The following is a 71,269-nucleotide window of genomic DNA, read 5'->3' as shown; positions in this document are numbered from 1 at the left end:
TTTTAAAGTTTATGTATCTATTTTTTGAGAGAAAGAGAGAGCAAGCAAGCGAGTAGGGGAGGGGCAGAGAGAGGGAGACAGAGAATCCCAAGCAGGCTCTGCACTGTCAGCACAGAGCCCAGTGTGGGGCTCAGTCCCATGACCCTGGGATCATGACTTGAGTCAAAATCAAGAGTTGGATGCTTAACCCACTGAGCCACCCAGATGCCCCATGCTTCACATATTTTAAAAGTCAGTTACCAGGTGCACTAATGTTTAAGATTATTATATCTTCCTGGTGAATTGACCCTTTTACCATTCTGAAATAACCTTTTTTTTTATTATTTGAGAGAGAGAGAGAGAGAGAGAGAGAGAGCCCTCGAACAAGAAGGAGAGAGGGGCAGAGGAAGAGAGAGAAAATCTTAAGCAAACGCAGGACTTGATCCCACCACCCTGGGATTATGACCTGAACTGAAATCAAGAGTCGGTGACTCAACTCCCTGAGTAGTTGCACCCAGGATGGGCACCCAGTTGCCCAGTAGGGCACCCAGGCGCCCTTGAAATAACCTTCTTTATCCATGAAATATTATTCGTTTGAGGGCAAGTTTGTTTGATACTAACATAATCCTCTAGGGGCATCTAGGTGGCTCAGTGGGTTAAGTGTCAGACTTCAAGTCAGGTCATGATCTCGCCCTTCACAAGTTCGGGCCCCACGTCGGGCTCTATGCTGACGGCTCAGAGCCTGGAGCCTGCTTCAGATTCTGTGTCTCCCTCTCTCTCTGCCCCTTCCCTGCTCACGCTCTCGTGCCCCCACTCGAGCTCTGTTTCTCTCTCTCAAAAATAAATAAGCCTTAAAAAAATTTTTTTAAACAACATAGTCCTCTAGTTTTTTTTAACATGGAATATAATTCCTATCTTTTTACTCTTCACCTAATTGTTTCCTTATAAATAGCATACAGTAATGTTATGCTTTTTTACCTAATCTGATGATCTTTGCTTTTTAATAGGGGTTAGACTATTATGACCTATTTCCATTTAATGGGATTAAATGGGATTCCAGTTACAATCTGTTATATTGCTATTTATTTTCTATTTGTCTTATCTGTTCTTTGTTCTCTTTTTTTCCTTTTCTGCATTTTTAGATGCACTGTCTTTTGTGAGTTCATTTTATATCTTTTGTGAGATTATTAGCTATAATTCTGTGTTTTGTGTTTAGTGGTAGGTTTAGGATTGAAGGTGTACCATGTAACCTATCAAAGTCTCAATACAAAAGCCTTAATGTTCATTCCGATTTATGAACATTATTTTTATTTTTATTTTTAAATGGTTATTTATTTTTGAGAAAGCGTGAGTGGGGGAGGGGCAGAGAGAGAAGGGGACAGAGCATCCTAACCAGGCTCTGTGCTATCAGCTGTCAGACGCGGGACTTGAACTCAGGAACCACGAGATCACAACCTGAGCCGAAGTAGGGCCCTTAACCAACTGAGCCATCCAGGGGCCCCATGAACATTATTTTTAGTTTGACATTATTCTTTGGAGCAATTTATCCAATGTTAAAAGTGAAGCTTTATCCGATGTTTAAACAATGTTAAAAGTATTGAATGTCCCTGTGTATATTGATCGTGGATTTTCAGTGTAAATATTTGAGTTGTTAAAATAACCTGAATTGAACAGACACGGCTGTGCTTTCCTATCACACACTTGTGAGACACTCTGAAGAGTTTGTACCCTTGGCTTTTGATGGATGATTGCACCCGATAATGTCACTTGTGCCTTAACAAAGCCATGAGACCCAGAAGTTAACTTAGTATTTCCTATGACATAAATTCATCTGAAGGCCAAGATAGCTATAAATACACAGTAACTTCAGTGCTTGAAATTAGATCAGGGAAGGAGGGTGGAGTAAGACAATTTGGTTAATATTTTCTTTGGAGATAAAAACCAGTAAGAGGCTTTTTCATGGTACAGATGTTTCAGGCAATTTGCCTAAAAGACAATAAGATTATTTCAGAGACGTGAGACAGCTTCCCACTACAGTTTTTACCCTTTCCACACCCACCGAACTGGTAGATCATTATAATTATCATTATTAAGCTTCTCCGTTTTTAATATAATGTTTTTGCTAGTTCGCTTGCTTCAGAAGTTCATACTCCAATTCCTTATTCCAAGAATGGAAGAAGAAAATAATGGAATAAAGCGTTGCCACTTCTGGGCTAAGGGAAGATTTTAAAAAATGTGATAGGTTCAAATTTGGAACCAAACCCACAATGAGGTCTGAATGAGCATTAGGGTTTAAAGAATCCATTGCACAAACACAGAATAGGAAAGACCTAATCCTTGGTGAAACTCATAATAAAAAGAAATAAAGATTTCCTATCAGCAATTCAGCAAGACAGGATGTGAAAAACAGAATGACAAATCAAAAAAAGTTGACAGCCTTCACTGCACTTGGCTCTGGTAAGATTCTTTCCAGAGAAATTCTTTTTCTTTTCTTTTCTTTCTTTTTTTTTTTAAATGTGTATTTATTTTTGAGACAGAGAGAGACAGAGTGTGAGCAGGGGAGGGGCAGAGAGAGAGAGGGAGACAGAATCTGAAGTGGGCTCCAGGCTCTGAGCTGGCAGCACAGAGCCCAAGGTGGGGCTCAAACCCACGAACCGCAAGATCGTGACCTGAGCCGAAGTCAGACACTTAAACAACTGAGCCACCCAGGCGCCCCCGGAGAAATTCTCTTTTCTTGTTGTGTTGTGCTGAGCCCGTGAAAAACTGAATTGCACTGAGAAGATTAGAAATTAGGTCAGACAGAGAATGCACAAAAGAACTAGGGATGATGTACTTGGAAAATATACCAGGCAAGATACGATACTGTCTTCAGAATTTGAAGAACTGATGGAGTGCCTGGGTGGCTGAGTCGATGAAGCGTCAGACTTCAGCTCACGCCCTGAGCTCATGGTTCGTGGGTTCGAGCCCCACGTCAGGCTCTGTGCTGACAGCTCAGAGCCTGGAGCCTGCTTCGGATTCTGTGTCTCCCGCTCTCTCTACCCCTCCCCTGCCCACGCTCTGTCTCTCTCTCTCTCTAAAATAAAAAATAAGCATTAAAAATTTTTTTAAATAAATACGCTTTAAAAAAATTTTTAAAAATAAAGAATTTGAAGAAGTGTCATACAAAACTTTTATGACAGCAAGCACTGAGACCAAAAAGAGAAGAATGGTTCCCGCAGTTCTACAGGGCACAAAATAAAGACATTACGGTAACTGAGATCGTCTGACAGATGGACAAGCTGCCTCCCAAATCCCTGACCCCAACAAGAATGCAATTCCTGTCTCCTGGTTTGGGTGACCCACTATTAGAGACGTTGTAAATGACTTCTCATCGGAGAGCAATCGTAGAAATTGATGGCAGTGATTCTCAAACTTTGGTTTCAGGACCCCTTTACACTCTCAAAAATTATTGAGGACCCCAAAGGGTTTTAGTTTAAAGTGGAGCTGCATTAACCAATATTTACTATGTTAGAAAGGAAAACCACGACATTTTTCAAATGTTGACGTATTCATTCATTAAAAGATAACCAAAAGATAACCCCACTGCATACAAATAACACATTTTTATGCAAAAATGACTATATTTTCCAAGACAAAAAATGTAGCGGGAAGAGTGGCGTCATGTTGCATTTTTACAAAGCCCTTTCACGTGTGGTTTAATGGAGGACGGCTGAATTTGCCGGTCTTCTGCATTCACTCTGTGGCCATATTGCCTCTGGAAACTCCACCCTATGCTTGTGGGAGGACAAGAGTGAAAAAAGAAAATGCTGTCTTAGTATTAGTGATGAAAATAGTTTGGGGCCCGTGGACCCTCAGGATCGTGCACATGCCACAGTCACACTTCAACTGTGTAGAGTCTGATCGTGTCAACCCAATTTATGGAACAAACGATACTACGCGAAGTAATCCAGGCTCTCCCCTTCCAGTGCAGGACTGAACAGATCCTACTTTGGAGGAAAGCATAGACATTATGAATTCCTCAACATCCAAAAAGATTGCTCCTTTTTTGTTGTTGTCGTTTTCATATCAAGAGGTAACAGAATGTTCAATTAGTAGAAGGTCAACACTCTTCACAGCGTCATCTCATTGACTGTTATGAACTTAAATGATTCACCTGCAAAGACGCCATCTTGAAGAAATTTCACAATGGGGTCAGGTCAAGGTTGATATATCTGCGAGGAAATTGAAACTTACGGTTGTCCAAAAAGCAATTCCTTGCTTCAGAAATCTGAACGTGATTTTAATTTACACATAGTTTTCACTGTTTTCTCAGTTCTGCAGAAACTCTGCGATAATTATGCTCAAACATGTTTACAGTTGAAGAGGAAGAAACTCCAACTGGCACTGAATTTTTTAAACTAAATTTAGACTGACATGTTTTCACAGCACTAAAAATCATACGTTAGATCATATTTATGAGAATGCATTTGCTTCTGTGTGTCCAAATTTCTATTTTTATAAATTTGCTAAAACAGGTACTTACTCATTATGTGTGAAACCTCAGGCAGATTGAGATCAAAATGTTGGGCTAATTTATAAATAATAGAAGCTTATCACCACTGAAGCTATTAAATCGACCTGTCTAAATATTTTTTGTGTGATATCATATTACAAAAGCCCAATATCTAAACAAAATCATTTTGCTACATTTTCATACTGCTAAGATATTTAGATTATTCTCAAAACAAGCCAAGCTTACGGCCTAGTCCACAGCTTATTCTTAGTAATTGGATAATAATTACAATACTTGCTTAGTAAAAAATGAAGTTGCCTAATCATTTTCCAAAAAGATCCAACTCCCTAAACTCACTTTTGCTTTTTCTCATTTGTTGCTAACAATTACCTGGTTTGCCAGTTTCTGTGTATCTCTCCTGTTCTTTTTTTTAACCTGGGCATCTGATTTTTTTCCCTACTATCGTGATCTACTTCTTAGGCAAGGCTGTAGTTCAATAATTCAACTCTTTAAAATTTTTTCCACATAGACTTTTCCAGCTCAAACCTTCGTATTTCTACCAATTTAAGAGAAAGACTTGTTTGGAACGTCGGGTCCCCCAAATCACACACAGCAACCTGTTGATGAGCCTCTATGGATCTCATCAGCATCTCAGAGGGGAGACAAGGTGAAGTTAGGATATTTATTGAGATTTTGAGTTTGGTCTTTTGAAGGAGGAAGGAGTGATGACTGAAGCTGGATTCAAATCAGGGAAAAATTCTGTCATAACAGAGTAGGTTCAGTGGGTCCAGCAAGGTAAAGATTTTGAAGATAGTGTTCAAAGATTGTTGGGGTATAAACTGTCATTTGCTGCATGCCTGAAATGAGCAATATAGTTATCTGCAATTTTTATCTTCCTGGGCAAGAATGTCCTTGAGAAGAACACTCATGAAGAAAGTAAACCCATATTAACATAGACCGTAAGTTGTGTGGTGTGGATGGTGTCAATTCTCACTGTGCTTCTCATTAAAAAAAATCTGAAAGCCACACAATTTTTGTAGAGAAAAGGATGCCTAATATATAAATATTTTAATAAACTATTTATTTTGAACATGTATCATGTATAAATAATGTAAATTATAAAAATAAATGTACTTAGAAATATCTGTTGAGTCGAATGCACGAAAACAGTCCAGGTAGGGAGGAGAAGCTGATCAAGTGGCCTGATTCTATCTCCCATGTTCCTCCTTCCTTTCTGAGCTCTAATATTTTATGCCTTTGTCACCACCATCCCAGATCCCTGAGTACAGTTTACAATTCCAACCCAAGTTGGAACAAAAATATCCTTTCTTTTCAATTCCCTGGCATAGCTAAGTTGGGCAAGAATTTTAGAAATTATTGCTAGCTACTAAGAAAACATTGAGAGGAGTGAACAAAGAAATAACCCCAACACTCAAACAAAAGAATGACACCTACAATAACCAATGGTATGTCCACTCACAACAATCAGTGCTGAGTAAACAGAACCGTCCGTTTACTTAGTAAAAATTCCATGGTTGTTTCTTTAAGGCAGCATTGCTGATACTACTTGAATCATTGCTTGACCATGGACACACTCGGATTTTCTGAGATCATTCCCATAACAACCCACAAGATGAAGTGGCTCCTTTGCTTGGCATTCAAGACCTACGCAGTCTGGATCAGTCTACCTTTCCAGCCACATTCTCTGCCCCTTCTCTTTCCCCAGTGCCTCCCTGACTATCTGCCAAGATACCTGCCATTTTCTGACCCCAGCATCTTTATTCATGCCCAGGTGATTTGCTTCTTGTTGTAACCACTTCTCAGAATGCCCTCCCCAAACACTCTGCATGATGTTGTCCAATCTCAAGCCCAGATGTAAATAGGACCCCCTCTGTGAAAACTTTCCCTCCCTCCGGCCTCTGCATTCCTATCACTGCTGCCCCACCATCTCATGGTTAGCTCTGGATGTCTGCTCTTACTGGGTTGTGAGCTTCTGGGGGCCCTGCTGGCTGGTGCAAGGTGCAACACACATTGATTTGACTTGGTGGGGTTTGATTTAACTTTATTTAAGCCATTTTGCACACTACTTTTACTGTACTTTTAACCCCTGTGGTGGTTTCCTTATTGCATTACAGGGTGAGCAGACATAAGAAAAATGGAAGAAAAATAAGAACACTCAAAAAATTTAACCTACTCTCTATCAAAGTTGTTTATCTCTTGCTTCTGGTTTCCAGGGAAGAGACAAATAGAATCTTATTTAAAAACAGATATTCTTCCATTAATAAAAAAAATCTCAAAACAAAACACAGATATTTTTAACTACTACTCTTTTTTTCACCTAAAGTATAACGACCTCCCCTCCTTTAGACAATTGATCTTAGATGTTAGGAATTAATTCAAGGAAGGAGCAAAGATTCCGTTTTATGTGGTCTGAGACCCATGAATGGCTCTCTTACCTTTCCTTCCAGATAGCTGACTGGGGCTGGAAGGACATGTCAGGTAAGAAGGAGTCTTCATAGGCTGATCATAGTGTTTCTTATTGTTAAAAAAAAAAATGTGTTTTTTTCCTCATGTCTTTCATTTCCCCCACCATCTTTGAGGACCCTTGCCTGCCTTCCCGAGCTCTTTTTTTTTTAATTTTTTAATTTATTTTGAGATAAAGAGAGAGAGAAAGAGCAGGGGAGGGGCAGAGAGAGAATCCCAAGCAGGACCGGTGCTGTTAGCACAGAGCCCAACGCAGGGCTCAAACTCACGAACTGTGAGATCATGACCTAAGAGGAAACCAAGAGTCAAATGCTTAACCGACGGAGTCACCCAGGCTGCTCCCTCTTCCTGAGCTCTTCTCTTTAGTACTTATGACAGCTTAATTCTCAGGTACTGTGGGGAGTAAGCTTAGGAATTTCCTGAGCTTGCACCGATGGGTTAATAAGGCATAAAGAATTAGAAAGCCATAGGATATACACACCCAAGTTTGGGTAAACAAAATTAGGTAAATGAGATTAGGTAAATCGGACAAAGATCCCCAATACAGGTAAAGCGGGGCAAAGGCCCCAGTATAGGACAAAGGTGTAGGAATAGAGAATCTCATGATGAAAACATCCAAGATGAGGTAAACAAGATTAGTGGTCAGGGTGGAAATGCCCCCCAACTTAGTACAATAGCAGTAAGCTGCTTTCACAGGAAAGAAGGACCAAATTAGGTAAACAGGTAAATAGGGCTATAGACCACTGCCGGGTGAAGTTGCCCAGATTGGAGCTAATTAGCAAAGGAAAGGTGCCTTGTTGACCCTGAGGTAGCATGCTCTGTCTTTCTTGTCCCTTAGACCAGTTTAAGTAAGCAGAGGTGGTGCCTCAGATCTGCTGTAAACAACCTTCAGCCAGGCGGGCACCAGGATTTTGTTTTGTATTAACCCAAACCCCTAACACTGCATATCTTCAAAACCCCCTTTCCCTCACTGCCCATGAGTTAATGTTCACGATTCCATTGTCTCTTTGTACACGCCCATCACCACGTTTGTAAGCCTTCTGATCCATAAAAATGGAGCAAGGATCCTTATTCAGGGCTCTTGTCTTCTCCCGAACACTAGCCTCTCTCACATTTTTAATCCTGCGTCCCGCTTTCTTGCTGGACAAGAAAGAACTCCAGACCCAGAGTCTACAACATGGTCTCTTAGCTGATAATGTGTATCAGTTATCATCTGCCAGTGCAGCTGCCATGTTGGAGCCCTGAAAGAGGGTCTAGGGGAGTAAAGGGAGGAGGACATATACTTTTTATGGTGTTTTGTCTTGGGTATGGCAGACATGACACTGGGGAGGGGGCTCCCCATTGCCCTCCCAGCCCCCAGGTAGAAGGACCCATAGATCCACCAAGGCACAGATGGGCCTTCATTGAGATCATCTAAGCCTTAAATCCCAGGGAGGATAGAGGTCTTCCTCCACTGAGGCTGACTGTCTCCATCTTATGTTATACCAAGTGCCTTCCAAAATTCTTTCTTCAGAGAAATGAGAGGGGGATGATTTGTCCTTGGCCACAATTCCTACATGGATAGGAAAGTCTACAATTGGAAAGGCAAGGAGCCAAACAGTGATCTAGAAAGGAATCCGTTATTTGTGCTGTCTATAACAATTTACATACTGTAGTACTTCGTCTAGAAACACTTGTTTTCACTAAGAAAAAAAATATAACTTAATCTTAAGTACAGAAGGCATCACACGTTTTTTTGGTATCACACATTCATATTAATCGTTTTTACTTTCACTAGTAATACTCTAATATTATTGCATGTATCTAGATCTGACCCTTTAGTTTTTTCTTTTTAGCTGTCAGCTTGATCTTCTTTAATCTTTATTCCATTACTCATGAATTCTGTCAGTTTTCAAGGCTTTTCTCCTTTGATTATAATGGGTAGAAGAAAGAAACCCCTGAGTTTCTCCTTGCAGAGGATAAATAGGAGAGATTATTGATGTCTGAGGCCTAGAGTGCTGGGTGGCTCACCCATGTCATAAATAAGACTGTTGGCTCTGGAAACAGAAAGACCTGTAGTTTAGTCACCCAATAGTTTGTGGCCTTGGGCAAACTCTGAGCCCCCATTTTTTCATCAGTAAAACAGAGGTAATGAGAAACCTATTTCACAAGAGTTTTGTGACAGCTACAAGCGATAGCATGTTTGACACACTTATTCTGTCATTTCGTTAAATGACACGAAACTTACGTTTTTGTATTTTACCAAGCTGGATGTTTATAAGTTAGCTTTTATGGTTTAATATGATGTTAGCTAGTAAGACGCAAAAGCGGAATCCAACCCCAAATCTTCTGGGTCCCGGCCCTCTGCACTTCCATACCATGTTAACTTTCATTGTTGGTGAAACTTATCTTTAGATGACAGGTGTTGATCGTGGAATTATGAAGCAGGTTAATACAGGAGATGGATGAAGAGAATTAATACTGAGAGTGGGAGACAAAGAGAAGTTACAGAATTGGTGCAAACTTCTAGACTTTGCAAATACAATGATTGTCCCGTTATCCTGCCTTTCATAAGAGCAATGAGGTATATGTGGTGGAAGATCCTGGTGACCTTCCTTGACGTCCACGTCATTGGTTAGGGATTGTGAGGGTTAATTTAACGTGTTAACTTGTCTGGGCCATGGGGTGCCTAGACCTTTGACTGAGTATTATTTTTGTCTGTCTGTAAGGGTGATTACATTTGTATTGATAGACTAAGTAAAGCTGGTTGCCCTTCCTGATGTGTGTGTTGGGACCAGGTTGTGGGGAGGGCGGGTAGGGACTCATCCAATCAATTAAAGACCTGAATTAAAGAAAAAAAAAAAAAGGCTGAGCAAGAGAGAATTTTGCCTACTTGACTTCTGGAGCTGGGACATCAGTGTTCTTCTGCTCTTTAAGTGGAACTTATGTTACCAGATCTCCTGGGCCTCCATTTTGCTGACTGCTAACTGCAGATCTGTGCAGTCCATAAGCACGTGAGCCAATTCTTTATAATAAATCTCAAGAGAAAGAAAGAAAGATTGTAATATCTATATTATATTATCATGTATCTATAATCGATATATTGTATATCTATAGATAGATATAGATATGGATATGGATATGGATATGGATATGGACATGGATAGAGATAGATATAGATATAGATATAGATATAGATATAGATATAGATGTATTGTATGTATTGGTTCCATTTCCTGGAGAACCCTTTCTAATGCAGGAGTGGATAGCAAAGGTTCTATTAATTTAATCAAGTCACTGTTAATAATACACCTTGAAGCTGCCATCCATAATTGCACCTAAAGGATTTTTCAAAGATAGTGATGTTGGTAACCACTTTGTAGATTTAGATTTTTTTTTAAGTCTAAACACATGAACCCCTGATCTGTCATTAGGCAGCCAGCTTTGTTCTGTCTGTGAAGTCATGACTCAAATCAAAAGGCTTCCTGTGGGTGAAAAGGAATGTGTCTCAGATTTCAGTGGGGCAGTGCAATTCAAAAGACTTGCATTTGGGGGCGCTTGGGTGGCTCCGCTGGTTAAGCATCTAGCTCTTGGTTTCTGCTCAGGTCATGATCTCACAGTTTGTGAGTTTGAGCCCTACATTGGGTTCTGTGCTGACAGCTCGAAGCCTGCTTGGGATTCACTCTCTCTGCCCCTCCCCTGCTCTCTCTTTCTCTCTCAAAATAAATAAATAAACTTTAAAAAAAAATTTTTAATTAAAAAAAAAAAAAAGACCTGCATCATGAACCCAAACATCAAGATGCATTACAAAGCTGTAATCATCAAGACAGTATGGTACTGGCACAAAAACAGACACTTATTTCAATGGAACACAATAGAGAACCCAGGAATGGACCCACAAACATATGGCCAACTAATCTTTGACAAAGCATTTATATCCAATGGAATAAAGACAGTCTCTTCAGCAAACTGGTGTTGGGAAAACTGAATAGCCACATGCAGAAAAATGAACCTGGACCACTTTCTCACATCATACACAAAAATGAACTCAAAATGGATGAAAGACCTAAATGTAAGACAGGAAGCCATCAAAATCTTAAAACAGAAAGCAGACAAAAACCTCTTTGACCTCAGCCATAGCAACTTCTTACTCAACACGTCTCCAGAGGCAAGGGAAACAAAAGCAAAAATGAACTATTGGGACCTCATCAAGATAAAAAGCTTCTGCACAGCAAAGGAAACAATCAGCAAAACTAAAAGGCAATGGACAGAATGGGAGAAGATATTTGCAAATGACATATCAGATAAAGGGTTAGTATCCAAATCTATAAAGAACTCACCAAACTCAACACCCAAAAAACAAATAATCCAGTGAAGAAATGGGCAAAAGACATGAGTAGACACTTTTCAAAAGAAGACATCCAGATGACTAACAGATGCATGAAAAAATGCTCAACATCACTCATCATCAGGGAAATACAAATCAAAACCACAACGAGATACCACCTCACACCTGTCAGAATGGCTAACATTAACAACTCAGACAACAACAGATGTTGGTGAGGATGCAGAGAAAGAGGATCTCTCTGGCACTGCTGGTGGGAATGCAAACTGGTGCAGCCACTCTGGAAAAGAGTGTGGAGGTTCTTCAAAAAAGTTAAAACTAGAACTACCCTATGACCCACAATTGCACTACTAGGTATTTATCCAAAGGATACAGGTGTGCTGTTTTGAAGGGACACATGCACCCCAATGTTTATAGCAGCGCTATCAACAATAGCCAAAGTATGGAAAGAGCCCAAATGTCCATCGATGGATGAATGGATAAAGAAGATGTGGTGTATATATACAAGGGAGTATTACTCGGCAATCAAAAAGAATGAAATCTTGCCATTTGCAACTACGTGGATGAAACTGGAGGGGATTATGCTAAGTGAAATTAGAGAAAGACAAATATATGACTTCACTCATATGTAGAATTTCAGATACAAAAGAGATGAACATAAGGGAAGGGAGACAAAAATAATATAAAAACAGAGAGGGGGACAAAACGTAAGAGACTCTTAAATACAGAGAACAAACTGAGGGTTTCTGGAGGGGCTATGGGTGGGGGGATGGGCTAAATGGGTAAGGGGCATTAAGAGGACATTTGTTGGGATGAGCGCTGGGTGTTTATACACAGGGGATGAATCACTGGAATCTACTCCTGAAATCATTATTGCATTATATGCTAACTAACTTGGATGTAAATTAAAATTAAATAAATAAATAAATAAATAAATAACCTGCCTTTGAATTACAGTTCTGCTATTTATTGGCTGTAAGAAGTAACTTTTTTGGGCTTTGGCTTTCTCATCTGCAAAGTGTGCATGATAAAGACTAACTCAAGGGATCTGGGAAAGACTTAAGAAGACAATGTGTGGAAACTGCTCTTTGCAGCTCCATAGTTGAAGAATGTTAGTTGTGCAATGTGTTGTTGTATATTGAAAGGAGCATTGGCTTTGGACCTGTGTATTAGGTTAGTTAATCTTTTTGAGCCCAAGGATCTTCATGAGCTAAAGATCCAGAGGTGAGAGAGAGAGAGAGAGAGAGAGAGAGAGAGAGAGAGAGAGAGATGATAGCCTACTTTTGCAGGGTTTTGTGAGGATCTAAGGTAAGGGGATAGTGTGCAAACAGTCTCTACCCAAACTGGCGATCCATGTGTTTCCTTCTTCCTGAAAAGCATGACTCTTGAAATTAATAAACCATTAGTTACTTTAGTGTTACTCTAAGTGTTTGTTTTAAAATAAATAACAAAATTAAAGAACTGCCCACTCCCGTGTTCTACCAAGGGACATCCATATTCAAGTTCTGCTGTTAACCATCCCAACACCTCTTCCAGCCAGACGGAGCTTCTGTCTCTCAATCCTTGGCCCATCAGGAAGCTGTAAGTGTGAAACACAAAGGCCCCCAAGCTTGTAGCGCAAAAACGACATTTGTTGAGGTTCATAGCTGACAGATACGTACTGTCTCCGCTATATGGTACTTGAGAATATCATGTAGTTCTGAACTTTCTGAAGATCTCATGGGGCTGAGAAACAGATTTCTGCTCTGGACAGTTAGAGGGGCCAGGAAAAAGAAATTCTAAACTCATCATGTATTCATAGCCCCATCGCCATGACCCTTCTCTATTTACAGATCCCCTCTTACTAAGAAATCTTATGGTGTAGATGAGTTGATGACATCCTCCTCAACATGGTTCGAGCTCTTGGAAGTTGATTGTCTCTTTGGCAATGAAATAAGGGGGAAAGTGAGGGGGTTTTCTAATGTTATTTCATCTCTATCCTCTTTTTGGCTCTTTCTGGTCTTGAGCAAGTTCCCTAACCCCTCTGAACCCTAAAACCTCACTTGTAAGATAATGCCCACGTACAAGGTGGAGTAGTAAACCAGGATGTAAGTAGGCTGTACAGAGGAGGCGATTCCACACACTGCCCCCTTCACTTTAGAACATCTTTGACCGGACACCCACTTTAGGAGTGGAGAAAATGATGCATACTTATGACCGAACAGTGAATTATATGCGACACTCCTTTGATGAGATAGGCTCCCTGATCCAACCTGGCCCTTGGTGACTGGTCTTCATGCACTGGAAATGCGCACACAGGGGTGTACGCTCTGTATGGGGTCTCTGGAGTCAGACCACTTCACGACCCGTCACCTTGCCGTAACTTCACAACCTGTCCCCTTGCCATACAAAACACTTAGCACATTGCCCTTCACCCGAGTCCTCTTAGTGGGACCTCCTTGTTATATTTCTGCAGAGTCTAGGTTGCCCAGGGAAGGTAGGACAGTCTGCTCTCGGGGAACTCTTTAGAGAATAACATTCATTCCCTTTCACCAGTCCCCTCTCTCACTCTTCTTTAAAAATTCAGGGCACCTGGGTGGCTCGGTCGGTTAAGCGTCCGACTTCGGCTCAGGTCGTGATCTCGCGGTCCGCGAGTTCGAGCCCCGCATTGGGCTCTGTGCTGACAGCTCAGAGCCTGGAGCCTGTTTCAGATTCTGTGTCTCCCTCTCTCTCTGCCCCTCCCCTGTTCATGCTCTGTCTCTCTCTGTCTCAAAAATAAATAAACGTTTAAAAAAATATTCACTCATTTGGTGAATTTAGCACTTTTTCTGCATTTAGATCCCGTATGATTGGCACAGGCTTTTCTGAATCTGCTCACGCTATCTCTGAGACAAAGAACCCTGTATTCGGGTCACATACATTTTCCACCAGGTAAATGACCTCCCTCTGAGAGGAAGGCACAGCGGCCCCACTTTGCCTGACGCTGGTAAGCACGTTCAGTCCTGGGGCCCACATTGTGGAGCCTGTCTACAAAGTTCAAACCGTATTTTCCAATTCACTCTTGCCAGAAACAAAGCTGGTATTTTGATTTCTGAATGCCTGGTTCTTGTACCTGTGGCTCAGCGTGTGCTGAACTCAGGAAAAGAAGAGCTCCAACTCCAACGGCACGTGATTAATACATGTTGACTATGACTTTGACTTTTGGTTGCCCAGAGATTTTCATGCCAGGAACACACATTGCGGCCTTTTTCTGAATGTCATGTAAGTGTGTGGTGTTATTGTGTTTTGTGTTGTTTTTACCAGGCAAGCTCTGACAGTAGAGAGATTCGGCTTTAGTGGGTGAGAGCATTAAATCAGTTTATGATTGGGTAAATATTTTTTTAAGCGCAGCTCCAAGGCTAGCTCTCTGACATTTGTTGTAATAGACCCTGAAGAGAGTTTTTGCAAATATTAGCTTTTGGTTTCGCCTCCAAAATCAATATCCATAGATAATCTTGACTTTGGCAATGCTACAAAGTTGATGTCTCTTCCACGCCATGTTTAAACCAAGGCCCCGAACCCGGTTTACGCAAATGATCGGTATCTGTCTGTTGGACAAAAGCAGCCTCATAAACCTTAACCAGATAATGGTCCTTAAGGACACAGAGTTCATCTCTGCCTCTGAGCAAGGCCAAGTCACAGACAGTGAACCTCACCCAGACTCAGAGCCCTGCCTTCGACTGGGGCTCCTCCTTATCCACTGTGATCTGTGAGAATCTTTTAAATCTTTTCCTGCCTCGGGTTGGGGGGAAGAACATCTATCTTCTAGGTTTCCGGGGGGGGGAGTTATTTAAGTTAATCCTTGGTAAGTGTTTGGAAAAAACACCCGGTATGGAGTAAGAACACTGGTTCTGGAGTCAGACTGTCTCAGTCCACCTGCTACTTACTCAGCCTCTGTGGGTCTTGGTTTCCTCATCTGTAAAACTGGTTTAACAGCACGTACCTCTTTGGGTGATTATGATGCATAAGTGAAATTATGTGTGCGGCCCGTGGCAAGCAGTAGTGTAAATAAGAGGGAAATTTTCTTTCTTTCTTTTTTTTTTCTTTCTTTCTTTCTTTCTTTCTTTCTTTCTTTCTTTCTTTCCTCCTTCCTTTCTTTCTTTCCTTCTTTCTTTCTTTTTCTTTCTTTCTTTCTTTCTTTCTTTCTTTCTTTCTTTCTTTCTTTCTTTCTTTCTTATTTCTCTCTAATGAAAAAGAAGTTTCAAAGAAGGCAATCCAGGTCCGCTATTGCAGCTGCCCCATTTAAAGAATCCAGGTTCTTTCGATCCTGCTGTTTTACCCATGCTTTCTCATGATCCCAACTGGCTGCTTGAGCTCCAGCCATTATATCCACATTCCAGGCAGCAGAAAGAAGAGAAAAAGAACTGGACTGGTATAACCCCTTACCAGCCACTAGGTTTACCAAGAAGTGTTCTCTTAGAAAACTCAATTCCCTTTGCTTGGTTAGCATAGAATTAGAACATTTTCTCAACTAGAATATTACTTCCTATAAAACTTGCTAGGCATTTTTCTGCATTAATCATCAAAATTAATCACATAGTTTCAAAAAAAATTTCCTCCCAAATTAAAGATTTGCAGGCAGTCTTACCATTCAATTTGGAAGGTCACCTAAGCGTTTTCAGTGTGTGGGTTTATAGTGTATATTTTTAACATTTACATTTTATAGAAAGCTGCTCTCTTAACCTTTTTGGAGTCAGAAACCCATGCAAGGATCTAAAAGAAAGCTCTGAATGCTTTCCTGGAAAAATACACATAAAAACATCCTCCAAATTGTGCATTAATGGATTTTTATTGCATTGAAATGTATTTCCTTCCTGATCTAATATTAAAAACTATGTACAATAATTAATGGCTCATTCATTCTCCTAAATGTTCAAGCTTGGCAAATTGTTTTGACAATGGGCTTTCCTTTCCTCTCCACAAAAGGAAAAAAACTGCCCGAAGTTTGATCATGTGCTTCCAGAAGGCCTCTGCAAAGTCAGTGAGTTGGAGTGCGCTCCCATTTCTTGCTAAAATCTTGTGATTCCAATGGTGATTGAAAGCCCTGATTCTGATGAAAGTGATGAGGCGTGCAGCAGTAAACAAGACTTCTTTCAGGATTTTCGCAGCGTACTGGAAACCTACAACAAAATGTGGAGCCTCCTCAGAGACCAAAGGAGCCCCTCCCTGACTCCCAAGCCGTCCCCACTCAGTTACCCTGTTTTAGTTCTTTCAATAATTGCTATCGCTATGAGAAATCATCGCGTTCATTCATTTAAGGAATTTATTCCTTTCTTTAAAGTATTAAAGTCTCATTTATCATGATAACTGAGGGCGTTTTTTTTTTTTGGCCACAGCATTCAGTTTCGAGCCTGAGGGGGATTGCTTCACTTGATTCACTCTGATCATGGCCTCCGAGGTCAGGCAGCTTAAAATAGTTCTAGGGGAGGAGAAGGGAGAAGTAGCTATTCCACAGAAACTGAAAATCACTGCAAGTCAGAACTCCCCCTGGAGGACCCTGGGTGGCTTGGTCAGGGTCCCTTGGTTAAGCCTTCTGACTCTTGGTTTCAGCTCAGGTCAAGGTCATGATCTTGTGGTTTGTGAGTTTGAGCCCTGCATGGGGCTCTGGGCTGACAGTGCAGAGCCTGTTTGGGATTCTCTCTCTGTCTCTGTCTCTCTCTCTCTGCCCCTCCAGTGTGCACTCTTTCTCTTTCTCTCTCTCAAAATGAATAAACTTAAAAAAAAAGAACTTCCCCTTGACCCCCGCCCCCCAGAACAAACAAATGTTACTTGTTTATCCACAGACCGCTGCCAGTCAACCTCACCACCCGGATCCTTGTACTAGATGCCTCTGTCTCCTCTGAACGCTCACGTCATGAGCTTGCTGAAAGTGAAAGCGTGTGCTCCCTGGCAGACCCGGGGTTCCCCTGCAGCTCTCTTCCGAGACAGCTGTTTTTTCCTCTGTCAGTCCTCATAGCTGGGAGCCTACGAGTGAGGTGACTATCCTCCTTGGATACCGCAGCTCTCTGTCCCTTTACTGGGTCAGCATCATCATACATGGAAGTGTGTCGTGTCTCATTCCAGGCCCCACTATCCCATCCACTGACTTCAGGGTCACCTTTCCTCTGTTGTCAGATGTTACCCTCTCCACCGCCCCTTCTGGAATCGTTCTTGGCGACCCTCAATATCCTCGTAATTCTGGGTGCCTCTGATATCTCAGTTAATAGACCTCCTCAACTGCGATCAACTTTTCTTCTCTTTACTGCCATTACCACTGCATCTACCACCATTAAATCTCAAATTTAAGGGGCGCCTGGGTGGCTCAGTCGGTTGAGCATCTGACTTCGGCTCAGGTCACCATCTCGTAGTTCACAAGTTCAAGCTCCATGTTGGGTTCTGTGCTGACAGCTCGGAGCCTTCTTTGAATGAGACACTGAGACCCTGAGACTCTGCCCTCAGTCTCTCTCTCTAAAATAAACATTAGAAAAAAATTTTTTTTAATCTCAAATTTAAGCATCCTGCCTGATACCTCTTACCCCATCTTACTTCCTCAAACACTCCTACATCATCAAGTCTTGGACACCATTGAGACCCCTAATCCACTAACCTTGTCTCATTTCCCTATCACCACCTTCCTGGACAGTCAATGTTTCCTCGTCCTTGATTCCCTCTTTATCCAGCTTAGATTCCATGATCTACCGCAATCACTGCTCCTCACATTTAATGGCAAATAAATTTTTTCTGTTCTCATCACTAAAGAGGATCAAAGACAATTTGCGTTCAGACAGAACAGACAATAGTGTGCGTTTGTTTACAGTTGGGCCCCAGGGCTAAGTTAACTGTCTTGCTCTTTGTCACAGCTCAAAAATATCTGGATCTTCTGGATATCCCACGTTGATCTACTGTATCAATGACATCATGCTGATTGGAGTGTCTGAGCAAAAAAGGGCTAGCACATTGGAGACTTTAGAAAGAAACATGCACCCCAGAGGGCGGGATCTTGTCTTCCAGTAGATTTTCCCAGCAAAGGTATGGATCTGGCCATTAAGAAGGAAACATGGAGGACGGAGTTGGCACCCAAGAAGTTATCTATCGCCTCCTGCAGGTGCACGCTGATGGGAATGACAGCTGCTCAATGCACTGCCTAACAATACCAGAGCCTGTATTAGCAATCCCGTAGCTTCACTGCCCTCCCCTCACCCCCACTGCCACCCAAACCGTCACCCCAGGTAAATAAGGAGACCCCTTAATCTCACCAGTAGCCTACTCTTAGATTGTAGTGCAGGAGACTTATTTATTTGCATTGCAAGGCCCATTGCCCTGCAATCATGTAGAGGTAGGTACATCTCCCGTCTTGCCACCAAGCATCCTAAATCCCCTCATCCGAAAGGACAAGCCACAGGTCCAGGAGATTCTCTGCCCCTGGGAGAAAAGGGGATAGAGTGACTGCTGCAAGGGAGGGGAACTGTGCAGAATCATATTGATGTTCACGCCCTCATGGCAGTCACGGATCACGGCAGCATGGAAAAACGATTGCTCTGTGTGAATAACTTCACCTCTGTTAGTTGTCTTTTTATTATTATTGTTCTTTTGACGCTCTTAGGCACCGTGAGGCAAATGAGGAATTTGCCTCAATGCAGAAGTTAAGGAAGGGAGAGCACCTAAAATCTCAGGAATAAAAATAAATTACATTTTAATATGGTATTTTAACCACCTAAGTTAATGCAAGAAGAATCCATGATGAACAAAATGTCAAACTTTTAAAGTATGGCTACTTACTAACAACTTGGTTTTGGGCAAATTAACATTACCAAACCTCAGTTTCTTCACTCTGAAAAATGGGAAAGGAACAGGGTCAGTGTCTTTGCCAGGAGTTTGTAAGGATAAAGTCAAGTAATGGGTCTGAAGTGTCTAACCCATAGAAGGCACCCAAAAAACAGTGGATGTCATTATTCACAAGAATGTATTGACCAGCTGTGCTAAAAGTGACAAAATGGTTTTTTTTCATTCCTTCCCTCTTCTTCTTCCTCCCTTTCTCCCTCCTCCCACCCTCTTCCTCTTCCTCCTCCTCTCTTCCCCTTCTTCCCCCTCCCTTCCTCCTCCTTCTCCCCCCTCCTCCTCTCCCTCCTCTTTCTCCTCCTTTCCTTCCTCCTCCTTCTCCACTATCTATGAGGAAGTTTAACACGGTCAGTTCTCTCAATGATGTTTGCCACCTAAACTTCATCTCACAAACAAATATGAATAAATACTGACACCCTGGAGCCAGGTCCTCGGTCGACCAGTCCCCGAAGTTTTAACACCAACTCCACTCTGCGGCAGGGGCTGAGGCCTCTGGCCTGTTCCTATGGCTTTTTCACTCTTTCTCCTTTGCCTCATTGCCTCCCCCTCCTTCCAGCTGCCAAAGGACCAGTCTCGGTTCTCATTCTACAGTTAGGACCGCTTGGCCGAGTGTTGGGAAGGACAGAATGGGCAGGGGCGGGGAGAAAGTCAGTTTTAGGGGGAGGGTAGAAATGCTCAGCCTGTAGATTTCTCCTGGAGCTGTCATCATGTCCTTTGCGTGTGGTTGTCATAATTTTCCTGTTACCTAAGATGAGGAGTAGTGACAAGACCACAGAGTGGATGGAGGGCAGAGGTTTTCCAACCACAAGCCACCAACCGCCAGTGGACCATGAAATCATGGATCACGGAACCATGAGTGAAGCATGATTGAAATCAGCGCTAAGATAATCCAGAATCTGCAATATCAGAGTAGGCCACACGCAATAAGGATGGGAATTGCTTTGTACATCTTTCGCCTCTGTTCTGTCCACCTATGTGTGTACCGTGTCACAGGTAACATATTTCTTCCCATGAGTCACAGTAAAATGATTTGAATTTTTTTTAATGTTTTTATTTATTTTTGAGACAGAGAAAGAGCATGAGCAGGGGAGGGCAGAGAGAGAGGGAGACACAGAATCCGAAGCAGGCTCCAGGCTCCGAGCTGTCAGCACAGAGCCCGACGCGGGGCTCGAACCCATGAACTGCGAGATCATGACCTGAGCCGAGGTCGGACACTCAACCGACTGAGCCACCCAGGCGCCCCCGCAGTAAGATGATTTGAAAGCCACCAGTGTAGGGGTTGAGAGTGTGGGTGGTACGGTCCAACTCCTTGGGTTTAAATCTCGACCATGCCGCTTACTCACTATGAGACTGTAGCAATATACCTCTCTTCTCTGTGCCTCACTTTCCTCATATGTAAAATGAATTAATAATAGTATCCACTGCAATGGGTGGCAATGAAAATAAGTGATTTGATGCATATAATGCTTATAGAATAGTGCCAGGCACATGGCAAGTTCCACAGACATTAGCTATTATATTATTATTAGCCGCAGCACCTTCATATAATGTATGTAAAGTGCCTAAGACAGTGCTGCCTGAAATATAATAAAGGTTCAATAGTTGTTCCCCCTTGTGGAAGAGCCGTCGGGCGCTTACTATATATTCTACTATATTCTGTTGTCCTCTGCTTTCGGGCACACAAGAAGATGACATTTCCCCACCCCAGCGAAGATAGGCAGGACCCTGTGAATAGGTCTGGCCAAGAGGCCGTAGATGGGAGTGGAATAGTCACCCTATGAAAGTATACGATAGGATGGCTTTTCGTATATTCACAGTTATCCCAGGTTTCACAGGACCTCGAATGCCAGGCTAAGGAGTTTAAGAGTTTAAGAATTGGAGAGTTAATAGGAAAATGTCTTTTGGTTGTAAAAGGCACTTAATTAACGATAGTCTGGCAAACAGTATTTGCGTTTCGTTTGGCTTCTTCCTAACTTTATCTGTATGTTACATGGCTTTCCCCCCCATGTTTATAATGAGGCCATATTTAGAATTTTGTCCTCTACTGTCACCTTCGTATTATTTCATGTACACTTTCCTCTACGTATTGTCTTCATTTTCAGTGACTACATTATGTCTATGGCCACAGTTGGACACTTATAGTTTTACTTTATGTGGTTAGAACTGTGTTTAACACACACACACACACACACACACACACACACACACACCAGGCAAGGGAAGTGCCCAGGTGTAAAGCTCAAGGAGGAATGCACATCCAGGCCACACCTGAATGATATCTCACTTTCCTCGCCCTAGTCCCAGGCCCATACCCTGTGTGTGTGCACAGGCATGCTTCTTTTAAACGATTTCTTCAGGATGAGATTACTGGTTTCTCATGATGGGATTGCTGGTTCAGAACGCGAAGATTCTTATTGCTTCTGATATGAAGTACTAGCATGTCTCTCGGAAGGATTCCACTGAAGGGTTTGCAAAGCATAATTTTGATATGGGCACAATGGCATTTTACAAAGGCTACACAGGCAACGGGGGAAGTTAGGAGACAATCATGCTATGTTCCAATGATAGTAGTATTGTTGCTATAGAAGATCCCCACGCCCGACTTGTCACAGTTGCAGAACCAACACAGACTACTCAGGACTTGTAGCTATTCGTGCAGTCAGCCTCCATACTCAGTCACCATAGAAACAGCAACAAGCCTCTCAAATCGAGCCCATGTCCCTAACAGACGACCCCTCTGTGTTATACCAACCTGGTTATTTAAGGGCTATCAGTTTCCCAAGGGACTACCTTTTGGACGGCAACTCTCGGAAGTAATCTCTATGTCAACAGAAATCTTATGAATGAAGAGTGTTAGTCTACTGCTGTTTTACCACAAACCAAGTTCCCAGCTTCAGGGTCTAATTAAAATGCCATCATTTGGGAGCAAATAGCAGCAAGCAGGATTTGCCAACTAACAAGTTGGTTTTTGTTTGTTTTTTTTTGTGTGTGTGTTTTTTTTTTTTTTTTTATAAAAGTCAAATGGAAAAGTATCTGGGCTAGTCTGTTGTGTATAAATTTTTCCTAGGGGGCACTTTTCAGAAGTCACTAAGCGGAAAATCACCAGAATGGGGTTTAGTGAGGCCTGGTTCCTGAGTCATTGCCTGGCAGATGTAGTTCTCAATCTTGCATAATTAGGAAAGATTGGAGGGTGATGGAGCAGAAAGAGCAGGTTTGGGGTAGGATAGAGAATGGTGGAGAGAGGTTGTTGAAAAGAAACCAATCATCCAGCAACTTTCCTTTTGTTGTCTTGGAAAATGATGTCTTCTTACTTGCCAATTAAGGCTAATCAACTTATTATTTAGCAGCTCCTAATTTGAAACACTTGAAGCTACCATATTAAAATTAACTTTTGTGAGTTTCTGTCTACTCACTCTTCTTCTAGAGAGTTCTGCCAAATTACCCTATTGAAACTTGCTGTTTTGATAAGAGTCTTATTTTGTGATGACCGAATGTCTTCCATGTATCCTGGATCAAGCTCATCAGGGATTCCTAACCTCAAGAGATGCTGGGTTTGGTTGGAAGGCTTGTTCAACCTCACTCAGTGGTACAGACAAAACACGCACCTAAGGTTGGCTGTCAAGATAGCCCTAGGCAGCTACAAACAGGCTGTGTAAGCTCAAATCTCCCGAAGGTGTTCTGCCACAAGATTGCAAGCCATTTCTCAGATACGCACCTTTCTAAAAGCAAAGAGAGCTAAACTATACGTGTAGCCAGTACGATTCGTACAGACTAAGGATAGGACATTTGTCCAATTCTCAAAGAGCATGATTAGGCTTGGACAATAGACAACTGTATCCTTCTGGGCTCTTAAAAAAAAAAAAAATGAAACCCGACCCCCTTCCCAGCCTACTTTATTTATACTTTCGCTTAAGCATTCCTGTTTCCACGTGCCCCAGAGTTTGGTGAGATCTCTACCGCTGGGTGGGGCGTGGGCGAGCGAGCGGAGCGGAAGGAATCCGGTCACTCTAGGACCTAGCGGAAGAAGCTGCCTCGAGTAGCAACTGTGCTGACTGCGGCGCCTCCAACCTCGGCGCAGGCCGGCCAATCAGAAGCCGCCTTTGCGGAGCGGCGCGCCAATCGTACCCGCCCTTTCTGCAGACGCTACCGGCTATTTAAAGGTCTGCGCCAAGGCCCCCGTGGTGTGGTGGTTTGTTGGGGGGTTTGCGGAGCGCAGCGGTCATGGCCAGCCACCTCGTGCTCTACAATGGCACCAAGATGCCCATCGTGGGGCTGGGCACCTGGAAGGTAGGTGCCCTGGGGGGGCGCGGCCTGGGGCGGCCAGGACCTGCAGTGACCCTGAGCGGCCACTGCCGCGGACGCCCGGTCTCCGAGGAGCCGTACTTCGGCTTGCGCGGCCCGGGCGGGACGGGGCGGGCCCCGCGGGGACAAGGGTACGGGGCGCTGGCATGCGGTCCCGGGAGCTTGCGGGGGGGTGGGGGGGGGGCGCGTTCCTGTGGACGCTTAGTGGGTGGGATTTCCCAGGCCGCACTTGGAATCCTCGCCTAGCTGGAAAATCACCGAGGGGGTATTCTGTTGCCCTGACGCTCTGCTCGGGCGGTGGGAGTCGCGGGGAGCCAGGGATATGCGGCCGAGCTCGGCGTTCCCGTCGGCACCGCACCTGTGCATCTGCGCCTTTGTCTCTCTACTAGTTTGTCCTTAATTGTTTCCATTTTCGCTCTCCCAGGAATAAGCACTCAAAGTAAGCTCGGAGACTGCAGGTAATTAAATTAGCTGCTACGAGTTTGCCCAGGATCCGTCTATCTCCGTGTCCCCAAACACACGACGCTGATCCCCTGTAGCCGGGCTTGCTTCTTCTCGGGGGGTGTGGTATGCGAGGTGGACCTTCGAAGAGAATCTGGGCAAGGGTGGTTACCGCCCAGAGAAAAAACTGTTAGCTGGCGTCAGTATTAAAATTGTCTCCGGAAACCTTCCCACCGCTGAAATCTTTCCACAACGTCCCTAAGAAATGGCTAGGAATAAAAAGGCTAGCCCGATTATCTGAAAATTAGGGGGCACGGAAGATTAGTATTATGGGCGCTGGAACAAAACCCAGTGTTTTTAAGCCGCTTGTAAGTTAGCCTTGGGGTATTGTATATCACATTTACAGCTGTGACCCAGGTTTTCCCAGGAACTTTGAATATGGGCCTGGGCACTGCGTGTTTACACACTGACAAGAACACGGGGGGAGAAAGGATTGAGTGCACCCTGAAATGGTTGGATATAGAACAGAGGGTGGTGTTTACCTCTCCCCTATGGCCTGCAGCTGCAAATTTGCAAATTATAAGGTAAATCAGAAAAGGGGCATAGAGTTGCTTCACACAGAAAGTGTTTCTTGGCGAAAGTAATCAGTGTATATGTAATTTGTGTTTCCTTCAAGAAGTCCAGTGGTGGCTCTTAGGGTGGAATTAAATCAGGACCATGACACCAGGTTCATTTTCATCTGTGGAAGGTTATTCTCTTGGAACGGATGTGAAAAGACACTTTCTCGGCAACAGTGAATTACAGCGTGTATAATGTTGCAAGCAGCGTGCACACGTATATGCATACATATACGTAGGACTTGAGCAAAAGATTTAGGACACGATGCTTTACGTTACAGGTGGGATGAATCCCGAGATTTTTATTCTATTTTGTGTTTCCAGAGGTTCTGTTCCCGACCTTGACCTGTCGTTTGAAAATTACTGCTCTGGGGTAAATAGGGACTAAAAGAGGTTAGCAGAGGGTTTTAAATCATGGCACCTGAGCACTTAGTGCCCCGAAAGGCTGTGTGTTTCTTTAAAAATAACATTATGAAATCTACACTTAGGTCATTCGTCCTGGCAAACTAAGTTCTTGGAGGGCGAGGGTAGCATTTGCCTTGTTCACAAGTATTTCTAGCACTTCTCACAATGCCTGGTAAATCATAGGTATCCAAAAGATACGTAAGTATATGTTGAATTAATACAAAGAAGTAGGAAAACTTTGGATGGTGGGGGAGGTAAGGAGACGAGGTCTGTACAGAATTGTGTTGAGCTGTAATGGAGGAAGTAACTGAAATAAATAGCATTAGGTATGGGTTTAGAATGCATTTTTATTCTTTTTTTTTTTTTAAGTATAAAAGTTATATAGGTAGTGGGTTATTCCCTTTTCCCCCATATGTGTGTACATATTTCTTCACAGATGCTGGCCGAAAGGTAGGGTGACCTAAATATCGTTTGCTTATCTTTGTAGGAACTGGGGGGGGGGGGTGGTGGCCACTCTTCAACTGGGCACAGCTCCTTGTCCTGGATCTTTCCTATGATAGCTGTGCCTCATCCAGACCCTTTGCAGGGCTCTGGTCGTCTCCAATGTGCTTTTGCATCAAAGGTTGTCGGATGCTCCCTTCTGTCTTTGGAGGTGAGGCTTTCAGACAGAGGGGAGAGCATCTCTGCCTCAGACCCTTCGTGGCTCGGCGAGCATTTCTCTCCGGCAAGCTTGCCTTCCCATAGGGTAGTAAGTAAACCCACCCACGTTGTATTGCCAGGAGTTCGTTCAAACACAGATTACTTCTGATGCTGGTCGGTGTCCTGTTGCTGGTAAATGTTTTGACTTAACTGAAAAATTGTTGGTAGTTTGGTCATTATAATGCACCACCTACTCCAAAGCTAGGAGGGGAGGTAAAACTGTGTTTCTCAACCTCTTTTCCATTATCACCACCCTGGCCCTACCCAGGAACCTTTGAGACATTTTCTTGTAATTGCCCCCCATGTAAAATTTTAACATCACAGATAGACTATACATCTGTTTGTGTCCTGTGGCCCTTCAGAGGGCAGCAAACCATCGTGTAAGCTAAGATGGGGTTTTTTTGCCCCTAGTGAACCAGTTTTTGCCACTTCGGGGTTGATATCACCCCCTTTAAGAACACATGAGGTAGGGGCGCCTGGGTGGCTCAGTTGGTTGAGCGACCACCTTCGGCTCAGGTCATTTTCTCCAGCGGTTTGTGAGTTCGAGCCCCGCGTCGGGCTCTGTGCCGACAGCTCAGAGCCTGGAGCCTGCTTCAGATTCTGAGTCTCCCTGTCTCTCTGCCCCTCCCCCACTCATGCTCTGTCTCTCCCTGTCTCAGAAATAAACATTAAAAAAAAAAAAAATTAAAAAAAAAAAAACACATGAGGTAGAAGAAAATGGCCGAGAAGGACTTCCTGTCACGTTCCCAACGTGGGGCAAGCGTGTACCGGCCCCAGGATCCCGGGGTTGGGAGAGAGGGTAGCCGGCTGGCATTGCAGCTAAAACAGTAGCTTGGTTTTACTGTTCACCTACCTCATCTCCCTGTAGGCCTCAACCTGACTCGCTTCATGATCAGAGATCCTTAAATAAGTCTTCCCCAAGCAAGGCCAGTCCTGGTCTGTCCCCATCTCAGTCCAGTGGAGGTATCAGTGTCTTTGAATTCAGAGATTTAGTGGGAGGAAGTTAATTTCGGTTTTATTGGTTTGTGTTTGTTGCCCAGACCGATTATGAGCTTTGACGCAGAATGGCAGCCAGATTGACTGTTTTCGTGTGATAAGGCGACTGAAAAGTATGGTCAACTCTTTATCATTTGAAAGTGCAGTTTACATCGTGACACTGTAAAACGAACGTGGACGTACTGAGCATGAGCCTGCACCAGGCATCGAAAAGCACATTTTCTGCTGACCGTGGGTTGGACGTGAAGTGTAGCACGTTGTAGTTAATTCTGTGGATTCTCCCCCGTGCTCCGTCTGTGGGAGTCTGACGCGCGTGGCAGGTTTTAAACCCTGTGTGTCCAAAACTTGCAGGTCGCCAGTCTCCCACCTGTGCAGCGTGGGAGCGTTTTGTGTCCTCAGAGCCTGAGCAGGCCCAGCTTGCTCAGATTGACCCGAAGTTGATGGAGACCGTATTGTCAATTGGTTAAACCCTTTTAGCCACCAAAATCCCCGTGTTCGGTGTCAGAATACCTAACTTTTGTTATCACGACGCTGAACTGGATCCCAGAAATTTTATTTGTGAATAGGAATTAGGAAAAATCAAGGCTGGGCCTGTTGCCCAATCCCCATTTCTTCGTATGCTGCTTCTGGTAGAGAAAGGGGTTGGTAATCTACAACCCACAAACCTGTTTTTGTAAATAAAGTTTTATTAGAACGCCTCTCATTCCTCTCTGTATTATTTATGACTGCTTATGTGCTAGAGCAGCAGAGTAAGAGCAGTTGCAACAGACTGTTTGGCCCACAGAGCCTAAAATATTTTCTGTCTGGCGTCTTACAGAAAAAGTTGGCCAACTCCTGTCCCAGAAAATTCTAAGTGAATTAATTGGAACCTGAAATATGTTTTTTTAAGTTTATTTATTTTGAGAGAGTGTGTGTACGTGCACACACAGGTTGGGGGGCGGGGGCAGAGAGATAGGGACCTGAGCCGAAATTTAGAGTCAGATGCTTACCCAACTGAGCCACCCAGGCGCCCCCAGAATTTGGAAGACATTTTGAAAAGTCACAAATGCCTGTGTAACTTGCATCTGGTTGAAATGACTTACACTTACACTTCCAATAGAACACTGTATTGTAAGACCACTAGTATTTAAACAAAACTAATAAAAAATGGTAAGTTTCTCTTAGATGCAGATTGAATTTCTCTAAGGAAAAGCTGGTTTAATCGGAAGAAGTTAAACAATGCTTTTGGGGGACAGCTTTTCTGTGATAGGGTATTTTTCCAGGCTTTTGCGGTTGATGGCCCTGTTTCTTTATTAAATCTAAGTTCACATCGAAAGTTACGGTTTCCTCTTCCTTATTCCAGGATTATCATTGGCACGCTGTTCTCCTGCATCTCACCCAGGTCCCCGCCCCCCCCTTCCCCCCGCGACAAAGTAGTTTCCTTTGTTCCAGACATGCTCCCTTTCATTGCAAAAGTAATACCTGCTAATTAGAGGAAATTTTTTAAAAGTACATCAGAAAATGAACAGTCTTCTCTTCCCAGAAATCCCCACGGTTCATACTGTAAGGGATTCAGTCTCTGAGATGCCTTCTGTTTTTACTATCCACATTCTTTTATAACTTTTCTGGTTGGAGCCTTGAGGGAATAAAGGGAGAGTTACTGTCTTAAAGTTACCAGCAAGAGCTACAAGCAAAGGGAAGATGACTGGGTTTGACAAGTGTGTGTGTGTAAAGGTGGGGGGACTGATGGTAATGGTCTGAGCTGGTGTTAGCCCGCTGCAGGTGTTACAAAGGGAGGACATGAGGGGGGCCTGTCTTGTGGAGATGATGGGGACCCCAGGAGTAGAGAATTCTCACTGCCATCAGTTGGTGCCCACAGCCCAGACCGTTGTCAGGTTGCTGCCTGAGCTAGTGCTCTGGAGCTGGAAGGTCCGAGAGGATGGGGCGTGGACAGATTTGCCCAAGTCACAGGGCAGAATAGGGGCAGAATTGGGTTAAAACATAATTTAGTCTAGGATTTGTACAACTTGGTCATATGTCACTGGAGTGTTTCCTGTACTGGTTGTCTGCAGATTTGCTGTTCGGTGTATAGAAATATACTTTATGACTTATTTTCTTATCCACGTTTTCAGTTGGGGCCACTCCCTTCTGTTTGCATTTTTAAATGTGGACATGACATGGAGAGATGGCGTCATCGTGTCTTAGCATTCCCAAGTTTGTTGTGTGATTTTTCACTAGATCTTAAATTGGCTGATTCATTAGTGATAAGAGAAGTTCATTTAATCTCTTTCTGGGAAGGGTTATACTAAGATGGTTAATATTGAATGTGGTTTGTGGACTCTGGTGCATTTTCACTGCAGAGGATGACTTTTCCCAGCCCAGGAGACTTGTACTGTCACCGACCAGAGTCTCTGTGCCTCTTCGGGTCTACACCGGAGCACAGAGCTGCTGGCAGAGCATGGCTCTAAGGTCCTTCTTCCAGGCTTTGAGTCCTGATGTCCCCTTACTGACTGACTGCAGGATCATGGGCCAGTGGCGTGGCCTCTCCGTGCCTCACTTCCCTTATCTGTAGAGATAACAATGTGTGCCAGGGTCGTGATAAAGATTCAACGTATTCACGTACTTAAAACTGATGAAAAGTGGTTCATAGCAGATGGGAGGTGTCCTTTTCAGTTTGAGCCAGTTTGGCTAGATGCCCCGCTGGTCAGGTTCCCTTCAGTGACGTGATCTGTCCTGGCTCAGCCTGGTGGTAACCAGGATGCCTGTTCCAGGGTCAGCCCGGAGGACAGCCATCAGTGCCCCCACGGCAGAGCACGTGGCCCCACACAGCCTTCCCCATCGCTGCGAAGCTGTCCCCCAAAAGGGGAGGCTGGCCCACAGCTGCTCAGGAGGCTTGCAACAAATTGCCACACTCCTACAAATTTATCTTACAAAAGGCCGAACAGTTCTTCCCTCTGTTTTTGCTTACCCTTTGAAAGCAGCGTGGCCGTCTTCCCAGCACACGTGTCCCTAGCCAGTCAGCCCCCTTCCAGGGAAGGGCCAGGGAGTGGCAGCCTCTTCATGATCTGTTGGTCATTTCTGTCTTCGGCTTCTCTATGAAACCATAAGGTGAACTTTTTCTCAGTACTTTTGTACCAGTCGTTCAGCACCCTTGATTATCCTAGTCTGCATTCTTTTGGTTGCAAGGAATTGAATAACCAGCTTCATCCGAAACAGGGAAAAAAAGTGTGTCTGAGGTGGGGATTCATGGACCTACAGGGTGCCCTCGGGTGCACCAAATTCGAGGCTGTGCATGATGTCCCTAGGAGCAGTCTCTCTCTCCTGCCTGCTCTCTTCAAGCAGCTCCCGGCTCCCAGGCTCCCAGCGCGGTGACCCCAGCAGAACGACAGCTCGTCTCAGTAGTTCCAGAGACCGAGTCTCGCAGGCCTGGCTTGGGTCGTGCCTGGTCACGGCACCAGCTGTCATGGCGGATGCAGCGTGTGGCCTGTTCGGGGCTGGGCTTCTCTCTGCCCCGTGCCTTGAATCTCGAATGGTGGGGAAGGCTGCACTTGCAGCCTCTTTGGTCCTCCAGGGAAAGAGGATATTGTCAGACCATCTGAAGATGCCTCCTGTCTTACACCTGAGTTTGGCAGCCCGCCCCCCCCGGCTCCCTCCTTGGGGGTGAGCAAGCCGAGTGTGCCAACAGGCTCTGGCCATACATTTGTTCCCACTGGCCCATAGTCTGACCCCCCTCCCCGCCCCCCCTCCCGGTCACAGCAGCTGCTGTCAAAACAGCAAATGTCTGCAGCTGCCTGTGGCCCTGGGGAGTTTTCCTTTTCATTCTCTTCTCCCCCAGCTCTCTGGAGGAATGCACTGCATTCGTTCAACAGTCTGTTGCACATGTGTTTATTTTTCACCTCTCTGGTCTGAGTAGGGTCAGTGAGGGGATGGAAAAAGTGTCTGCGCAGTCAGTCTGGGTGCTGGTGGAGCTCGAAGGCTCCAGAGGCCCCTCTTCCTCCTCGACAGCCAGCCCGTTTCCTGTCCTGGTGACGGAGACGGTCAGATGGCTCCGGCACGGACAGCCGTTCGGTGTCTTTGCAGCCCCGCCCACAAATTATGTGTGACCTCCACAGACCCCGTTTCCCCTCTCCTTCCCCCTCCTTTCCGTCAGCTGGTATCTCGCAGGGACGGTCCCCCACCTCTGCCTCTTACAGCAGACTCTTACGCGGTGACAGATGCAGCCCCCACCTTGGAATCTGCATCAGTGACATTCTGGACTTTATGATAATCTCCCAGAACTGCTTAAAAGCAAGTGATTGTGAGAATGTCGCACCCAAAAGGAGAAAGGAAAGCATCGGCGTTTAGTGCCAGCCAGCTCGGGAACCAAAAGGGAATTGGGTAAATAATGACAGCAGTTATTAAAATCTTCTGAGCTGTTCAGAGGAAATGGTGTCCCTTATCGTCTTGGGAACCTGTTAGATTCACCTGGGGGGATTTCATACAGTGGTTTGTCAGTCAACAGATGGAAAGATGCGAGCGAGACCACTTTGGCACATCATTTTAACGTGGTCTGTGCTGCCGTTAAGTGGTTGTCAGAGTAGCCGAAAGTGAAGCCGTGTGGCATTTCACCTTGGTCCTCCACCCCCTCTCCGCGAGCAGACGGCTTGGGAAGCTGCTTGGGGCAAAGGCCACCTTCCAGTGCCCATCCTTAAAGGGCAGGAGCTTCCTCAGTGAGCAGGAGGTCCATACGGCCCTTCTTCCTGTTTTGCTTCCTTCTTCGTGTTTTGCTTTGGTTTTTTATTTTGACTCCATGCCTTCCTTTCCTTTTCCCTTCAGTCCCCTCCGGGCAAAGTGACAGAGGCTGTGAAGATTGCGATTGACCTTGGGTACCGCCACATCGACTGCGCTCATGTGTACCAGAACGAGAATGAGGTGGGGTTGGCCATCCAGGAGAAACTCAAGGAGCAGGTGGTGAAGCGCGAGGACCTCTTCATCGTCAGCAAGGTACTGCTCTGCAGGGGAGCCTCGGGGGGGTGGGGGGGTGACGGCGGGGAGGGATATTGGTCCAATGGCAGTGTCAGCTTGGGAGCCAAGGCCACACTCCAGGGCCAGTTAATATGCTATAGTTATTACTCAAGAGGCCGCTCTTCTGGGGCAGTGTGTTGACTGCAGGCCACAAGGGCTCCAAAGCTCACCTATCCATGGTCCATTGGAGGGTCGTTCAGCGTAGACCCATTGGGTGGAGCCCCTTGTTGATGAGGCTTAGGTTGTGGGTTGGTGCTCCCTTCCCAGAGAGTTACCCTTGAGGACAGAACTTGGTTTCCATCTGGAGACCGGATCTCCACTGCTGGCCACTGTCTTTGACCCAGAGGCTATTGGTGCCCAAAGGGACACAGGCTGGGCCGGTGAGACTGACTCCACAGAGACCGGCCTGTTAGGAAGATGGCCCCGAGAGCTCCCGTTTGGGGCCCGGGCCTTACGAACTGTCTGTTCTATACTCTGCCTTCGGTTGGGTCCCTCTGAGAGGTTTCCCTGACCCGCTTCCCCTCCCTTCCTTTGGGAAGTTAGGACCCACGGTGGGCTGTGGAAACCCCCTCACCACCTGTTGGAGCATCACAGTGAAAGGGGTGGGGTGGGCTCCTGGCCGGGAAGCAGCCCCTGTGCGCGGCCTAAGACGTGCTCTCTCCCTGGCTTCAGCTGTGGTGCACGTACCATGAGAAGAGCATGGTCAAGGGGGCCTGCCAGAAGACGCTCAGCGACCTCAAGCTGGACTACCTGGACCTCTACCTTATCCACTGGCCGACGGGCTTCAAGGTAGGTGGCTCAGGGCTCCGGCCGGGCCCCTGTCGCTCACGGGCCCCTGGAGCCCGTGATGCGTTAAGGCGCAGGTGGGGACCCGCTCTGTGTGTCGCCGGCCCTGGCTCTGCACCTCGAGCAGCGGCCGGTGCTGCCACCTGGGAGCTTGTTAGAGATCAGCCTCGGGCCCCCCAGGCCTGCTGCGCGGGAACCACAGGCAGCTCGTTTGCACGTTACAAAATTTGAGGAGCCCTGTGCTTTGCCACTTGCTGGCCGTATGGTCTAAAGCAGTGACCTCCAACATGGCTCCAGTGGTGTTCTGCACGTGGCCCAAAGACCTCATTGGCTGCCCCCTCTGCCTGTGTGTGTGTGTGTGTGTGTGTCTGTCTAGTCCTGCGCGCTGCACACAGGCCCCGTGCTGTGGAAGCCTGATAGATACTTCTTGGCAGCCCGAGTCTCCGCGCAAAATAAACTCGAGTTATTACACCCTCTGCCTTCACTGTAGTCACAGGGTCGGGTTTCCGCTTTGTCAGCCAGACTGAAGGTGTGTGGTGGGTTTGACCCTGTGGCCCTGTTTTAATTGCGTCGTGTGTACCGGGCCTGACTTCCCGCCCTTTGTTTTTCATGATAAGCCGCTGAGACTCAGCAGGGTGACACGGGCCCCATGCCCCGGCCCCGAGTCCTTCCCCCGTCCCCAGCCCGGCCCGGGGCAGGGCTCCCCTCACCGACCAGGAACCGTTTCCATCTAACAGCTGCCACCCATTTGAAAGAAAAAGTGTCGGGGGGGCCTCGGGAGTTGTCTGCCTGTCTCTTTTTCACACTGGCCCGTGGATTTGCCCTCAATCGTCTTCTAAAAACAGCTATGATAGTTAAGAGTGAGTTTTTTTTAGAACTTTGCTTCCAAAGATGCAGGACTGTGAAGAGCTGTCACTGATTGATTGTTACCGTGTCAACAGCCCGGGAAGGAGTATTTCCCACTGGATGGGGAAGGCAACGTGATCCCCAGTGACACCAATTTTGTGGACACATGGGAGGTGAGGCGGCGCCTGATTTGGCTTTCTTCCTCCTGGCTGGTTTCCCCTTCTCCTTGTGAGTGGTCTGCTCTGCCTTGTCTTCCACTGCGTTTTGTCACCCTGTCACCGTTGTTACTCTTCCAGTCTCATTGCAGCCAGCCTGGTTTTGTCTTGGCATCTCTTGGCTTCTCAGAGGTCTGACTCACTGGCACCTGTTAGTAAGGGCAGGACCTGTTAACCTGACGGGTGCCAAGGGTGCTTTTCTCGGGCACGTGTCAGCAGCAAGCAGAGACCCTGTTTTGTCGTTAGGCCATGGAAGAGCTGGTGGATGCCGGGCTGGTAAAAGCTATTGGAGTCTCCAACTTCAACCATCTCCAAGTCGAGAAGATCTTAAACAAGCCCGGCTTGAAATACAAGCCGGCCGTTAACCAGGTAAACCTCCAGCAGGGAAGGCTGCGCATGGGAGACTGTTGGGTTACTATCCGAACCCGTGTCACCCCGGCAGCAGCCAGGAGGTGGGTCCTGATTTGCAATCGAGAATGACGATGAGGTATCTGGGAGCCGAACTTGCAGGAGAGACGGAGTTTGAGCCCGGCTTGTGATGACTCAGGGTCTCCCAGGTTGTCAGTGTGCAGACACCGAGATCCTTAGACGCGTCACAATTGACAAGTGGCCAAAGCCAGAACGAACCCTTAGGGCCCATGAGCACGGTACATCAGTAACAAGATTATTGTTCTTCGGGTTGAGGACACTAGCTGGGAGATGTAAACAGTTGTCACAACTTATCTGGGAGATAAGACATCGGTCATACATAATTTTCTGTCTGGGGAGGAGGGGCATACTTACTGTCTGTCCCTGCACCTGTGCCGACGCGTCACCATCAGCCCCCTGTTTGCATTTGCAGATCGAATGCCACCCGTACCTCACTCAGGAGAAGCTAATCCAGTACTGCCAGTCCAAAGGCATTGTGGTGACTGCCTACAGTCCCCTCGGCTCTCCCGACAGGCCCTGGTGAGGTTTCCACCAGATCGTGTTCTCTTGTCCTCTGGTGAAGGTTAGAAGTGGCGAAAAAGAAAAAGTCAGCATCAGGGAACATGCTTCTGGCATTGATTTGCAGACCTGCCCAGGAGCATCTTGTTGGGGTTCCAGTAGCTTCTAGTAGCAAGGTGGCTGCTCTTTTTCCGGAGGGTTGGGAGTTTGTACCCGACATTCAAATCAGGAGGAGACTGACGGACTGCCTTCTAAGGTCGATGGGAGATAGGGTTGCCGACTACCTTAAGCAGCGGCGATGATGGTTGCTCACACGGGCCATCTTGTCTCCAGGGCCAAGCCCGAGGACCCTTCCCTGTTGGAGGATCCTAGGATCAAAGCGATCGCAGCCAAGCACAATAAAACCACAGCCCAGGTACTGTCATCTCCAGGCTCCCGTGGCCGTTCCCAGAACCCCCCGCATGTGTAGTGGTCCCCTTTAATCGGGCAGGGGGGGAGGCGACCAAGCCCAGCCGAGCCCTCCCTGGAAGTGCAGCTTGGGGTCCTGGAGTGGATGGTGGAAAGGGCACCGACCGGAAGTTAGAAGACAGCTGTGTGATGGGGACGGTGACCTCTCCAGGCCACCCCGAGGGTCAGCATTTGCTGATGTAGGTGGGAAGCTCGTCTCTGTGCTCAGGGAAGAGCACTTGTGACCAGCTGCCCGGGAGATGTTCTCTTTCTCCCGTGTGGCGCCACGGCTTCCTCCTTGTGACCAGTACACGGGAGACACGGAAGCGTGTGGCGTGGCTGGGGGTGACCCTGACCCCTCTGGGCCTCTGTTTTCTCACGTGTGGAGTTCTAGGATTCCCTCGTGGAGAATGGATGTGCAAGACTAAGTGACATAACCGTGTGGGTGATCGGTGTACATACTTGCTCGGCGCATCTGTCCCCAGGTTCTGATCCGGTTCCCCATACAGAGGAATCTGGTTGTGATCCCCAAGTCTGTGACACCCGAACGCATTGCCGAGAACTTCCAGGTAAGATCCTGGCTGGTCGGCCAGGTTTTGTTCAGCGGAGAAGGGGACAGGGTCTCTCTTCCCGTGCCTCGATTGTCACGTGTGAGACCCCCACCCACCCTCCTGTCACCTCTCAGTCAGGAAGCCAGCCTCAGCTGCAGTGAGCAGACCGTGCACTCGGGACTGTGGCTTCCCTTGGGTGGAGGCGCCATGCCGGGGTGGGCCTCGTGCCTCGGTGATGCCCTCTGTACATGCACCCACCTTTGCTGAGGCTCCTCGGTGACTCCGCATTTGTCCTGAGAAATGTGGCCCTTGAGCGACACCGCCTGGGCTTGAATTGGGGCTCCGGTACCTTGCCTCCGTTTCCTCGTCTGTAAAATGATACCTCTTTTGAGAATTGTCACGAAGATTAAATAAGATGCATCAGAGGGCTTCTCGTGGTGCGTGGTACCTGAGTAAGCGCTCCGGGAACGCTGGTGAGTCTGTGGACTGCGGACACCCTGTAGACCGTGAGCCCACCCACCACCCGTGCCAGGACCCCTTCCGGCAACAGGCAGAGCACAGGGCTCGGGGCACAGGGAGGCATTCGTGTGGGCCCCCAGAGCCCCTGCCAGGGCAGGTTAGATTGCCGCTTGCACCCAGGGGCAGGGGTCCCTGCGGGGGGGGGGGGGGGGGGGAAGAGCCGCTCCAGGGGGGACCTGATGCCCGTGAGCCTCTGCTCTCCCTGAGCAAAGCCGCCTCGCCAGGACCGCTCTGACCCCTCCGGTTCCCAGCAGCCGTTGCCACAGCAGGCAGCTCATTTTGTGTGCTGTGCGGCCGTGGGTTGTGAGGGCATGCGTCACCCTCCAGTCCCCTGGGAGACCCAGAGAGGCCTCGGGGGCAGGGGTGGGGGTGGGGGGCCCTTACTGCGCGGTAGGGGAGACAGTCGTCTCGTTAGGGCCACACGTTTTACCTGTTCGAGCTCAAGTGGTACAACCGTGACAGCTGTGAGAAACCTATCCTGCCAGAGATGGGTCCTTGGTTTCCTGTTTCATTTGTTTTAAAGGTGGTAGGAGAAACATTTTTAAATGATTAATCTTGTAGTGCTAACACAGTTGTTTTATTCTTGCCTTTTGCTCTGTAGCCTTTGCACATTTGCCCACAGTTGTGATCGCAGAGTGTGCGGCAGGCTTCTTTTCTGCACGTTCTGCAGTCATCTGACCCAGGGGCCTCCCTCGTGTCCCCGTGTGCAGCCGTCCCCTCACCCCCCACCCCCACCACCCCAGGTTCTTCTGGTGCTGCCTCGGGCCTGCCTGCTGGCACCGTGAGGGCCGAGGTCTTCCCAGGCAGGCTGTGCTCTTCAGGCGAGTGGTTCCCCTCCTGACGACCTTTCTTGTCCTCTTTGGACGTTACTTGGCGGCTTCGGCCCATCTCAGAAGCCGCCATCTTCGACCACATCCTTCGGCTCCCCGGCTGGAATTCGTTCCTAGTTCCTCTGGATCCCCCGAGTGCTGTGTGTAGCATCTCACGCAGTGTGCGATTGATGATTCCTTGTGTTGGAGCTGTGGGATTGCCTCTTCCCTTCGATTCACTGGAAGCTGAGGCGGAGATACTTGGGACCCTTCATTTCCTTCCCCACTGGTGCTTGTCACAGAAGTGCTCAGCAGTGCCTTTGACATTAACATTAACTAAATGGACTGAAAAGTACCCTTTTGCTTAGAGGTTCCTGTTTTCCCGGTTGTGTGTGGCATCCAGACAGACCACGTGCGTTCTCCGTAGTCCTACGGTCAAGTCTCTCCGAGATCTGTCTTCCTGTCTGCCCTTCCCCACTCAGGGCAGCATCCCGCCAGCGGCCCCGCACAGAGCTGTTCGGATACTTGGGTACTCTGTGTTTGACCTTCATTTGCAGAACTTACTGGACTTTTTTTTTTTTTTTTTTTTTATTCTTATTTCTTTTTAGGTCTTTGACTTTGAACTGAGCAGCGTGGATATGACCACCTTACTCAGCTACAACCGGAACTGGAGAGTCTGTGCCTTAGTGAGGTGAGTGGGTCCTGGGAGGGGATCTGATGCTACAGAACGAGAGAAGCTCCTGCAGGCCGTGCTGCCCAGGGCCTGTTAGCACAACGGTTCCGACCTGTGTACGTTGCCTTGCCTTCTCATCCACGTGCAGCAGCAAGCATTTCGTCCCGTGGGAGCCGCAGTGCACATAGCCACGGGGAAAATGCCTGGAGATCTGTTCTAGATATGTTCTCCCCTCCACCGCAGGCAGCCACCACATATTTTAGCGTTAATTTTCAACTCTCAGTGGCTCATCTGAAGCCAGGTGATCCCATGTGGCTCCTGTCCACCCCCCTTCCTGGCAGACTTTGCGTGTGACCCTGTCTTACAGCGACTTAATAAAAGGGGTTCCGTAGGAAGACCGTGGTGCTTGGGGCCCTGACACCGATGAGCCACGTGACTGAGAAAACCACTCGACGCCCTGACTGGCAGGCACCCAGGGCCCCTCCGGCTCCGCATTTGCTGGGTCCTTGTATTTCTGGCAGTTGGTAGTTTGGAAGCTGAGGGAGGTGACTTTCCCTACAGTACAATGACTAAGTAAAGTTTGAAATTCATTCTCTGCTTTCCAGAAAAAAAGCTTCCGTTTTACAGCGGGGACTCAGAGCTTCCTCTCTCATGGTTTTTCCTGCCTCTGTTTCCCCTCCATCTCCTCATGGTTACGTTCTCTTCTGAGCGAGATCTGGACTCTCCCTGGGGTGGGGTGGGGTGCCGGCCTTCTCTCTGCAGCCTCTGCTGCCTCTATAGTTCGGTTTACACCGCGGGTGTGGCAGCCGCCCCCCGCCTCCGGCAGGTGTCCACCGGGTCTGGGGTCTGCGTCTGGGCCGAGATCTCCGCTCTGCTTCAGGCAGGATGGTGCTTGGTGAGCGTGTGGCTGTCACACCCGTGGCCTCGCATTCCAAATAGGCCACCAACAATTTTATCACTGGCAGCCCCACACCAGGCCCTTTCTGACGCCCTGTTTGTGTTAATGGCACTTAACCGTTAAGCATTAGAATCCTTTTTTGGGTCGGGTAGGTGAGGGAGAGAGAAATGATTCATTGACCGGGTGACCTCTGTGCTCCTTGGAGGGACTCTGTATCAGTTCCCTTGGCCCTTCCCACTGCCCACGACGGGCATTGAAGCCCTCGGGGCTGACAAACCACAGTGGTTTTCCAACTGGTCCCGTTACACTCCCTCCACTCTCCGGTGCCGTCGCAGAGAGAGCTGTCCGATTATTCCGGGGGCTACTGATGTTTAATGGGGATGGGTTGGGGCTGGAGTGGGGAGGGAGAGGCCAGTTCCAACATTCCTAGGCCACCTAGGAAGCTTTCTCACTCGACATACACATCCAGTGCCTTTCTGGAAATTCATGCTATCCTGAGCTTCTATGGCTAATGGCTGGGTTATGTTACTCGGGTTTGATGGGATGCCAAAAAAAATGGAGCGTGGAGGAGTGTTGAATGAGCGAGAGTTGTGTGCCCCAAGCTGGGTTCGCCCTGGGCCTTTCACACTGTGCCCAGCCTGTGTCTCCAGCGGTGGTGCCATTATGCTCCCAGCACAGGCCGTCGGCCCAACCAGGTGGGGTAGTGAACCTGTTCAAACATGCCTGCAGCTCTGCGCTCCCAGGTGGATGCCTGGCCTGTTTTCTGCCCTGTGTTTCCCTGTGTCAAATCCTCCACTACTTTCCTTGGCTCCCTTCGGCTCCCACTGCTGGCGGGCAGCTTCTGGAGATGCCCGCGCCGTCTCGCTCTGTCACACGTATGGACCCCTGGCTCCTCTCCTCACCCTCCTGCCGTTCCAGACGACGGGATACTGTCTGGTCCCGCCAGTTAGACTGAGTTCCCGGGATGCAGGAATCGTGTCTTGCTGCCCGCAGGCCTCAGGCACGGTGCGGGCTGCACAGGGAGCAGGGTGTCCATCGTGCCTGTGGCAGAGGAGTCGAGGGGGCCTTCCGCCCGGGTGCAGACCCGTGATCTGCGGTCTCGGAACTGCCGGTTGTCTCTGAGGCCTCTGCTTTCACCCCGAGGAGACACTCACCGTTTCTTTTTGTGATTTGCTACGGTCAGAGTCTCTCCCTCGAAAAGCTAACATGTTCCTCTTTGTCTCCTGACAGCTGTGCCTCCCACAAGGACTATCCCTTCACCGATGAGTTTTGAAGCCGTCGGTGCCTGTCCTCCCCCAGGTGGCCTGCTGCTTTGTTCCCCGTGTCACTTCTCCTGGATGTAGCGTAGTGTGGCCTGTGCCCATCGGTGGGTCCACGAATTGGGGACGGGCCAGTGAGGGCTTCGCCCACGTGGTGTTCGGTCCAGAGAGTAGTATCCATAGATACTATCCATAGAAGTCTCTTCCAGGTCTCTTTGCCCTTCTTCTCCAGCTGGGGAAAGTAGGACCTTAGTACCCTTTTCTGGCTAAGTTGAATCTACAGAGTTGAAACAGTGCTACTAACAACCGGATATTGGCTGCCGGGAAGCATAACCCTTTCAGCCGGACTTCTTGCCTCAAATAAAAAGTACTTTTGTGAACTTGATGCTGTTTGTTTTATTTTGATTTATCGAAACGATACACCATCTTGTGTCGCACTCGGCCTTCGTCCCATCTATACCCATAAAGCAGGCCATTCGACTGGGCAACAGGAATGAGCCCCTGATGTCCTACCCTCTAGTTGGGGGCCCCTGGCCCCAATACTTCACCCAATTAGCTTTAGGGTGGTTGGTCTCCTCTGCGTGCACATTGGAGTCCCCTGGGGAGTCCTTAATGCTAGTGATGTCTGGACCTCACCCCCGGAGACCTGTCTGAGTGGCCCGGGGTGGAGCCAGGCCACAGAAAGTGCAGGCTCCCCAGGTGTTCCCACTGTGCAGCAAAGGCTGAGAGCCGCCGCTGTAGGGCTGAGCGGGGTGGTAAACCCATCTGTAATTTCACAGGTTACTTTGTTGTTCCTGTTGCCCGTGAAGACCAAAGTCCCGTTTACGAGGAGCCCTGCTCACAAAGAACTGTTTTCATGAAGCTCACCGTCCAGACCAGAGGGAACACAGCATCAGTAAATGACGTCTGTATTAGCTCCCAACTGCCATAACAACATATTGTAGGCTGAGTGGTGTAAACAGAAATGTATTTCTCACCCATTCTGGAGGCTGGAAGTCTGAGGACGGGGGCGGAGGGCGGGCAGGGGCTGGCGGGGTCTGGTGAGAGCCTTTTCCCCGGGTGGTGGGTTGCCACTTCTCCCTGTGTCTTCACCTGCCAGAGAAAGAAGAATGTTCTCAGTAGGATCCCACAAGTACAGGTCCGTTTTTGTTTAACTTTTACAAATGCTGTTGCTTACGTTTATTAATAACGTTTTCTTTTCCAGAGTTAAATTGACAAAGGCTGGGAAAGGGATGGACGAGATAAGAGGCAACCTCGGATCTCATGACGATAATGGCTTTGTCGCCGACTCTCCGTGTTGGATGACTATAGCCCCTCTCGTTAGGTGACATTAACTGCTTCACAGACCATCCACATGGCAAATACGCTCCCAAGGCTTTAGATAATTGGGCAGACGTGGTGGCTGGGCCTCACCCAGGGAGGCAGGAAAGCACCGGAGCCCTGCATAGTAGCAGAGGTTGGGCCAGATGGGAGACCCAGAGCCCCACCTGCGCCCTGTTGCCCACAGCCTGGCACCGGCTGCTCACAGTGGTTCAGTTTCCCTTGCCAGGTAGGCAAATCCCACCTGATCCCAGGTTAAGCTGCAAACCTCCGCAATCACCCTCTAAGTCATCAAGATCAAGAACACGCTATTCATTTTTTTGGAAGTTGAGTCAAATAGTCTCTGACCTAGTCCCCCCGCTATTTCTCCAGTTAGCCCAGAGTCGGCTTTCACATGCTTTGGAAAAACTTTGAGGTGCAATCACTAGTAAGCGTTTAAATCAGATGCCAGTGTGCTAGCTCCCTGCTTTAAGAGCACTATCAAAAATTAGACCATTACAGAGTCAGCAAGAAACCAAAAAGATGAAAGGCCGTGCTCCAGCCTTGGTCCCTACTTGGTAGCAGAGACTCAGATTATATCTAAGAACACGTCCCCTGAGAAGGAGCCTTGCCTGGGGGTGCACGAGGGGAGGAAAACTAAAGCTTGATTAAAGAACTTGTTCTGCATTTTGGAGATAAGAAGGGGGCGTGTCCTGCGGTCAGTGGCCCTGGTGCGGGTGGAGGCCTGGCTCCCTGGTGCTAGAATGTGGCTCCAGGACGCAGTGGGCGAGGCGGGCCTTGGTGGGCCAGCTTCATTCCATAGCTAATGGATCCAGGGATGGAGCAATCAGACACCAGGGTCCTTGCAGAGACAGGTGCTGCCTTCCCAGTGCAGAGCCCCATCCCCCCTTCCCTTTGTGGAACTAAACCCCCACACCTTTGTACCTTCCTGGGTGGGTTCCAACCCAACCTCGACACTCGGGTGGACACCTTGTCACGAATAAAGTGACTCTCCGGGGGGCCACGGCCGTGGGAATTCTAGAACAATCGTGCTGGTCCCCTCTTCGAGGACCTTTGGTAGGGCCTGCAAATACATTCATAAAATAGTTGGACTTTGGCCAAAACAAAAGTTCCAGCCAGAGAGAAGAATTGTTAATAAGATAATGAGACCCACTGAAAGACGGAACTAAATTTAATTGAATCACATAGGCGATTAAGACCCACACTTGAAAATCTCTCTGAACAATGCAGACTTAATTTCAAACAGCACAGTTGCTCAAGGGCCAATTTCACAGAGCACGGTTTCTCAACACTCCGTCCCGCTGCGTGTTGATACGATTGCTGAGCAAGCTATTTTGGTGAAATATCTCTGCTGCTGGCTGGCGTAACCGTGGCAGGTGCCTCGCCTCGAGAGTACAGTCAGTGTTGGGTCCAGCCCCAGAAGGGTTCCTAGAGGGACAACAGGGACTATCTTTGGGGGTTTGTGGCTCTCTGGGGTCCAGCTCCAGGGCACACCCAGTCTTTGTCCCTTGAAGGCATCGTCTAGCTGTGTTCCACAGAAGACCTGGGTCCTCAGGTCCTGAAGGAACCTCCCCTTCCGTCTCCCCTTCCCTCACTGGAGTTTGGCTACAAGCAGTGGAAGCAGCTGATGGCTTCTCAGGTCCTCTTCCAGCCCAACGCCCAGCTAGGCCTGGGGGAACCCCAGCCTCTGTTTTCCTTTCCTTCCGTCCTCAGTGCCTAGAACAGCGCCTGGGCACAGAGTGGGTGCTCAGTGATTCCATTTGCATGAACGAGGGAGCGCAAGAATGAAAAGCTTTTCCTTTAACAGCTAGTTATTAAAACGCCCAAGTGTAAAATCGGTGCATTTCAGACCCAAAGAGGGCAGCTCAGTTTTGAATTGTGGCCTGAAATAACATGAAAGAGGCAGAGAGTTCTCCAGATGCAGACAGACAGGGTCTTCAGCGCAGCTCTTCTCTTCCTAAAACACGACTCTGGCAAATCATTTAACCTTCTGGCCTCTGTTTCTCCCGTCTATAAAATGGCCTGCCTCCTAGTAGCCACGGTGATTCAGTGAGATAGCCCCTATCCTGGACCTTGCCCACAGCACTCAAGTATATGCTTGCCATTATTGTTGCCATTATTTATTTTGAGAGAGAAAGAGAGAAAGTGTGGGAGGCACAGAGAGAGAGGGAGAGAGAGAATCCCAAGCAGGCTCTGCACTGTCAGCACAGAGCCCAACATGGGGCTCGAACTCACGAACCCTGAGATCATGACCTGAACCGAAATCAGGAGTTGGATGCTCAACCAACTGAGCCACCCAGGTGCCCAATTGATATCATGGTTATTATTATAACTAGATGTTGGCAAGAGAAGCAAACCCATCCTTTCCCTCATAGCTTGCAGATGGTGTCCGGGGGGATGGAGTTCTGCCCAGAGAGCAGCACTTTCTTCACGTCCTTGACTCTGACCACCTCACACAAAGGAAGGACAGCTTCTAATACATTTAGCACACTGTGGCCTTTTGTTTCCAACCTCAAGGACAGTGCTTCCTATCAAGAAAAGCCTTGAAGAAAACACTGCCAATTCGTAAGAAGTGTTTTGTTTTGTTTTGTTTTGTACTGATGGATGAAATCATTGAGTGTTGGAGATCATCTAATCCAGTGTTTTCCAACTTATTTTTGGCTGCAGTCTTCTTTCTTTGAAAGAGTCTGACATGGATCCTCAATACATAAACCGGATTAAGGCAGAGCTGCTGTGGTATAAGTGGGGGAGGAGTCTTGGAACTAAGACAGACAGTACCCTCACACGGAGTCCCCTAACCATGAGAGCCTGGTCATAATTTCAAAGCCTTGGGATCCAACCCTTTCTTGTTCGTTTTTAAGAGCTGTAAAGATCTCTTTCACACAGTTGTTGGAATTCAGGAATTCCAGAGTGGCTTAGCTGGGTAGTTCTGGATGGGGGTCTCTTAAGAGGTGGCAGCAAATATGGCGGCTGGGACTGCATCATGGAAGGTATGACTGGGGCTGGAGGATCTGATTCCAAGGGGATGCACTCAATCACTGGCAGGCCAGTACTTGCTATTGGCAGGAGGCTTCAGTTCCTTACCTCACGTACCTTTCCACAAGGCTGCTGGAGTGTTCATGACATGGTGGCTGACGCTCCCTGATGAGTGGTCCAAGAGATCACAAAGTAGAAGCCATAATGTCTTTCATTATTTAACCTCAGAAGTCACACACCACCATTTCCACAAAAGATCATCCCCATCCACTGGGTACAGCTTGGAAGCTGGCTACCACAATTTGTAAACCTAGAACTGTATATTGTTTAGAAAGCAGTTCAGAAGTAATTACAAACATGCAAATAAATAATATTTCAAAAGAATGTATGTTCTGATTGTCATGCCCAGCGAAGCAACCCTTTGGTTTTACAACAACAGAAAACCCAGAGGATCAGAGAGGTCAAGCGACCAGCCAAAACTCATAGAGCAATTTAGTGACAGAAATGGACCTAGAATCCAGGTGTCTGCATTCTAGTCTATTGCATTCATCATGGTATTATTACAATAACATTCCATTATAATAAAAGTTACAGTAACTTGCATGCATGTACAACCTTATCACCGGGGGATCAAGGTTAATATCAACAGTGATAAGTCATGTTGATAATAGGTGCTCTTGGCATGATGTGATGATAAAGGTCCTTTACTTCCATGATCTTCCTCCCCCAAACCCATAACCCCAGTCTAATCAGGAGAAAATAGGGGACAAATTGTATTGGAGGGACATTTTACAAAATGACCAATAGCAACACCCCTCAAAATTGTGAAGATCATCAAAAACATGAAAGGTCTGAGAAGCTGTCACAACCGAGAGGAGTCTAAGAAGACATGGTGACTAACTGCATAAGATCCTGGGACAGGAAAAAGGACATTTAGGTAAAAACTAAGGAAATCGGAATAAAGTCTGGATTTCAACTAATAATAATTTTTTAATATTGGTTCACTAATGATGCCAAATGTAACGTACTAATGTAGCATGTTAACAATGGGAAACTAGGTGTGGAGTATATGGGAAGCCTGTACTATCTTTGAAATTTTTCTGTAAATTTAGAACTAGTCAAAAATAAAATGTTCATTAAGAAAAACTTTGTAGAACACTCATGAAGAGCTGCTTTTCTAAACAAAATATAACAAGCCTAGATCACTCACTTGCTTTAAAAATGCTCATACCTCTCCTTGATTAAACAAACAAAATAACTAACAAGGGTGGAGATTTGAATAGCCTGATTACCAATCCTGTTCTTGGAGAACACATATTTCCAAGCACATGTGGGACATTATGAAAATCAGTGATAAGCTAGACCAAAGTGCTGGCCTCAACGAATTTCAACAAATTGATATCATATAGATCATATTGTCGAATCACAATTTAATAAAAATATAAAACGTTAGCAAAAAAAGATTAAGAACTGTCCACCCCCCCCTTCACATTCAGAAATTTTAAAACACACAATCAACTCAAGGGTTAAAGGAGTAAAATAACGGCCAATGCTATATATGGCATTTGCTAATTAATTATGTCCCATGTAATGTTTTATGAGTCTTAGATATCTTTTAATCCTCAAAACAACCCTTCAAGGTTGGTCCTATTATCATCCATTTTCAGATGAAGAAACCAGGGACACGTAGAAGGTGAACAACGTGGTCAAGGTCAGATAGCGGGAAAATGGTGGCGCTGGGTATGCATGTTGGCAGTCTGGTTCCAGAGTCTGTATTCTGGGTCTGTTAGGCTGCCTCCTGCTAGAGTAGAAAACACATGTGGAATAAAATAAAATATAAGACATATCAACATCTGGGGACGCAGCTAAAGCAATCCTTAGGAGTCTTATAATTTATGGAGTCTTATAAGCACAGAATAAGTAGAATAACTAGTTAAAAATAATGTCCACAAAGAAAATACCAGATAAAGATGGCTTTATAGAAGTGCTGTTATGTAAAGTAACATTCTAGGTACAGACAATGCCAGTCCTACCCAAGCTGTTTCAGAAGGTAGAACGAGAGGGCATATTTTCAAAATCACATTATACAGCCAGCAAAATTTGATACTCAAAATACTAGGACAGTTCAAGAGGAAAATCACAGACTAATCCCACTGAAGAACGTGTATGTAAACATCTGAAACAGAATATACTTGGTCACATCCAATAATGTATAAATGATCGATGCAATTTTAATCACAGGAATGCAATGTTGATTTTATATCAGAAAGGCATCGACGTAATTCACCACGTTGCTAAAATAAAGGTTTATGTATGTATCCAAACAAAAAATATTCGATACATTAAAATCATTTTATGAGAAAATCTTTTGGCAGACTCAGGATGGGAGAAAATCTCTTTAACGTGGCCAAGGGCATCTCCACAGCCATCTCATATACCTACCATGGTGTATTCTCATGGTGTACCAACTACCACCGTAGTCGACCACATGAACAGTTCTCAACAGGAGAGCACTGAGGCAAGAAAAGTTGGTCACAGAGAAAGACATAAGTAAGATTCTACTAATACAAAGTTCAAAAATAGGAAAAACTAAACAGTACATTTTTGTAAGGATATAATCCCAGGTCATAAAACTGTAACGAAGAGCAAGGAGTAATTTGTTCAAGATTCAAGAGTGGGAGTTGACAATAGCAAAAAAAAAAAAAAAAATTCATCTAAAAAGTGGGAGGAGGACTTGAGTAGACATTTTCCCAAAGACATACAAATGGCCAACAATGCTCAACATCACTAATCATTAGGGAGATAGATGCACATCAAAATCACAGGGAGGTATCACCTCAGACCTGTTGGAATGGTCACTATAAAAAAGACAGAAGTAACGTGTTGGTGAGGGTGTGGAGGACAGGGAACCCTTGTGCCTTGTTGGTGAGGCTGTAAATTGGTGCAGCCATTATGGAAAACAGGATAAAGATTCCTCCAAAATCAAAAAACAGAACTACCACATGACCTAGCAATCCTACTTCTGGGTACATATCTAAAGGACATGAAATCAGTATCTCGAAGAGGTATGTGCACCCCCGCATTCATCGCAGCATTATTCACAAGAGCCAAGACATGGAACAAGTTGGGTGTTCATTAATGCATAAGTGGATAAAGAAGATGTGGTGTATATATAACGGAGTATTATTCAGCCACGAGAAAAGAAAATCCTGCCATTCACAACAACTTGGATGGACCGTAAGTCATTTTGCTAAGGAAGGTAAGTCAGAGGAAGACAAAAAGTATATAATCTCACCTCTATGTGGCATCTGACAACATGGAACTCATAGACCCAGACGTGAAGGCGGTGGTTGCCAGGGGCTAGGTTGTGGGGGCGATGAGGAGATGTGTTCTAAGGACACAAACTTCCAGTTATAAGATGAATGAGTTCCGGGCATCCCATGTACAGGATGGTGACTGTAAACAATACTGTATTGTGTTCTTGGAAGTTTCTGTGAGAATAGGGCTTGAATGTTCTCACCATAACAACAACAGAATGGTAATTATGAGTTAACTAATCTTATTGTGGCAAACATTTCCCAATATATGTGTGTATCAAATCATCACATTGTACACCTTTAACTTACACAATGCTATGTGTCAATGATATCTCAGTAAGTTGGAAAACAAAGACAGACCTGGGAAAATGCAGACTGAAATTACCACACACACACACACACACACACACGAGGTGGAGGTCAGATGAGGTTTGATATCAGGAAGGGACATGAAGGGACTTCTATGTTACTACTTATTTCTTAAACTGGGTTCTGGGAATATGTGTGTTTGTTTTATTTCATTTCATTTTATTTTTATTTATTCTGAGAGAGAGAGAGCGTGCGAGAGAGAGGCAGAGAGAGAATTCCAAGCAGGCTCCACACTGTCAGCACAGAGCCCGACGCGGGGCTTGAACCCACGAACCGTGAGATCATGATCTGAGCTGAAACCAAGACTTGGATGCTTAACTGACTAAGCCACCCAGGCACCTCACGTTTTATTTTAGTCCTTTAAAGGAGATACAGAGATTTTACACAGTTTTTTGTGTATAAATATTTCATAAGAAAACATAAGTGTTCAAAATAATGAATTATCCCGTTTGATCCTTAGAACAATCCGGTGAGACTCCTGTATCATGATTCTTCACAGAAAATGAACTTAAATCCAGAGTAATTCATTGATATGCCAAATATCTCATAGCAGGTCAGCGGTTTCATCTCCTTATTCTGTGACCTTTCTACTGAATCACACTGAAACTGATTTTTGTGACTATTTCTGCTGCTATCTTAAACTCTAGACACAGAAAATTGGGAGTAACCAACTGCATGTTATTGAGCAAAATAAGAGACAGGTTTGTTTGTTTAATAATAGAATTGTCTTTAAACAGATGAACATAAGGGAAGGGAAACAAAAATAATATAAAAACAGGGAGGGAGACAAAACAGAAGAGACTCATAAATATGGAGAACAAACTGAGGGTTATTGGAGGGGTTGCGGGAGGGGAGATGGGCTAAATGGGGAAGGGGCACTAAGGAATCTATTCCTGAAATCATTGTTGCACTATGTGCTAATTTGGATGTAAATTTAAAAAATAAATAAATAAAATTAAGTAGTTAAAAAAAATAGAATTGTCTTTTAAAAATTTATGTTCTTGGGGCACCTAGTGGCTCAGTCAGTTGAGTCACTCTTGGTTTTGGCTCAGGTCATGATCCCAGGGTTGTGGGGTCGAGACCCTTGTCGGGACCCTTGTCGGGCTCCGTGTTGAGCAGTCCCTCTCTCCACCTCGTGCACTCTCTCTCTCTAAAATAATAATAATAATAATAATAATAATAATAAATCTATGTTCTCTTCTACTGTTCTTGATTTGCTATGCTGTGTAGATAAGATACTCGCCCACTAGTGAGAAGCAAGGTACATGCTGAGTTGCAAGCCAGGAATAGTGACAGTGGCATCAGGAAGTTAGAGAGGTGGTCATCCTTGAGACAGCGGATTTGGGAAGAGAAATATCAGTGCCTTTTCCGTACATGTTAGATAACTGGTACCTGGGAAGGAAAGGTCAGCCTGTGGACCCAGAACAGAAGTCAGGTATGTTTTTGTGAAATTGGAGGACAGGGTCAAAGGGCCCAGAAAAGGGGCCACTGACCATAGGGAACCTCCACTTGGTTCAGTATAGCAGGGCGGCCACGAGGACCCAGCGTGGGACCAAGCCCAGAGCAGAGGATGGCTGTAGACACGTTCCTGTTGCATTCTTTCCACGGGAACCTGCAGCAGAGGCTCTCAGCCTGGACCTGGGCCCCGAGAGAATTGTGTGGGCTTCCCTCCCAGTCGCCATAAATGAGCCGACTTGGACAAGAACGGTTACTCTGGCAGGGCTCTCCGAGGTCATTGGTTTCAGCTTTCATTGTGCGTGAGGGGCCAAGTTACTCCGTCAAGACCAGCCAACCAAGTGGTGAAAACAGCCAGGATCAGAACTTAGGTCTTAGGATGTTTATCCAGTGCTTCCTTTTCTGTAGGTCCCCTACACTGTTGTCTTGTTAGTCTGGGCATACCATTTTGGAACCCCCAAACCGCTCAATTGTGGTCTCATCTGCCCTAGAGATTGGACTGGTTCGTCATCTACTGGGAAGCCAAGGACTTCAAACTGCCCTTCTGAGGCAGCCTGGGTTCACTGCTCAGGGCTGGGGGTCAAGAACGGGTAGTAGAGTTGTCCTGTCTCCCTCCCCTCTGCCTCTACCAGAGCAAATTCCTTTTTTATCCGCTTTGTTTGTTGGAATTGTAAGATTTCATTCGTGAAAAAAGACTTGCCCCAAAATTAAACGCATTCGGGGGCTAATGGGCGGCTCAGTCGTTAAGCGTCCAACTTCGGCTCAGGTCACGATCTCACGGTCCGTGGGTTCGAGCCCCCTGTCAGGTTCTGTGCTGACAGCTCAGCGCCTGGAGCCTGCTTCAGATTCTGTGTCTCCCTCTCTCTCTCTGCCCCTCCCTCTCTCACACTCTTGTCTCTATCAAAAACAAACAAATAAATAAATAAATGTTTAAAAAAAATCATTCAATGGGGAATCAAGTTGGATCTCCTGGGGCTCTCTCTGTTCTTTTCCCAGGTTTTGATACATTTCAGTAAGTATTCTTGGACACCTCCTGCCACATTCAGTTCCATGGCTAAGAGGCATAGAAAAGGAGATTACTCCATTCTCAAAGTACAGACCCATGAATGATCCCTCGGTTAGTCACTTGGAGGAGGGAAGCACTTTCCTTTGGAAACAGTTTTACGAATACTTGCTTCAACATGCCCATTTCATACACAGTGTTCCTACCATCACACTGAATCGGATCTCATTTCTTGGATGTCCTGGAGAAGGACTGTAAAGGGAAAAGGGATAGGGAAATATGATCTTGGCACCAACAACTCACTAACTTTCTGCCACTATAAAATAGGGATGACTTCTTTCTACGTGTGCACAGGTATCTCTCGTTCAAAAGATTTCCAGATTATTCTTTCCAGGATCGCATCGGCAATTATTCCCTCATAGTGAGTGGGAGGAGAGAGGACAGAACAGGACGTCCTCGGTTGGATGTTTCCCAGTGGGGCACACCCAGTGTAGACACTGTTGGCTCCTGGGACTGGCTGGAGGGCAGGGGCAAAGGTAGATACAAGATAAGTTTAAGGAGGGAGTAAATGAGAGCAGACTGAGTGGCCCGCATTGTACACAGAATTCTTCCCGGGACCCAAATATATGGCTGTCTCCAGTTATATGGTTAAAACGCTGCTTGGCTAGGATGGGGTATGTATAAACAGCTGGTCTCTGGCCTGGTCCCTGGCCAGCCTCACCAGAACATTCCTGACAGCGCCTCAGTGGTCTGGAAACGAGGCTGGACAGCCTTCTGGACACTGTGGGCCAAGCAAAGGGGGCAGAAGGAACCTAGCTCATCAGAATCGTTCTGTGGGAGAAGGCACTTTCCATCCACACTCGCCACTGCCTTTTCCGGTCTTCCTAAGCCTATAGTATGGTGTTTGCTGCCTCCTGTTGGCCACATGTGAGTCAACGCCAACGTTTCAGTGATGCTTGGCGACTTGTACTGAGCCCTTGTTTACAGCTCAGAAGTGGGTCTCCACAGTGACAACAATAACCACGATACTATTGCTAGAACTATCGGTGGAGGGCTTATAAAAACACATAAGACGCTGCACTAAGCTTTTCACATACATCATATCATTTAATCGTCAAAGTAACATTGCGCAATAGGTATTATTACTCCCACTACACAGGAGAAACTGAGTCAGAGAGCAGTTATATGAGGGCGCAAAGGACATGCTGGTATATGGCAGGGCTAGGGTTGAGACGCAGGTGTGTCAGACTTCAGAGCCCACATCTGGAGCCACTGTGCAAATTCATGTTCCTGGCCGGCCGTATCCTTCATGGGCTATACTCGCCCATACTCTCCGTCAACAGAAGCAGTGACAGACCCACCACGCCTTTTTATTCCTTTTGTCCACACCCAGGCAACCTGTCTCTACTTCCTATGCCCATCACCAAACTTATGACCATCACAGTCTTCTTCTTTTCTTCTCACCCTTTGTGCAATTTGCCTCTCTCCTGGTGTGGCAAACATTAGCTCTAGTGCAGGGGTTTTTTAAGTGGAGCTCACAAGACGCCTGACTAGAGTCAAGGGGTCTGTGAACTTGGACGGGGAAGGAATTCTATTCCATGCAGAATACAGAAACCAAGCAGAAATGCTGTGGCTTCATCACGAATAGAAATCACAGGTGTTTCTGTATCATGTCGCCATTGTCACAGGTATCTCAACATAGCATTTATGCTCATCACTGCTTTGAAATTACAATAGCTATCAAACCTGTCATCAGGCCTGTGATTTAATCACTGATAAAATGTATGTATGTTACTACATCACAAATTCATTTTTTTCAATATTTTGATAGCATTCTCTGAAAATTATGGAATCCCACGGTAATCCTGGACATTTTTATATGTATTAAAAAATTATGCCTAGAAAGGGTTCAGAGGCCAGCCAAATGGGACCTGGCATGAAAGATGGTAAGAACTATTGCCCTTGGTCCTGTGCCAGACGTTGGGCCTTCTGACCCAGATCATATAATGTAGCAGTGACCAGGGACGGGCGTGTTGATCAGTATCCAAAAAAAGATGACCGTATGGTTTATCTTCCACACCAGAATGCTTCCGAATTGAAAGGGGGCACTGTTAATAATTACACTGCGGGCCTCTTGGGTGGCTCAGTCGGTTGAGCATTCCACTTTGGCTCTGGTCATGATCTCGCGGTTCGTGTGTTCAAGCCCTGCGTCGGGTAATTACGCTGGGACAAAAGTGTAAGCTGGGACATACGGTCACCCCCCCCTCAGATAGCACGTACCCTGGAAACTGAAGAATTATGGGAAAATGCGGGTGATTGAACGCAACTTACAAACGCCAACATAAAAATTCTGCGAACGTGCTGCTGATAAAACTAGATTATTTCCTAAAATCTGGAGAAACCAAAGAATAACTGATATAAAGTACAGGTTCCCCCTGCTACCCCAAAGTAAAGTGCGCCTATGAAAATTTTCCTAATCCAAAATGGTATAAATTGAAAAACCGATTACCATTAATTTGCATAGAAAATTTTTGAGCATCCTCAGACCCCCAAACTAACTTCTCTCAAGCTTTTCTCTTACCTGAGGACACAGCCTCCTAATAGTTGCACAAAATAAATTGAGATAAAGCACAGACGCTCACACACACAGTCCCGATGCTGAGACGCTGAGTGTGGTTCCTGGGGAGGGGCCGGGTGGGGCCACCCTGTGCTAAGGGCTCGCTGCAGAACAGGTGCTGAATGCTGTGTGTGCTCTTGGACTTTTTTTCGCAAGACCGAAAATCCTCTCTGGATTTCTTTTGATTGGTGAAAACAGGTACTAACATAGGCCTTTTGTAAAAGCAGTAAGTATACCGAAGACTTTTGAAAAGTGGGGGGTACCTATGTACTGGCTTCCAAGAAGTAACCATGTTGTACGATAATAATGTAACTAATGTACCACCTACTGTGGACCAGGCACTGTCTGTAATAATAGGTATGTACTATAATCATTCCCATCTTATAAGTGAGAAAACGCACAGCCAGCAGGCTGAGCTGAGTCACAAATCCACGTACCCTGGCTGCCGTATCTGTGCCCTGAGCCACGGTCTCCACTGCCTCTTTGAGCCCTTAGAACGATAGGAGTTTTCACGTTCTGGGTGGAGTCCAGCAAAATAATAGATGAAATACAAAACACGAGTCTGTTTATCTCCAGCGACTTCTATTCTAGGTGAGTAGATCCAGTTATTTGAAAAAAATTCCCCAGAGTGGACGGGGAAGTCTAGAAGGTTCCCATAGAGCAATAGAAGTATTCTACTACAATTCCTAAAGTGTAAGTAACTGTCCCCAGGCATTCGCCTGTTTCCTCTGACTACAAGCCCTGGCTCCCCTGTGAGAGGCAGCCTGGGGCAGTGATAACAAGCATGGACTTGAAGTTCAAATTCCCGGAGAACCTACTAGCTGTGTAACCTTGGGCGTGTCACATAGCCTTCTGGGGCTGACATCTGCTCACCTGCAGAATGCGAGTAATGATAAACCTTACAGGTGATGGTGAGGAGTAAATGAGCCTGGAAAATCATAATACATCATCATGATTCTTATCATCATTAGCATTTTATTAGTCTTCAACTGATTGATCCCCAAGCTCATCTTCCCCTATTATTCTGAGTATTTCTACCTGTTCGGGAATTTTTGGCTTTGCTTTGTCTTCAAGTTCGTTCATCGTTCTGTAGCTACCTTTGCATGACTATTATAACATTTGCTTACGCAGCATCTGTCCCAGAACTCAGTTCGCTGAGGCCACGTGCACTCTGACAACTCCAAGTGAGAACCGGAGCCCGCACTCTCACGATTATGGCATTGTCTCCATCGGCCTGCTCCATAACAGCATTTGCGCCCGCGCCTTTATTTGCATTTTGCTGAGCCGACGTGAATTTTTATAAGTTCAGGGGTGTCCAGAGAACGCTTCAGTAAGAATTGAGTTGACAGAAACTGGGATGGATCATTTATCACCTCTGTAGAAACAAGATGAATTTCTGTTTTGAACTGCAATAAGAAATTACAAAGGACGGCCAGGGCCCGGCCGCATGAAAAATTAAAATGGTACAAAAGAAAGATAATTCAATATAAAAAAAAAAAGTAAGACACAGCTTGGGGGATGTTTACATCAGTATGAAAAGGGCTTGATAAATATGTTTCTATAAGGCCAGCTTTTAAAATTTTGCATCATGACCCAAAACATACTTGCCCTGAAACACAAGTTTCACACGAAAAAACTCACTGTGCCGTGAAATTATATTTTTGTTTTTATTTTATTGTATTCTAATTTTTAATGCTCATTATGAGCCACTTAATTGATATCATAATCTACTAAATGAACTGTGACTTGCAGTTAAAAAAAAAAACAGTGATTCCAAGAGCTCTTATAAATACATTATTGGATGAAGACTATAGATACTTCTATGTATAAAACATATTTTTACCATTTTTAAAATACAGAAAAAAAACACTTTTAAATATTTATTTAGTTTTTGGGAGAGTGCATGTGGAGGAGGGGCAAAGAGCGGGACAGAGGATCTGAAGCCGGTTCTGCGCTGACAGCAGTGAGCCTGACGTGGGGCTCGAACTCACGAACCGCAAAATCATGACCTGAGCTGAAGTCCAACGCTCAACTGACTGTGCCCCTGGAAAAAACACTTTCAGAAGATAGCAAAAGCTCAGCTTTCGTACTCACTCAAGAGATACAGAGCATAAAAAGGATAAAATACAGTTTCAACAATTAAATCAGCAAAAATTACAAGCAGTGCTAAGGCTGCTGACATTGTAGTAAAGGGTTTTTTTTTTTTTTTTTTAATGCAGCTGTTTATTTATAGCCCACTTCAATTCAAAACAAATTTGAGGTGGCTTTATGTGCTGAAATTGCCTAACACAAGAGATGGCAGAATCTATTGATGCAGTTTGTTTGAGTAGCAACTGGGTAGGACATTTGTGGAGTCAGAAAAATGTTCATTCCCAAAGTAATTCCACTTCTGGGAATTTGTCCCAGTGAAGCAGTTCAAAGAAGAAAAAAATGCTGTGCACAACTTTTTAATATCATTACTTAATAGTGGCAAATGAAAAGTAGTCTAAGTAGCCAAGAATAGCACAATATTTAAATAAGCAATAATACATCAATTCACAATGTTTGCAGCCAATAAAATAATTATGACTAGGAGGCAACAGGAGTAAATGCTCACGCTAACAAATGCAAAAATCATAAAATAAAACTCTATATGCGTTTCAGTTACCATGGCTGCATAAAAATTACTCTAAACCTTAGTGGCATGAAACAACCATTTTTTTACGGATCAGGAATTCAGAGAGGACACAAGTGTATGTCTTCTCTGGAGCCACGATTCCTAGAGCTTTAGCTGAGCCTGGATCATCTGAGGCTCATTTGCCCACATGTCTGGTTATCGATGCTGGCTGTCAGCTCAGACCTCAGACGGACCTTTTGGCCAAGACACCTGTGCGTGGCTCGGGTCTTCTTAAAACATGGTGTCTGGGCTTCAAGGCTGAGAGTTCCCAGAGACAGAGACAGAGACCTTATATGATCTAGTCTTAGAAATTATGCGTCACTTCATCTCCATTGAGAGAGTCACAAAGTCCCATCCAGGTTCAGAGGGGGAAGGAAAAGAGACTGTGCCTTTCGTGAGGAGTGACAAGTGGGGAGAAGCATTTAGGACTGGAAATGTTGCTCTGGCCATTTTTTTTTTGAGTTCAAACATTCTTTTTTTATATATTAAATATAATTTATTGTCAAATTGGTTTCCATACAACACCCAGTGCTCCTCCCCCCCAGCCCCCCATCAACCCTCAGTTTGTTCTCAGTATTTAAGAGTCTCTTATGGTTTGCCTCCCTCCCTCTCTGTAATTTTTTTACCGCCCCCCACCCCGGTCTTCTGTTTCAGAAAATACAATCTGCTGAAATCTGTGCTCTGGTTAAAAACCACGTAAAAATCACAAGGGTATTACATTAGGATTAGGATTGAGAAGACACATGGAAACACAAAAGCTTGATGCAAAAAAAAAAAAAAAAAATCTGTTATAGTTTGACAATGTTCCTTGAGCAATAAGTAAAGATTATCCGTTCAATTACATTAACGAGGAATTAGGATCGACAAAGCTTTGGGAATTGTTCCCGGGGAACCCCCGCTTCTCTGGGTTCCTCCGTTTATAAAGCTCGGCTGTCCCCAACTCCAGCTGTCAGTGCTTCACCAACTGCGGCAGCAAGGTGCCTCCCATTTAGGAGACGTGGGCCTATGTGTATCACCCACACACGGCCCGGTCTTCCTCCGTCCTGTCCTCCGCCACCTGCCGCGTCCCCTCTTGCGCAGCCTCATCCTGCAGATGACCTCAGTCTGTAGCCCCTGAAGGAATAAAAGAGACGGGGAGATGCCTCGAGCCTCTTTTATGAATAAACCCTCATGCCCCCCTGAGACCACCCGTGTCCTCGCTTGTCTTCCTCTTTTGGAGAGGGAGGCCCCCTCCTCCTTCACAGAGTCAGTCCCTCCACCTGTGCTCTTGGCCAGTCCTCCTGTTCCCCCTCACCCGCCACACTCCATACCCTCGCGCTTTCCTAGCACCTTAGCCTTCTCTCATTGGCTGCATCCTTTCTCTCCGTTCAGTCCCACACACCACCATCCCCACTACCTTTCCAGTTGCCGTCTGGCGTCACTGCGTCTACTCCCGGGGCAAACCCTCCGAAGGGCAAGCTCACTCCAGCTGTTTCCATTTCATCACTCGCTCCCTCAACCAGGACCTACCTGGCAACTTTCTTTCCGATCACTGCTTTCACCTGCCTCTTAAATATCTGCGAACTGGCGAGCTCGCCGTGGGCTTCCTGAACAGATGCTTCCAGGCCCTCCGGCACCACCGGCTCCAGCCTCTCCTTGGTCTCTGCCCACCCCTTCCGCTCCTCCAGGCCTCTGCTCTCCTTCCGCCCACATTCCTCAGCCACGTCCAGTGTCTACCAGCTTCTACTACCACCTACTGACTCGTCCCCTGAGCTGAAAGTTGAACTCCCATTACGTCTTGGGTGTACAGGATCAATACTGCAATTGTGCAAACGAGGCCTCCAACTGATGAAGCTTAATCAGGCTGGGTAACTATCAAGTCCTTACGGTGTCTGTTCAGTCGTTCTTGGATTGAGATTCTCAGCCTTTCGGCTGCTATGGCCTGTCTCTGCTCGGAGAAGAGCCTCCTGGCCGTGGGTGTGTCCGTCCAGTCCTCCAGTGGGGTCACTGGCTCTCCCATATGGTGGCCAGCCTCTTGTGTGCCCTTACAGCCTCTGACCTTGAACCAGCCGCTGTCTAACTTGGGATGTGCTCCTCTGGGGCCCGGCCAGATTGTTGGATGACAGGGCCCCGTCTTCCCTCTCGCTGGCCGCAGAATCTTTAGCCTTCCACCCCTCCTACGTCTACCATTTTCTCCTTCTCCCTTAAACCTCCCCATTCAGAAGAAGGCCGGCTTTTTATTTTAACTTCCTTATGTCATACTACTGTCTTCTAGATTTTGACCTGAGCCTAAATTTCAGGGTAAGGGCCTAGCTGTTAAGGAACCAACAGGGAAAGGGGGAAGTAAAGAATTCGGTGAATCTTCCCTCAAGATAGCCTCCTGGCTTGAAGATTATTGTCCGGCCATAATCCTATTTTGAACGTCAAAAGTTGAATACCGATTTGGCTTTTTCCCAGGCAATCCTTCTAGAACAAATTCTAATCTCTTCCCAGACATATGGTTGCCTGAGGCAGACTATGTGTAAAGGTCATAGACTCATGAAGACAAAAGAGAAAATCATACACAATTTCAAATTATTCCTCCCGTTATATTCTGGAATCTCTATATCCATCCCGCCCCAGTGACTTCTCTGAGCTCGAGCTTATCATATCTAATTGCCTGTTGGACTCCTGCAAACACCTCTAAAGCCAAACTCATTATCTTCCCTCTAAAACTGGCTCTTCTTCCTTTTTCACCAAAGTTTAAGACGAGGGAGAACAAGTGGGGGGTGGGGGGTGGGTAAGGAATCACGAATATCCAGGACCACGTGTTTTTCCAGTGCCAAGGCTCTACCCTGTCACTCTCAGCTTCTGAGTCTGGCTTGGGAATCTCCAGCTTTACCAAACAAGCCAGATGATTCTGATTCTGAGGGAAGCAGTGGTGTGGGAACCACGTTTAGAAAATCTGCTGTAAGTCTGGTCACCCGGGGAACCAAACCCGAGAGGGGGTGGAGCAACCGCCTCTGTGGCGTCTCCGCCCCTCCTACCGTCTTGCCTCTTGCGTCTTGCGTCTTGCGTGATGAGGTCACCACTTGCCCCGCTGAGAAGCCTGGGAGTCCTCTGGCCTCCTTCTTTCTCGCTGCCCCCCGCACCCCCCACTCCCCCTCCACCCCCCGCCTTGGCAATCGGCCGTTCCAGCCTCCATGCCCTCCCCTGGATTCCCCCTCCCACCCCCTGGTTACGACCTGGGCCATCTTTAGCTGGATGACTGCGCTGTCCCACCCATCCTTGGGTCTCCCAGCTAGGATATGTCCAATCCAATCCACCCGCTGCGCTGGCCCCTGAGAGCTCTCATAAAATCAAACTCTGCTCATGCAGCGTCCACCTAAAGGCCCCCAGTAGCTGCCGTTTCCTCGGACCCAAACTCTTCACAGCTGCAGCCAAACTTCCAGAAGCACCTGACTCGCCCGCACAGATCCTTCCGTCCGGCCAAACCGGAAGTTGCTTTTTCTCTGCTAGGCCAGAGCCTCTGAGTCCCTCGGGCCTTGGCTCTAGCTGTGCGCTCCCCACCCTGCCTAGAGTATCCAGTGCCCTCCTGGTGCTCTGCATCTAGAAGGCCCTGGGTGGTGAGCTGCCCTGCTCCCCCTGCACCCAGGCCGGGGCTGGATTTTGGTAAGTGTGCCCCACCCCCACCCCCCCAACCCCCACCCCAGTCCCTCAGGCTGCCTTGCCCGTGTCTGTTCTGCTAGAGCACATGTCATATGCAGGCTATTATGGCGGATCCTAGAGGCCGCCTCTCATTCTAGTTTAGTAGGAGTTTCCTGGAGGGAGTTTTGTTCACTTTTGCATCTCCAGGCTCCACCGCTGAAATGAATCAAACAGCCACGTAGAAAGCGTCCACTCGGGTGTCCCGAGGGCAAAGCCATATTTTGTCCTCTGTGCATTTTCCCCGGGACCCAACAACCAGGCCCTGACCTGAGGAAAGTATAGCTTCACGGTTGGGTGTGGCATGGACCCTGGATCCAGACCCGCAGGTCAAATCCTGCCCTTCCATTTGCTGGTAGATCCTTGGGCAAGTTACATAGCCTCCCTACACCCCAGTTTCGCCGTCTGTGAAACGGATCGTTATGAAAGTTAGATGAGAAAATATGTCTGAACTGCCTTCAGCGCTGCCTGGCAGGTGATGGCTGCCTTGAGATTCTCTGTATCCTGGGTCCAGATGGTTATCCGTTGGAATATTGACTCCTTAGCTGCTGTACAGACAGTCCGTTGCACTGGCCCAGGCCCTTCTCTGCCTTTCTCATGCTCTCCCATGAAAAGGGCATGTTGTCAGCCACGTGGTCACTCCAGGACCAAGATTTCCGGCAGACAGCCACGACAGAGGCAGTCGACTAGAGACTGGTCTCACCACACTGGACATGCCCCATCTTGGTTACTGACTCCCGGTCCCTCCCTCCTCTCCATTCGACCAAGTCGTGACCACCTTCTCTGGCCATCCCCCAGGAACCCCTTCCTCTGGGTCCTGGATGCCCAAGTCGTAATTATTACATAGCAACTGTGTGTAAAAAGATATCAAGATCCTTGGGGCGCCGGGGTGGCTCAGTCGGTTGAGCGTCTGACTCCGGCCCAGGTCATGATCTCACAGTTCGTGAGTTCGAGCCCCCCGTCGGGCTCTGTGCTGACAGCTCAGAGCCTGGAGCCTGCTTCGGATTCTGTGCCTCCCTCTCTCTCTGCCCCGTCCCCACTCATGCTCTGTCTCTCTCTGTCTTAAAAATAAATAAAACATTTAAAAAAATTTAAAAAAAAAGATATCAAGATCCTGGGTACCAGCAGGGTCTAGGGCTGAAGCCGCGGATAGCCCTGGGGATGGAGTGAGGTCTAGCTTTGGTGACTCTTAACACTCAGATATCTTGTAGGCTAAGTTCTGAGGCAAGCTTCAGAGTAGCTCTGAAGAGAGCTAGATGGTTCTATTTGTGAGCCAGACCTCACCCAGGGGGGACCTTTGACTTAGAGGAAGCACATTTCCACCCATCCGTTCTGATCTATGCTAGAGGCAGACCTTGCTCAGTCCAATGGAGTCAATACTTAAAGCAGGACAGGATCACTAACACCAGCGGCTCGTGGCCATGAAGAGCCATGAGCACTAGACGGCAGGTGTCCCCCAGAGCACTCAGTGTCGAGCGGCTTGCCGGGACCATCTCCTGCAGGTTTCCATCTTTTCCTTCTACTCCCACCTCTGCTGTGTTGGCTCCGCCAAGCCTGATTCAGGCCTGTAGTTGGAAAAGATTCCTTAGACACTCACGTGACCTCATGGTCCTTTGGGGGACAGATGATGCTACGAATCCTTTCTTACCACGCGTATCCCTGTACCAGGAGCCTGAGACCAATCTCAAAAGCTTTAATAATCATAGGATTTAGAGCAAAATGGCCAGTGAGCTATATTCTTTTTCTAATACACTTGAAATTTATATATATGTATATATATGTATATATGTGTATGTATACATATATAAATATGTATATATATGTATATACGTGTATATATACATGTATATATACATATATGCATGTATATATGTATGTATATATAAATATATACATGTATATATGTATATAAAATATGTATTTTTATATTTTTATATACATATATATGTATATTTTTTATATTTTTATATACATATGTGTGTATATGTATATACACACATATGTGTGTATATATATATATTTTTTAAAGACGGGGCACGAGCCAGAGAGGCAGAGAGAGAGGGAGAAAGAGAGAGAAAGAGAGAAATCCCACAGGGGCAGAGAAAGAGGAGAGAGAGAAGCAGGCCTCACCCAAAGTGGGGCTCAAACTCAAGAAGTATGAGATCATGACCTGAGCCGAAGTCGATGCTTAACTGAATGAGCCACCGAGGCGCCCCTAGTGAGCTATTTTCTTAAAGTGTGAGGGCACGGGAAGGGGGTCAGATACTGCTGGAGAGAGCATAGACCCCCGTCCCCCAAAGTCTCCCCCACAATCCCTTGAAACACCATGGGGAGCTGCTTCTGCTGGGTTATTCAGCACCTTCCTTCAGCATCCCAGGTGGGTATTTGCAGGCTGCCGGATGTGGACTCCCGCTGAACTCCTGTCCCACATATCTATTTGAATCCACATTGGCTGAAAAAAATTCTGAGCCAAAAAGCGATTCAAATTCCAACTTCCATTGTGCTTCTAGAATGAAAAAATATGTCCTAGGTATGGGGTGACCCCAGACAAGGCCAAGTTGAAAAGCCCCTGGAAGAGACCACAGGGCACATTCTGAAAGAAGCAGCCAGACCCTGGCATACCCCAGGGGCACATGGGAGGGCTGAAGTCGCCTTGGGACCCACCTTGAGAGAAATGGTTGTGTGTGTGAGAATGTAGAGGGATGGTGAGACCTGAAAAATCTGTACCACTCAGAACAGCAGTATCTGGGGTCCGGGCTTGTCCTACCTTGCTGTGGGATGCCCCTGAGGGAGGGTGACAAAGAGGGAACAAGCGGTCTGTCACCTCAGAGGACTTTCACTGTCTGGCAAGTCTGCAGATGGTTGTCCAAGGTCAGCAGGGACGGGCCAGGGTGGATTCAGTTCCGCCATGGGCCTAGGACTGCCAGGGACGTGAGAAGTACAGGTAGCAGGGGGGCCATCAGGCCCGATTCGTGAGCACTTTCAGCGAGACCTGGAGGCACGTGGGGTGAGGGAGTCTGCAGGAGGACTGGGGGCCTGTGAACTGAGCAGGCCCAGCCCAGGGACGCGAAGTTGTAAGGTAAATGTAAACTGGTCTGTATTTGCAGGCTGAGGAAGATGGAGCCTGGGGTGACTGTCCCTCAGGATCTCTGACTGTGGGAGTGGCCGGCCCTCAGGCTCCTTCATCCCACTCCATCTGGTCCAGCCTCGCCTACAGCAAAACACCCACCATGCACTAGAGAACACAATTTTTGGTATGGCACCACTTTCCTCTCTTCCCACCACCCCCATACCACCTTTCAAGGTTCTTCTGCCCGGGGGAGGCGGGGCTGCATGGATGAGGACCTCTCCTCTCCGAAGCCACGGAAGAGCCTGGACTGGCTTCTGAGGTGCCCAATGCCAGGTGGCCAGCGCTGTGGCCACATATGAGCACCTTCCAGCCTGACATGGTGGATCTTCCTGGGCAAAGTACTTCTCCTCCCAGAAAGATGAGTTGGACCAGGTGGTAAATACGATTTCTACCAGATCTCTCACTCTGTAATTCTGGAATTAATTTGGAAAGTAGCACCAAAAAAAAAAAAAAAAAAAATCCTGCCTAAACCCTTGGAGATATGGCCTCTGAAGACTCCTTCTCCAATATCCAGCCTCAGACATGGCTTCAGGGAAGTTCCAGGGGGCAGGAGGACCCCAGAGGAGACCAGGAAGGAAAGACACCAAAGGCCCCAAAGACAGGTCTTTGTGAGCGGGGCCCCTGCTCACATTTGAGGTAAGAGAAGAGACCCCACCAAGTCTTCTTCCGACTTTGTGCACTTTGACCACAGTGGAAATCTACCCTCTATTGGAATGGGTGGTTGTTGTGTTTTGGTGTGTGTGTGTGTGTGTGTGTATGTGTGTGTGTCCTAATACCTTTGTACTTTTTTTGGTTCCCTAAGTTTCTGAGTAAAGGTTCCTTTTGGAAAATTCCAACTTAATCTCAGCTGAATAAAAGAGAAAAGGGGATTTTTCCATCAGAGGCTGTGGGTGCTAGGGGGACCCGGAGCCCCCAGCTGACACTTGTCTGAAAGCTGTAAAGAACCAGGAGCTGGGATCCATAGGAAGGGACATTCCGGGGAGGCTGGAGCTGAGGCAGGTCCAGGCAACACCCTGCTTTGTTCTCCCGCCATCTTCTTACCCCGGACAGGGTGGCGATCTCACACTCTGACCTGTTTTTCTTCTAGGACTCAGCACTCGGGTTCCATCAGACACCTAATTATCCAACATATTAAATCAAATAAGGATGAATGTACTCAGTTTGAGTTCTTCTTCCAAAAGGAAAACTCTACCAGGAATTGGTCCAGAGAATCTTGGAATATTCTTTGGCTTCTCTTAACCGCCAAAGAGCCACTTCGTGACTGCTTTCTCCTTCTCCTCCTCCTCTTCTGCTTCTGCTTTGGTAAGTAATCACATGCTTTTTAAAACTGAGATAATTCACCCAACGTAAAATTCTCCATTTTAAAGTGTACAATTCAGTGGCTTGGGTATATTCCCTCTTCGCCGGGACTTCTTATCCCACTGACAACTTCGCCAGGACAGAGAGGAAGGGAATGGGTGCTGGAAGTTTCCCTGAACGCATTACCAGGGCAACCCTGGCAGCTGAGATCTAAAGGCATGTTCCAGCCTAGTGGCACAGACACACCCCTCTCCAGAATTTCTGGGGAAATCCTGTCCCTGGATCTGGAATCCTGCCACGAATGGAACAAGTGGGCTCTGAAGCAAAGTCTTCCATGTATCGGAGCCTCTCACATCAGTGGCACCAGGCTCAACTCCTAAGGGGTTGGAGAACCCTGACCCGATGATGAAGTCAAGCCCTGAGGGTGAGATGAGAAGGTCAGGGCCTCAGGCGGGGGCTGATGACAGGGTCCCAGGGCCAATATTCCTGGGGAAGAGAGGCCTGGAGATTCTGGTAGAGCCTTCAGAGTCATGCAGCTTAACTCCTTCCTCCAACAGACGAGGGAACTGAGATCCAGAAACCACAGAGTTGAACAACCCAACAATGGCAGACCCAAGACCTAAGACCAGAGCCGAGTTCTTCTGACCTTGGGCCAATGCCTTCTGTACCAGCTAATTCATTCAACAGTAAATGTTCACTGAACCCCTCCTGTGGGCTGGGTGCTGGACAGGGTTGACCTAGAAGTGCACACGCAGGCTGCACCCCCTCCCTCCAGCTCTAGGCAGCGGACCAGGGAGGACTTTGAGAAGCAACCACTCCATGCCCAGTGGAGGGCCAACCTCAAGAGGAAAGATTGAGAGAAACCCCCTCAGCACAGCCCTATAATAGCTGCCTCAGAAAGCCCTCTCCTGACAGCCTCTCTCATCAGCTCCTGTCAGCAGCTACCCCCCCCCCCAAGCTTGGCTCCCTGGCCCTCCACCTCTGGCCTTATGGTAGTGACAGAACATTTCTTGGGGCAGAGGGATGATATGTTGGAACTGGCTCATACCAGCTCATGAGACCCGACTGTCCCCGTTAAAGGAATTTTACAAAAACACAATTTATTTTTAAAAAATGGTAACTTATAACTAAATAAATTATATCAGACACAAAGGGAATAAACACTCAAACCTCATCACCTCTTTGTTACTTTATTACATTTTACTATGATCTCTGCGCTTGGGGCTACTTACGATTCTATCTATATGGTAAAATACTACACGATTGTGCACCTCTTCTGTGTTCAGTGACATCACACTGTGGCTTGAAATGGACCCCAGTGGGAGTATTTACACCACAGAAATAGGCAAATGCTGCAAATGAAGGTTTTGTCTCATTTTTACATTTATCAGCCACCAAAAGGTCCGTGACATGCTCAGATCAGCAGACCGTTTGCACATAACTGCTGAACTTCCATAGCACAGCTGCTCCCCGTCCGCCATTGTGGAAAAGGACCAAGGAGACTCGAACCAGAGTTGCTACTGGGGCATGTTACAGGGATGGATTGCAGGGGAGAAGGAAGAAGGGAATGTTGAAAGGAAAGGACACACACATCTGCTCAGCTCCTTCCTTTCTTTCCTCCCTCCCTCCCCCTTCCCCTCCTCCATCCCTCCCTTCCTTCCCTCTTTCCTTCCTTCCATCCAATCACCTATTCATTCCATTCATCAAATATTTGAAATGCCCACTATCTGTCAGTCACCTTCCTGGCCCCTGGGAGAAGACAAATGCCAGAGAAAGCACTGTTTTCTCTCTCCTTGGAAATAAATACGGCCCATCTGGGTCTTGGAGTCTGTCCAATATAAAACTGACAAAGGGCGGGGAAAGCAGATCTCAGGTAAGGGCTAAAGGTCCCACAATGTAACTGGATTGCTCAGGACCGAAATGTGTGGGAAGTACTTCAGCTTAAGCAACTTCACTTGTACCTGATTTAACAAAGAAAGGAAAGGATCTTAAAAATCCTCGGTGCAGCAAACAAAACCCCCATCCATGTAGTCGTTCAGCTGCATGTACAGGCGTGTGTGTGTGTGCGCCTGCTTGGGCACGTGCCAATCTAGTGTTCAGGGTTCCCTTTCCGTTCAGGTTTCTCTTTTATTTATTTATTTTGAGAAAGAGAGAGAGAGCATCCCAAGCAGGCTCAGCCCTGTCAGCGCAGAGCCCAAAGCGGGACTCAAACTCAGGAACCGTGAGATCATGACCTGAGCTGAAACCAGGAGTTGGAAACTTAACCAACTGAGCCACCCAGGCGCCCCTCTGGCTCCTTTAAATGTGATCAACCTCCTCTGTTCATTGTTTACCCTTTCTCTTTTTTAACAGAACGAGTTTGGGAAACCTTCATGGTTCCATATTCATTGGCTTCTGTTCACTCTCTGGTCCCACATTTTGACATTCCCCAGGCGGCCCAGGGTACCTGTTACAGATGCAAACTCCCAGTCACCATCCTCAGAGGTTCCGGGTCAGTAGGTCCAGGGAGGGGCCAGGAATCTGCACCTTTATCGGGCTCTCCGGGTGATTTTGAGGCCCCTTGTAGAAGGGCAGCATTTTGCGAATTACTTCCCTGTGTCACTAGCAAGCCGTAAATTATACAATTATTTATTATTTTTCCCCCTAGAAAGGATTCATTTCTTTGGCTCTGTTTCCACTCTCTACAGCTCCATCAACCTTCCTCTCTGATGAGCCAAGCCTTGGATCCGGTTCCCAGGCACCGCTGAGGACGATGAAGTTTATGAAAAAACCAGCAGGCAGCATGTCATTCTCAGTTTCACCACTTGGTGGCGCCATTGCCCCACTTTCCATTTTCGGGCAGTCTGCGTCCGGAGAGTTCCTACTGTCTTTTGCTAACGGTTTAGAATTTGTTGATGTTCTGATGTTTTTCATCCTTTGTTTCAACTCTGATTCAGATAAACGGTGATGCATCGGCAAGCCTGGAAAGGGGTTGCATTTTGTCGCACGCTCGCCACGGGTTGTGGGGGGATACATCCTGGACTGAGTTAGAGAAGATGGCCCCAAAGCGTGGACAAAGATTGGGGCTGGTGACAGTCAAGCTCGGAGAGGTTGACCCATAGCCCGTAGTCACGGGGAGTCATTTTTCTGCCTTCCCCCTCGGCCCTAATGCGGAGATTTCATATCCGCTGTAAACACCTAGTATTTTGCCGATAACCTCCTGTGCGCCAGGCTCTTTACATGTCGCCTCATTTAATCCTCGCACTAATCCTGTATTTTGCGTCTCTCTCGGGAGGGAACGGGGCAGGCCTGAGGAAAATGAGACCGAGATCTCGCCAAATCCCACGTGCTTTCTGTACACAACACGGTCTCTGCTCATTCACTGGTCAAACATTGATAATAAAACAGATTTGCAAGCGATTCTGTTTTGGACCAACTGAAGGGCGCTCCAGCCTCAGGAAGGAAACTACTGAGCCCCCAGCTGGCGAGCGGTGGACACAGACTGATTCCCTTCTTTCAACCAAAGGTGGAGCAGGTCAAAAAAATAAATGAGAGGAAGGAAAATGCAGAACTTTCTAATGGGTCGGCAAACAGTCCCAGCAGCAGCTAAAATCAATGAAGCAACAATCGAGTGCATTTAAGTCAGGATGAAGGCCTGCTGGGCCCAGAAGCCCGTATCTCCTTTAGCTTCCTAAGGACATCTCCTGCCCTCTCCTACCTGTGGACTCTGCTATGGCTCCAAAAGCCACTGGTGGGGCGTCCAGCTGGAGTCACATGAAGAGACAATGTCCTGTCTATATGGATAATGTGGGCACAGGCAGGGAGGGCTTCCAGGTTAGTTACGGTGCAAACAGGACTTTAAAAGAGCTAACTTTACAGGGCGCCTGGGTGGCTCAGTCGGTTAAGCATCCGACTCTCGGTTTCAGCTCAGGTCCTGATCTCACGGTTTCGTGGGTTTGAGCCCTGCGCCGGGCTGCGCGCTGACAATGCAGAGCCTGCTTGGGATTCTGTCTTCCTCTCTCTCTCTGTCCCTTCCCCACTTGTGCTGTCTCTGTCTCTCTGAAAATAAATAACTAAACTTAAAAAAAATTAGAGCTCAATTTAGGAATCACATAATGTCATTAGGGGGACCACTAAAAGCAAGTGTGATCTGATAGGAAGGAGCCACGTCCGAACCAAAACTATGAGGAGGTGCAGGGACCGTTGAATCCGGCAGGAGATGGAAAAAGCCCCCCTTTGGCCCCTAACGGGTGAGCGGCCTATTTTCTTATTTTACACGCCTGTTGGGCTCTTTGGCATCTCTGCTCCTCCCCAAGCCTCCCATCCACCCAACCGGCCCACTCATCCCAGCGTCTTTCCTGGGATCACCTCCACTCTCAGGATTCCACGGCTGCTTGAACAAGGTGAAAGGGGGGAAACCCAGCTAACCCACAAGTGGTTGGGGTAGCCTGCGGCTGAGGGAATATCGGATCTGATTTGCTCAGCACCAAACTGTGTGTCGAGGGATGCGGCCCCTGGTGAGCTGGGTGTTTGCTTCACCTACGGACTGAGGATGAAATCTAGGTGCTGGCATCCTGTGAACTCCGACCGTGTGTGCTGGGCATCACTGATGCATGCATTTGCTCACGTACTTGCCCAGCAAATGGCCGTTGAATCCGCCCACTCTGGGCCCAGCAGCCTTCTCGGAAGCGGAGGTCACGGTGGGGGGCCCAACGAAGGCTCTGCTCTCACGGAGCGTATTTTAGTGAAGGGGCGCAAAGACTGAGCAAACAAGCAGGCACACAAAAATCAAGGGGTGATGAGAGGCAGGGCGGAGGTAAAGAAATGTGGAGTGACCAAGCGTGACCGGGGGCTTAGCTGCGGGGGCGGGATCTGTCCCCAGGAGCCATGCACGCCTTCCCCAACAGCACACTTTCCCGGGGGGTTGACTCAGCACTGGTTTCTGCAGGAGGAGAACCGAGGGATGGGCATCACGGCAAATGGGCGATGTCATGGCTTCTCGGTGACGCTACGAGATCAGAGATTTCTGAAGGCGCTGCCGCTCTGGCCCTGACTGGTGTGCAGAGGGAGCTGGAGACCTGGGGCAGCCTGTTGTCTCCTGGGGCATAGACTGCTTAGACTGCTCCAGCTAAAAGGACCCAACCCTTGAATGTCTGACTCTTGGTTTTGGCTCAGGTCATGATCCCAGGGCCATGGGATCGAGCCCTGGATCAGGCTCTGTGCCGAGCATGGAGCCAGCTTAAGATTCTCTCTCTCTCTCTCTCTCTCTCTCTCTCTCTCTCTCTCTCTCTCTCCTTCTCTCTCTCTCAAAATAACTTTTTTTTAAATCTACATTAAAAGAAAAGACCCAACCTTCCCTTACAGAGGAATGAACTGAAGCTAGCCAGGCGGGGTGTGTGTGTGTGTGTGTGTGTGTGTGTGTGTGTGAAGGGGTGCTTCTCTGACATCACACAACTACCCACCCAATATTTTCTTTTCCATTCCTCCCCTGGGTCTCCCTATTTTTTGGGAAAGGAAAGGAGGGTATGGAAAAATTGACAATAAATTCTTCTGATTTTCCATGTGCCTGGTCCTGCCCCCACCCCATACGTGGCAGTGCTTGAATCAACTTGAGAAAGATTTCTAGAGTCTTTCCACGCTCTACTAATTTTGATGCTGCTGGGAAAAGGTGGCAGAATCGTTGGTATACAGTGGGGGGTCTTGCAGGATCGGAATTGGCACAAGAGTCACCCTTACCGAACACCTACTGTGCCAGAGAACCATGAATAACTTATCTCACGCCTTTACATCCACCCTTCCGGTTGGGAGTTCACTCACAAGGAAACTGAGGTTCCGGGGAGGTTAAGTAACTTGCCCAGGGGGCATACTAAATAGTAGAGTTGAGATCTGAACACAGATCTCCTTGACTTTGTCAAACTTTGTCTTTTTTCTGCCACAGCATGCCAAGGAGGGTGCTGGAGACAATGAGAGTGAGGAATTAGCCTGTAATCTTTGTTCAAGACACCAAAGCTCTGAGACCACGCTGTCCCAGCCTTCTGTGAGTCAGGCACTCAGATGTTGGCACCTCGAAGCCCCCAGCCGTGCACCCCGGCTAAACCCTCCCATGGGATGACCTTGAGTCCTTGCTTAGGCTGCTAACATCCCATGAAACGCTCAGAGAACATCCCTTAGCACCCAGATTATGGTGCCAGCTGGGTCAAAAACCTGTCTCCACCTCCTATGCTTTTCTTCCTATATAGTCCGTTCTCCACACCCCAGCCAGGGTGATGCCTTGACAGTTTAAAATCCATCATGCTTTCCATCACATTTAGAAGGAAGTCCGGGCCCTCTGGGGCCCCCGGGCTGGTGTCTGCTTGCCTCCAGGACTTCACTTCTTCCTACATCGTCTCTCAACTCTGTGAGAGCCACACCATCTGCCTTCTGTTCCTACAACACGCGAGGTACTTTCCTGTCTCAGGACTCTTGCAGATGTGTTCCCACAGCCGGAGGACAGATTTCCCCTCCAGAAATCCCCACAGCTTGCTCCCTGACTTTATTTAGGTCTCAGCTCAAATGTCACCTCCGAGGAGCCTTCTCTTGCCACCTGATTGAACCTAGCCTACCCTACACATTTCCCCCACTTACTCTTATTTTATAGTTTTTCAATTCTGTCTTGAGTCCCTGTCCTTCCACTAGAACTCAGGCTCCTTGAAGGAAGGGATTTTATGTATAATCTCCCACCCACCACAGAATCCAAGGGGCTCCACAGCATGTAGTACCCTGCAGACTCAGTAACAGCTTGTTGAATGAATGGATGAATGAATGAATGAGTGAGTGAATGAATGAATGAAGAACAAAAGCTCATTCTCCCCATGAAATACAATGGGTTCTGAAGAAATTGAAGCCTTTTTGTGGAGAAATTTTCCAGTCATTCTTGGGCTCGGGCTGCAGTGGGAGACCCATGCTCATTGTCACAATTCTCTCCTTAGGACCTCCTTGCAAAATCAAACTCTCAGAGACACGGGGGAAGCCTGGTCCCTGAATGCCAGCCTGCCTTTGGATCTCATGCCTTCCCCTCTCCACCTCCCGCCCACTGCCCTGGCAAAGTGAACTGGTTTCCCCTCTTCTGCTCACAGCTTGACACCTTCACGCTTCCTGCTTTGGTTCAGGTCAAGACCAGCTCCCAGAAATATGCCTCTCCTAGACAGTCTCGTTCTAAATGTAAATCTCTGATAATGGGGAGGAAGAGCTTGGGATTGAAAAAGGTTGGAGAGAGGGAAGGAGGGACCAGGGAGAAGTCACATGCAGGTTGGCGGTCCCTATCATCCCCTTTCAGGATTTTTCCTTTGGTAGCAATGAAGGTAGAGGCATACTCTATGCCCCCCCTGGGGCAGGGGCATAACTCCTGACTCTTCCCTTTGTGCTTCAGGTTTCCTTTTTGGGTCTCCAGTTTCCTTCCCCTTTTGAGAGGATGGTTGGTGATGTAAACAAAGTCACCCCAGATTCCATTTCCCTCTCTTTCAAGGGATGTCAAAGGTGACATTGAATGAATTTAGCAAAGAAGTATTTTATAAAGCTTTTGATGCTGAGATGGAATCGTTCATACCAGGTCGAGCAACTCTAGACACACCAGATAACCTAACCAGTTTGGACCACCAAGATGCTGCAAAGGCAGATTCTCCTCACTGGGAAGTCTAGCTTCCAGAAGGCACGTGGGTTTGCCCAGTCTTGCAAGTAATTCTCCCAAAAGGTCAAGGCTGCAAACATACCCCATTAGCCAAGGTTGTTGCATAAGGATCTGCCACTTTTACCCCCAGTCGTCATCCACTTTGCCTTGTCTTAGTCCCACTCCCATTCTTTTCAAATCCAATCCAAGTGACTGCTTCAAGTTGAGGCATAAAAGTCCTCACCCTCCTGATCCAAGGCTTGTGCCCACATAACACTGGTTTATGGTCGGAGGTTATTTCTGCCCTCGGAGTCAGCACCTTCCTCTTCTGCTCTGTCACGGGTCAGCTGCC

The 71,269-nt window shown here is 47.0% G+C and overlaps 1 protein-coding gene and 1 long non-coding RNA gene across 4 annotated transcripts; both read left to right on the top strand.

Moving 5' to 3' along the window:
* Nucleotides 1–23,233: 23,233 nt before the first annotated feature.
* Nucleotides 23,234–39,873, top strand: AKR1B1 (aldo-keto reductase family 1 member B). Its single transcript, XM_007076275.3, has 10 exons — nt 23,234–23,402; nt 31,370–31,537; nt 32,231–32,347; nt 33,286–33,363; nt 33,652–33,774; nt 34,247–34,353; nt 34,666–34,747; nt 35,265–35,348; nt 37,267–37,349; nt 39,460–39,873. Exons 1-10 carry the CDS (start codon nt 23,337–23,339, stop codon nt 39,500–39,502), a joined length of 951 nt encoding a protein of 316 aa, XP_007076337.1. The 5' UTR covers nt 23,234–23,336; the 3' UTR covers nt 39,503–39,873.
* An 18,440-nt stretch (nt 39,874–58,313) lies between these two features.
* Nucleotides 58,314–66,251, top strand: LOC102954140. Of its 3 annotated transcripts, XR_444126.2 has the most exons (5): nt 58,314–58,831; nt 61,972–62,118; nt 62,509–62,630; nt 63,082–63,296; nt 65,981–66,251. It is a non-coding gene; the product is annotated as an uncharacterized LOC102954140 (long non-coding RNA). The 3 variants fall into 3 exon arrangements; XR_006212845.1 differs by lacking the exon at nt 61,972–62,118; XR_006212844.1 differs by lacking the exons at nt 61,972–62,118; nt 62,509–62,630 and having other exon boundaries at nt 58,316–58,831.
* The last annotated feature ends 5,018 nt before the right edge of the window (nt 66,252–71,269 follow it).

The sequence above is a fragment of the Panthera tigris genome, chromosome A2 (assembly GCF_018350195.1).
Source record: "Panthera tigris isolate Pti1 chromosome A2, P.tigris_Pti1_mat1.1, whole genome shotgun sequence".
Taxonomy (NCBI): domain Eukaryota; kingdom Metazoa; phylum Chordata; class Mammalia; order Carnivora; family Felidae; genus Panthera; species Panthera tigris.
The sequence above is the reverse complement of the archived record's forward strand: the minus strand, read 5'-3'. Positions and strand labels throughout refer to the sequence as shown.

Coding starts and splice junctions, on each gene's coding strand:
- AKR1B1 (XM_007076275.3), top strand. CDS start 23,337: ATGGCCAGCCACCTCGTGCTCTACAATGGCACCAAGATGCCCATCGTG. Junction 33,775..34,246: donor ACAAGCCGGCCGTTAACCAG/GTAAACCTCCAG, acceptor TTGCATTTGCAG/ATCGAATGCCACCCGTACCT. Junction 34,748..35,264: donor ACAATAAAACCACAGCCCAG/GTACTGTCATCT, acceptor ATCTGTCCCCAG/GTTCTGATCCGGTTCCCCAT.